The 72,089-nt window shown below is 34.9% G+C and overlaps 2 protein-coding genes across 3 annotated transcripts; one reads left to right on the plus strand and one right to left on the minus strand.

The window, feature by feature from the left end:
• Positions 1-14,297: 14,297 nt before the first annotated feature.
• LOC131651486 (uncharacterized) lies at positions 14,298-24,966 on the minus strand. Its single transcript, XM_058921147.1, has 12 exons — positions 24,928-24,966; positions 24,418-24,801; positions 23,986-24,330; positions 23,827-23,899; positions 19,153-19,257; positions 16,588-16,640; positions 15,666-15,769; positions 15,487-15,577; positions 15,130-15,219; positions 14,704-14,831; positions 14,538-14,610; positions 14,298-14,441 (listed from the first exon to the last, which is right to left on the minus strand). Exons 1-12 carry the CDS (start codon positions 24,964-24,966, stop codon positions 14,298-14,300), a joined length of 1,629 nt encoding a protein of 542 aa, XP_058777130.1.
• Positions 24,967-62,700: 37,734 nt separating this feature from the next.
• On the plus strand, positions 62,701-64,768 carry LOC131648367 (F-box/LRR-repeat protein 14). Of its 2 annotated transcripts, none has more exons than XM_058918130.1 (2): positions 62,701-62,813; positions 63,130-64,768. In XM_058918130.1, exon 2 carries the CDS (start codon positions 63,149-63,151, stop codon positions 64,550-64,552), a length of 1,404 nt encoding a protein of 467 aa, XP_058774113.1. In that variant the 5' UTR covers positions 62,701-62,813; positions 63,130-63,148; the 3' UTR covers positions 64,553-64,768. The 2 variants fall into 2 exon arrangements, with proteins under 2 accessions (XP_058774113.1, XP_058774114.1); XM_058918131.1 differs by having other exon boundaries at positions 62,778-62,894.
• The last annotated feature ends 7,321 nt before the right edge of the window (positions 64,769-72,089 follow it).

The following is a 72,089-nucleotide window of genomic DNA, read 5'->3' on the forward strand; positions in this document are numbered from 1 at the left end:
AGCTTCGACCCATTTGGTGAAGTAGTCTATGGCAACCAATATAAATCGGTGTCCATTCGAAGCGTTAGGTTCTATCATCCCTATCATGTCGATTCCCCACATTGCAAATGGCCATGGTGAACTCAGAACGTTCAACGGGTTTGGTGGTACGTGCACCTTGTCAACGTAGATCTGGCACTTGTGACAGGTCCTTGCATATTGGAAACAGTCGGCCTCCATTGTTAACCAGTAATACCCTGCTCGCAGTATCTTTCTAGCCATTGAGTGTCCGTTTGCATGGGTCCCAAAGGTTCCTTCATGTACCTCCCTGATAATCTCCTTGGCCTCGTTTTTATCTACACATCTCAACAACACTGAGTCATAGTTCCTTTTGTATAAGATGCTTCCGCTTAAGAAGAACTTGGATGCAAGTCTCCTCAGTGTCTTTTTAATGTCGTGGTACCATGGTTTGTTGTCAGACTGCTCCTCAATCGTGAGACAATAGGCAGGCTCGTCGAAGTGTCTAACAGTTATCCGTGGTTCATGGTTTGGCCAGGTCACCTTGAACATAGAGGAGAGCGTTGCTAGTGCGTCGGCTATTTGATTTTCTTCCCTCGGGATATGAGTAAAAGTGATAGTATCAAATTCAGCCGTCAACTCCAGTATAAGGTCTCGGTATGGGATTAGTTTTGCATCTCGAGTGTCCCATTCTTTGTTGACTTGATGGATTACCAATGCTGAATCTCCGTATACATCAAGGAGTTTGATCCTTAGGTCGATTGCAGCTTCTAACCCCAATATGCATGCTTCGTATTCTGCAATGTTGTTGGTGCAGTCGAAACATAGTCTTGCGGTGAAGGGTAAGTGCCGGTCATCGGGAGATGTCAATACTGCCCCTATGCCATGTCCTAGTGCATTTGAGGCACCGTCGAACATGAGTTTCCATACCAAACCCGGTTCGGGTCCCTCGTCGGGTCCTGGTATTTCATAGTCTCTTACTAGCATAATATCCTCATCGGGGAAGTCGAACTTCATAGATTGGTATTCCTCGAGGGGTTGGTGAGCAAGATGTTCTGCCAATACACTCCCTTTTATTGCTTTTTGAGTTACATACTGTATGTCGTATTCGGACAACAACATTTGCCACCTTGCAATTCTACCCGTGAGCGCCTGTTTTTCGAACACGTATTTTAAAGGATCCATTCTCGATATTAGCCATGTGGAATGATTCAGCATATATTGCCTTAGACGTTTGGAGGCCCATGCTAGGGCACAACATGTCTTTTCCAATGGTGAATACCGAGATTCGCAATCCGTGAATTTCTTACTGAGGTAGTAGATAGCGTGTTCTTTCCTGCCTGTTTCATCTTGTTGCCCCAATACGCATCCCATAGACCTTTCGAGTACTGTGAGGTACATGATTAGTGGCCTTCCAGGTACAGGAGGTAAGAGTATAGGTGGTTCTTGCAAGTAGTTATTTATGGTTTCGAAGGCTACTTGACAGTCATCGTTCCACTTGATAGGTTGATCCTTCCTGAGTAGTTTGAATATAGGCTCGCATGTAGCTGTCAGGTGTGAAATGAACCTTGAGATGTAATTCAATCGGCCCAGGAAACCTCGTACCTCTTTTTCTGTTTTTGGAACGGGCATCGCTTGTATGGCTTTTACTTTATCAGGATCAACCTCTATACCTCGTTGGCTTACAATAAATCCCAACAGCTTTCCCGACCTTACACCAAACGTACACTTGTTCGGGTTTAACCTTAGCTTGTACTTCTTTAAGCGCTCGAACAACTTATGTAGATTTGTAATATGCTCTTCTTCTGTGCCGGATTTGGCAATCATATCATCTACATATACTTCGACCTCTTTGTGAATCATATCATGGAATAGTGTGACCATGGCTCTTTGATATGTTGCCCCTGCATTTCTCAATCCAAAAGGCATCACTTTGTAGCAGAAGGTGCCCCAAGATGTCATGAAGGTGGTCTTTTCCATATCCTCAGGGGCCATCTTGATTTAATTATATCCGGAGAACCCATCCATAAAGGAGAACACCGAAGCTTGTGCTGTATTATCCACCAAGATATCTATATGTGGTAGTGGGAAATCATCTTTTGGACTTGCTTTATTTAGATCCCTGTAGTCTACACACATGCGCACCTTCCCGTCTTTCTTAGGAACTGGCACTATGTTTGCAATCCATGGTGGGTAGTCAACTACAGCAAGAAACCCGGCATCGAACTGTTTGAGCACCTCTTCCCTAATCTTACTATCCATATCTGGTTGAACCCTTCTGCGCTTTTGCCTGACCGGCGCACATCCTTCTTTGAGAGGTAACCTGTGTACCACGATGTCTGTATCCAACCCCGGCATGTCACGGTATGACCAAGCAAAAATCTCTGCATACTCGTGGAGGAGCCTGATTAGCGTTGCTTTTACGTCCTTACCTAGCGTTGCCCCAATCTTAATGTTCTTGGGTTCTTCATCCGTTCCCAAGTTTATGATTTCAATGGCCTCTTGTGGAGGGAGCATGCTCTTGGATTCCTTATCCACTAACCTTGACAACTCTTCCGGAAGTTCATCGTCTTCCTCATCCCCTTCTTCAGCCTGATTAGCGAGAGCCTCGAGTTTGTATAGAGTCTCAGCAGTATTATTATCGGTGGTGTCAGAAGGTGATCTGCACATGTTTTATGTTTTGTTTTCTTTTAGTATGCAGATGTGAACGTGCTTTATTTGTGCAAGAAATTTATTTGTCATTTTCAGAAAGAAAAAAAGGAATAAATGCGAGAAAAGACAATGTTTTCAATACCAAAATGCAAAGACAATTTTATTAATAAACTTCGAACTTGAAAGTAAATGGGGCCCTTACAAACTAGCTCTATGCTTCGGGCGAGGCATGAGCGTTATTGTTTTTCTTTATTAAAAAGGGAAATAAAACACACAAAAGTAAATTACTTTGAAATGAAAACTATCTCCGGTATCTCCAGGCTTGTCCAATTCTGAAGCTGTTCTCCTGGCCTAATTTCTCGAATGAAATTGGACGTCCCTTCTCGAGAATCCTGGTTGGACACCATAGCCACATGTTCATACCCGCCAGTCACAAAAGTTTGCATTATTGGGGGAAATGGTCGTTCCTCTTTCTTAATGCTTGTGACCTTGGTGGGTTGGTATCCTAACCCTGAGCGGTCTTTCTTCTCTGACACCTCTGGTAGCTTGCCCCATCCTTTAGCATCTGTATCTTGTAGATCCTTCCATGATGTCACCGCTCTTCTTATCTTCTCCACTGGTAGTGTGACAGCGGTTGCAATTTCTAGAGCTTGAAATGCGGTACCCAATGCTTCGTCTCCAGCCTCAATATATCTGTATGAGTTTAGATTGCTGACAAATATATCCTCTTCTCCATTGATAGTCACTATGGAGTTCCCATTCACAAACTTTAATTTCTGATGGAGGGTGGAGGTGACTGCCCCAGCCGCGTGGATCCAAGGACGTCCTAGTAGGCAGGTATAAGCTGGCTCAATTTCCATTACTTGGAAGTTGATGCAGAAGGTATGAGGACCAATTACAATAGGCAGATCTACTTCCCCCAACACCGGACTCTGTGATCCATCGAAAGCTTTTACCACCAGACGGCTTGGTCTAACTACCAGTCCTTCTAAAGCTATCTTGTCAAGTGTTGCCTTTGGCATCACATTTAAAGATGACCCTGTGTCGATCAAAACTCTAGCCAGATGAGCCTTCCCATATTGCATGGAGATGTGCAAGGCTTTGTTGTGTGACTTTCCTTGTAGGGGTAACTCATTGTCACTGAAACCTAGGCATGCTCCGGCAGTTAGATTGGCCACCATTCCGTCAAATTGATTGACTGTGATGTCCTTAGTTACATGGGCAGCGTTTAGGATCTTCATTAGAGCATCTCGATGTTTCTCAGAGTGTATCAATAGTGATAAGAGCGATATCTTAGATGGTGTCTGTTGCAACTGATCTACCACTCTATAATCACTCTTCTTAATCAGAGCGAGAAACTCCTCAGCATCCTTGTTAGAAGTTTCTTTATCCTTAGGTTCAGACTCGTCACTTGGTCTCATGACTACTTGTTCTCCAGATTGCGTCAAGTTTTCACTAGACTTTGGTTGTACTTGCGCAGTTTTGAATATGCGCCCACTACGGGTCATGCCTCCAGGTCCAACGATGCTTGATACTGCAGTATTAGTATTGGTCTCATATTCCCATGGTACCGCTTTCATCTTGTCCAAAGGATATGGTCCTCTGATTGGGATGATCTTGGTACGCTCTTGCGTAGGTATCATCACTGGTGGTCTAGAGCATGGGATAATCAATGGTTTCCTTGCCCCTTGTGCAGGTATCATTAGAGGCTCGTTTCTTTCCACCATCGCCACATATTCTTCTTCAGGGTGTTCCTCCAGTTGGATCAATCCTTGATCCATGAGCCTTTGCAAAGTGTCTTTGAAAGCTTCGTTATGTTCTAGGATAAACCCCTTTATAAGAAGATACCTCTTAAGTGCATCTATGGGGGAGTTCCGTTGTTGAACCAACTCTTGCTCATTGACAACTTCTATTGCATTGACTGCGCCTTCATGGTGTGGTATCGGATTCGTCTTCACATTGGGTTTGTCAAAGGCGATTGCCCCTGATTCAATTAAATCCTGAACGATGTGGCTGAAGGCCCAACATTTCTCCAGGGTGTGTCCGGGAGAATTGGCGTGAAATTCACACCTTTCATTCGGTTTGTAGTTGGGCATGAGCTTGCCTGGAGGAGGAGGTGGCAGTGGCCTAACTTCTACCAAGGATTCATTTACTAAATATTTCAGAATCTCTTTCTTGGAAGTAGGTAGCGGATCGAATCTCCTTGGTCCTCCCTGAAACCGGTTTTGTCGTGGTGGGTATGTCATAGGAGGTCTAGTTTCCTGATGGCCTACAGCATTAGTTTCTCCTTCCTTCTTTTTTGTGAAGTTGGGGGTAGGCCTCTTCGCCTGATAGGATCCAGATGATGCCCCTTGTATCTTCCCATTTTTGATTTCGTTCTCGATCCTTTCACCGATGACCACCAAGTCTGAAAATCCTGATGACACGCTTCCAACCATCTTATCATAATATGGCCCTTGTAATGTAGCCATAAACATATCCACCAGCTCTTTTTCCAACAGGGGAGGTTGAACTCGGGAAGCCATTTCCCTCCACCTTTGTGCATACTCTTTGAATGATTCCTCTTTCTTTTGTGACAAATTTTGGAGTTGCATCCGATTGGGCGCCATATCCAAATTATACTTGTATTGCTTAAGGAATGTATTGGCAAGGTCGGTCCAGCTTCGGATGTGAGACTTCTCTAACTGCATATACCAGTCGACCGATGCTCCGCTCAAACTATCTTGGAAGAAATGAATCATCAGCTTTTGATCATGAGCATAGGCAGCCATTTTCCGCACATACATGCGTAGGTGATTCCTTGGGCAGGTGAGCCCTTTGTATTTTTCAAAGTTCGGAACCTTGAACTTGTGTGGAATTGTTAGATCTGGAACTAAGCTCATTTCAAAAGTATCCACGTCAAAAGCGTCATACCCTTCCACAGCCTTCAGTCTCTCTTCCAGTGCCTTGATTTGTCCACTGTCTTTAGAATCCTCTCCGGAATTAGCAGAGTTCAGCTTTGGTTGGAGACCTTGGTTTATGTCATTGGTATCCCCATATTGCAGGTCCAAGTAGTCTTCATCCCTAAGGGGGTTACTGACAGGAATGCGAACTGTGCGAGACGTCCCTTCCTTCTGAACGGCAGGAATAAACCCTTCTCGGGAGGCTTCTCCTTCTTCATGAGTTGTAATAACCCTTTTTGAGGAGTGAGCATTTGTCTTGTGGGGGTCATAACCTTTAACATATCCTAGCAATGGGTTACCGTCGTTAGGTATCTCCTCATACTGATCCTGAACCTCCTTAGCCTTATCTTGCTTGTCCTTAAGATCTTTCATGAAGCTTAGCATTTGGGTCATTCCCCCTTGAGTTCCTCCATAGTGCCTTTCAACTGGGTCATTTCCTCGCGAAGGGCGGCTTGATTCTGTTCCAATTGTTCCATTGCTTTCTTCTTCTGAGCTCTGGTCTTGATTTGTGGTTGAGTTGCAATGGTGTGACTGGAGATGAAGATAGTTTTTTGCTTTAATGTTTTGAAAAATAAATATGATATGCATGCTATGAATGATATGGTTATGCAATGTTTATGTCTTATCCACACTATTATAATACACATATATATTTATATATTATTTTTATTCTTCTTTTTTTTATATATACATGTACATTTTTCCTTTTTTTTTTGCACATATGTATTATGTATATATATTTTTTTTACATATGTATTTATTATTTTTTTTTTATGTTTTTTTTTTAGAGAGGTAAACAAGGTTGGTGAATATTTATAGAAACGATGAGTAACGAAAAAGAAACACACTTTATTGAAAGGAAATACTAAAAAACTCCATTGTTGGTTTACAAAAAGGAAAAGGAAACTGAAATTAAAATACTCAAAATAAATTAACTTAAAAGTACTTGAAATAAAAGCAACAAGGAAATAACATAAAGCTAAGAACGCCTTTGGATGTCTTCTTGGAACTTGTCCACCATATCTCTACAAAGCTTCATGAACTCTTTGACTACTTCGGGAAGGATGATAGGAGATGATTCTGCTTTTGCCAAACTCTTTGGAATATCTTGAATTAAATCATTACACAAGAAGACTAGCTTATCATAATCATCGCGACATTTCTCATAGTCTTCAAGCATCTTAGGAACCATGCTCACGTGCTCACTTGCCGTAGAAACAATTGTGTAGAGTCTTTTCCAATAGTCTCTTTCGTTCAAGGCTGCCTCGTGTATCTCTTTTTCTCTCATGAACACTTCCTGAAGTGATACCATAGCTTAAAATGCTCTTTCGTACTCACCAGTGCGCTGTAAAAGTTCTTCTTCCGTGGTTAATCTTCTTGCGTGCTCTTGTTGTCCAGCATTGAGGGCTTCTTGAAGATCATATTTGAGGTTCCTTATTTCATCCTCTTGATCTTTAGTCCTATCAGTTAATTCAAAGATTACAGCTTCCAGATTTTTCTCAGATTCTGCTTTGTCATGGGAAGCCTTCTCATAACGCCTTCTCCACCTTGCAATTTCCGCATTAGCTTGCTCCAACCTCTCATCATGAGCCTCTAAATTAAAATTAGCACTTAAATACCCTTCAGTTGCACGCTTTCTTTTACTTATTTGCCTATCATTTTCTTCTTTCATCGCTTGGAGTTCTTGATTTTTCTCTTTAAGGTCAAAGCGTAGTTGGCTCCTTTCATTAGTAAGTTGATGCAAATCAAGTTCTAATTTCTCTTTCTCCTTTCGGGACGCCTCTAGGGCAGCCCTGATTCCTTCTATCTCTTCGATGGATAAAGGAACAGGATCAGGAGAATCAGGCTTGTAGGCGGGATCCACAACAAAAGGAAGCAACACTTTCTTAACTCTTTCTTGAACCCATGCGGTATAAGCTGCTTTTGCAATTACATTCTTTGGCCCAAAGTCTCTCCTTTGAACATTGCTCCAAGCTTGAATTACCTTTTTCCATGTTCTTGGTTCACCTTTCCCATTTTCATGCAAAATTAATTCTTTTATACGTTGCTCGGAAGGTTCTTTATCCATGGAATGACCCAATTGACGTAGTGCTAAAGCAGGATTATAATTAATACAACCAAGAGTTCCTATCAATGGCACATTGTTGAATTCTCCGCATTTGTAAATGATCTTATCTGAATTTAATTTTCTTGCATACCATAGAATAGAGTCCGCTTTAAGAGCCCTTAATTTTTGAGACCAATCGTTCCTAGTTAATTCTTTGATAAAGCAACTAGCTTTGTAGAGATGGGAAGTCAACCAAGAATAGAGCAAATGAACACAACAAACTAGCACTCCTCTCTTTCTTTCATACCTCATATGAATAGCATAGTAAATGTTAGCGAGGATAGTCGGAGTTGGATCTTTGTCAAAAAGCCTAAAAGAAGTGAAAGCATGAATAGCGGTAGGATCAACATAGTCAATATTCTTTGGCAATAAAACAACACCAAAAACCAAAAGAGCTAACACATGTCCACAAATGTCCCATTGTTTCCTTTGAGCAAACATTAATGCTTGATTTTCTAAATAAGATCTTTTGAACCCATGCACTTCTCCCTCAGTTTTATAATGAACTTTTAGTTCTGCAGCGGACATTCCCAAAGCCTTTTCTAGATCTGAAAAGTCAACTTCCTTACCCACACCAGTATAGAATTCCTTTTTTATCTTCGAAAAACCCAACATAGCATCCATTTCTTCTATGGTAGGTGCTAACTGAAAATCCTGGAAAGTAAAACATCTCAAAGGCGGATCATAGAATTGTACGAAGGCGGTGATAGCTTCTTCTTGCACTTTTACCCTTAGCAAATCCAAGATATTACCATAGCGAATCTCAAACCTATCCAAAGCACCTGATGGCAATTTTTCTTTGATGATCTTCAATTTCTTAATGTCTGGAGTAGAAACAGTAAAGTGCACGATTGTCTTCTTCGTACTCATCCTTCCTACACATTCACCAACAAAATACATTTTACCAAATATATATACATATATGTGTATTATTATTTTTATTTGTGGATAAGACATGATGAAAAATGCAAATGATTAGATGATGCATGCAAACACATAACAACAAAAAAAAATAATACAAACATAAAAAATAATTAAGCAAAAAAAACATGGTATTTCAAAGAACCCAGGTTCATAGGTTCGACGTAGGGGGCTCTTGGGAGCCAACCTTTATATGGGGGTTCTAAAAGGTCTCATGGGGTCGTTCGTAGCCTCCGAGACTTTTTCGTCTCTTCGGATTTTGGAACAACTCATTTTATCCATGAGGTTCGAATTTTTGGGTAGGTTCCCGGAGAGATCAGCTAAGTATCCAGTCCAGCCCTCCACAAAGTCGAGCTTCGTTTCGGACCTTTCCAAATACCTAACCCACTCCGAGTGGAGTTATCAATGAGATTCGTAAGGCGATTCATGTCCCCTTTTGGTCTCAAAGTTAACTCCCACATTTAAGGTTTAACCGACATAAAAATAGAGCAAATATATAATAATAAAAGCAGATATTTTCAGGCAGATAAAAAACATAAAACAAATAAACAAATAAATAATTTAATGTTTATTAAAAGATAAACCTCCCCCCAAACCCTAAATGTGGCAACTTGCCAACCCTAAAGTGCGCCACAAACTCTAAACCATAAACCACGAGCCATAAACCTAAACCCACTCAAGCCTTAGGAGCATAATAATTCACTAAAAGTGCTTCTCATGCAGAGTCGCCAGCTGTAGCAACCTGCCTAAAAATTTCAGCTTTCGAGTCGCCACCTATTCTGAAGGGCGAATAGGAAACCCTACGCAGATAAGAGATTGAGGGTAAGTTATTATAATCAGGCTGAGGGAAGGTGTTAGGCACCCTCAGCCCTTTCCTAAAGGCTAATGTTCAAAGATTAGGGTTGCATGGCAGGGTTTGTAAAGAAATGTGGCAAACAGAATTTTAATGACATGATTGAGATTTTGAAGAGGGGGACTCGCCTTGTTGCCAAGTGCCTACGTACCTCCTTAGGGAGGATCAGAGTCTACGTAGTTCGGGAAGGGTTGTACGCCATTTAGAGTTTGAATTTGATTTGATATGGTTTTTTAGAGGCTTTTTAGTTAGCCTATCGCAGTTTGTTTTGTCTTGTAATTTGAATGGATTTTAGAATTATTAGGGTTTTGGGCGTACAACCCTGATTTGGCACAATTAACCGCAATGATCAATAGGTTTGATCACCATAGTTAAAAGATTAAGGATTTGCATTGTTACCAATTCAAATCGATTAATTCGATTATCACTAATAACAACTTATTGTATTTTATTATTTTATGAATTTCGCGTTTTATATTGTTACCTCTCATAATCGATTAGCACGACTACAAATAATAACAAATTAAATTAAATAATGAGGCAAGATTAATCACCACAATCAATAAGATGATTGCAGCCATTTAATCGAATTTGGTTTGATTTTTATTTTGACTTAAACAGTATTTTAATTAAAATTATTGTTAACCACAGCGATCAATTGATTTAATCGGCGCGAATAACAAATTAAGATTTTTAATGTAATTATCATATATTTATTCTATATATATAAAAAAAATTGTAATATAATTAACATATATTAAAATAAATATTTTAATTAGATTAACCAAAATAATTAAGGGAAATTAGGTTTTATTGAGATTATGACTCAGTATGGTTATATTGAGGGACCATGGTATGGGTACTTGATTACTTAGCGCTAGATCTAGTCAGGGGAAGATCCTATGGTGAGGATCTGAGGGTGTATGACGCAGGTATGAGGCTAAGGCACATGGGATCACATAGATACAATTCCAGAAAAATATATGTTGGAGGAGAGGCTCGAACCTGCGACCTCTCCCCACACACGCGTGCGTCTCAACCAACCCAACCACGCAAGCTCTTTGTTTATTATACGCACCCAAAACATTAAATAAGAGACATGACCAATAACCATAAAAATGCGCGCGAATTTTAAACTGGCAAACCAGACGTTGCCACCTCATCATCGTCCCCAACCAAATAGCCAAAGACCTGTAACATTAGCTACGGATTTGCTACGAAAACTGCTTGTAGCAATCCCAAACCACAAAAATAGCGAATAGCCTATAAGGATAAATAAATGTTTCGCGACCCCATGGCTACCCTCGTACCAACCATGCGAACTCAGTTATGCCATCAATTAGCCCTAATTTAACTCCTACAGAAAAACCCTAAATCAAACCCTAGACCTTAACTCGGTCAACAATGGCAACTCAATGAATCACGCCCAGAAATACAATTAAACATACCAGAACGTTCGTAATCATCATACAAATCATAATATGCAAGTAAATCAACACATGAATACCTAAATCATGCAAATCGAACCAAGTTTCAGAAAGACCTACCTTGGCTTATAGGAGATGATTCTGGGGGTGCTGATGACGCGCGATGATCCAGAAACGTTCAAGGAACACCAAGGAAGCTTTTGCACCTTTCAAATTGGATTGAAACGCCCTAATTCTCTGAAACCGATCTTGAGTTTCTTGGAGAATTTTTATGTTCTTGCAAGTGCTCTCTTCGGCAGATCCTCGACCCCTAGTCCACTGGCTTATGTTGTGTACTTATAGGAGAATAGAATTAGGTCAAGAGAAGAATCAAAAAGCCTTTGAATCAAATCTTTCCATGTTTGAGAAATTGATTTGATTTCTTGAATTCTAAGCTGCTATATTTGGCCCAATTTGTATTAATTTCCTTCTCCAATCACTATGCACGAAATTACATTATATTTGATTATCAAATCTGATTGGAAATCAAACAAAATATAATTTTAACAAAATATTTGATTTTTAGTCTTTATTAAATCATAAAAATGAAATAAAAATTATATTAATTCAAATATAATGCTAATTTTTGTGGCAAGTGATTTTTGGGCATGCTAATAGCTTGTGGACCAAGTTTGTATGAAAATACTATGGGCCCTCTTGCAAAGTTTCTCCATTTGAACCCTCCTTTTTCACATTTGGTCCCTAAAAATCACTTGACTTTGATCAAGCATATCTCCCTCAATATTTGAGCAATGAAGGAGTTCTAATACTTTTTGGAAACCTCAAGAGGTCCTCTACAAGCCACTTTGGAACATATTTTTCATTTGAAGCTTTTATCTTGATCATATCCTCTTTGGGAAAAAACTGCTTTTGAAGGATGCCTGATGATGACTTGTAATCTTTTGCCTTGTATCTCCTAAATGAAGCATTTCTAACCTTGGCTTGTGAGACACAAAGTTGTAGAGAATTCCATTTCCTTCAAAATAGGCTTTGAGTGGGGAATTTCTGATGTTCCATGTGAAAGTTATGCCCAGTCAAAGTTGGGTTGACTTTCTTCTAAGAAACCCTAATTTGAACCTTTTGTATTTGTTCATCTCTGAGTTTCTATTAATGGAGTCATGATCAATTCTTGATCAAATGATGGTTATGCACCTCATGTTTGCCCAATAATTATGGTTTGGATCATGCCTTAATTGTGATTGACCTTTCATTTTGAATTAGTTGACTGTGAATTATCTAGATCTTTTGAATGAGCCATGTCTTGAGATTTGAACTTTGCCTTTGTTATGAGAGAAGTGTGGGAGGTAAATTTTGGGGTATGACAGATGGGTCTATACATTATAAATGTCTTCAAAACTATGATAATGGAGAAAAGTCAAGGACAGTCATAAACGGACAGTCATAAAAGTTAAGGACATCTAAAAATCATACAAAATATAACCCAATTATCCATAAATTACATCAAAACATAGACACCCATGATAAAAACAAATCATACTTGTGGCCAAAAAAACCCAACACATCACCACAACTATTCAACACCTACTGCCACACATTCATCCACCTCTGGCTCTGTTGACCACTGCCACAACAACCATTTGTGTTCCAGGTTCAACCGTCGTGCAAGGTTGGTTACGGATTATAAATCTTAGGTGGTCACCATCTTCGATGCATCCTTCCTTCAGAAACTCATGCCATCCCTTCCAAATGTATCTCTCAACACAGTGGTCTCTTTTAGCATAATGAAGTTCATACTTGAAAACCTTTTTCAAATCAGAATCACGAAACAAAACACGCTTATAAGACTTGTCCATGCAGTTTCGAATAACTTCTTGCGGAAATTGCTGCAAATATGCCATATAATATAATTGTATCAGCACGTTCCTTAAATTAGGCTTATGGAAATTCACGGACAAAAATTAACAAAATTCAATGCCTATGCTTCAATACTTAAACCAACTAAATTATACATAACCTAAAGAACGTAATATACTTACGAGGACATTTTGGCCAGCTACCTTCGCTGATTCGATAACCTTACACCAGGAAAAGTACTTGTGCCCGTCCTCTTCCTTGCTTACGACTGGTTCCACCCTCCTGCACCTCTTTCCCTTTTTATTCACAACAGCTGAGCACCTCATGTCGCACCTGTCTCTATTCACCAAACTGTCATCATCTCGACGCTCAATGGAACTTTCACCCACAACATCTTTACCCTTCATTTTCCCACATATGCGAGCGCTTCTTCTACGACCTATTCCAACAACCCCATCACCCTCCACTACCATCTTCGATGCGTTCCTACTGAAAATAACCGTTTTAATAACCAGCATATGATTTCTTAAAAAAATACTAACCATCAAATGCGCATGCAAACAAAAAAACACATTCATGGATCAGGATTTAAAGACCATCAAACGCAAATGCAAAAATAATCAAAACACAAACAATCACCTGGAATCGGAAATCAATGAACTGTCCTCAACCATTTCATACACCGACTCCAATAAACTTGTGCGAATCACCCCTTAAAACCTTTGAGGGTACAAACCTTCTATTAAAACAAAACTGAAGTAACGTATACAAATGACCAAAACGTTTCCTGCCTCATATTATATATAACCTATTCATCTCCAAAACAGTAATAACTCTTACGGCCCATTACTATTTACAGTTGGGCCTCCATCCAATAACAAAAAATAATGGTTTCTTTTACACTTTTTCAATTAAAAAATTAATTACACACCTTCATAACTGCCACATCATATTATATATGAAACTTTCAATTATTACATATCAGTCCTTTATAAAATTAATATTAAATTGAAAAAAAAATTATTTGACAATCCCAAATTCACAATCCGAAACCCACATTTCGAAATTTAAGTTGTGGTTGTGTATTATTGTGAATTATTTTGATGATTTGTTCTTCAAATAACCTGCAGTTAAATCATGGCTGCAAACAGTATACTAAGAATAATTGAACTCGAAAACACATCTTGAATAAGGGAAACCAACAAAATATAACCCAATCATCTATAAAAGTCAAGGACATCTAAAAATCATATTAAATTCTAAATGGAATGAAAGAAACAAAAAAAAATTAAAGAAAATTAAAACAAGCAATAAACAAATAAACAAAATGCTTAAAGAAATAGTAAAATGGAGGTGCATCAAAATAAATCTGTTGGGCTTAAATGGATGCCCAAACTTACTTGGGCCAAGGAGAGGTGTAGCTGCTGGCACTAAATAAACGGCATAAAAAAATCCAAATTCAAACTTCACAGTATCATATTACATCCCAAATTGTTCCAAATTAATGGACAATAAAAAAAAAGTCAAACTTCAATCTTCAAACTTCAACCTAATTTTACCAACTTCTTCCTTAGATCTTCCTGCTTCTTCCAATAAGCCGCCGACTTTGTCAATATTTCGCGTAACAAAATATTATTACCGGAGTGTAACAAAAAAAGGGCGAGTTTCATTCTAGTTGAAGTCATAACCTGTAGGGAATATAATTATCAACATTTAGGACAAATGCAAATATATTGTCTATGGGAAATGATTAAGTTAATGATATTCACATGAATTCAACGTACATTGGTTTCTTCAAACAAAGTTTGGAAGGGACACTCAATCATCCACTTACATACCCAAACTCCACAATCATTTCTGTGGTCAGTGAATAAATGCATTAGTAACAAGTAATAGGTAATATTGTCAATCAATTAAAATAGAGTAAGGTTAAGGTATGAGAGTACTCACGATCCGGCAAGTTGTTGTTTAAGGGATGTTGGGTCCTCTATGGGGTAGGATGATATCGAATGTGTTGGATAATTTGGAATCATGTCAACAAAAGATTCGTGACACAGAATCTCCTCAAGAAATATGGCCTGCCACATGGTTCAAACCAAATTTTAAAAAAAATCCAAGCAAGTGAATGGAAAGTAAATAACAAAATCTGCACAAACATGCATACTGTTTTCAATATTGCACATCGTCTGGATGTGTGTCTTTCAGGCAATATAGAGAGTCCAACCAATACAGTTTCTTGTCGGAAATATCAACAACCATGAGATACTAGTGGTTTCCAAGGTCGTTCATCGGAATAAAAATCTGAAAAAATGTAATTTAATGTTTGAGAAACAGAGTTATCAACGTGGCAACTGTTTTAACACACACATAACTCACCCTTAACACTCTAGATTTGGATGTCATGAAACGAGTCTGGTATATATCCCTCACATAATCAGGATTGTGACGTCCTTCCAGGGCATATTGCTGCAATTAAAATAACAGATTAAATGTATTATAGTTCAATTAGATTAAGACAAATAGAATGTACAAGTGACCGTAGTATAGTAGAATAGTAATCACCGCGAACTCAGTAGGAAAATACCAAACTTACTTGGTATTTCCCGCAGAATCTATGAACCAGTTCTGTCTTGCCACAACCAGATTAATAATCTGCATTTGCATATGAAAATGGCCTTAACAAAATTATACATAAATGGGATCAATTCAACGCAGTATCATATTAACAATAACCTTCTGGTCTAAAGGGCTTCTTGGCATCAGGGTCTTAAGTGTTTTCCGATCTCCATATACATTTGAAGCTGTTTTTACCAAAACCTCACGGCTGCTCAGAAAATTGCAATTATAATCAAATTAAATGTGATAAATAAACTTACTATTAGGTATTAGGTACGTTCATTAAAAATAAATACCCGTAACGATCTTCTTCGTCACTCATAAAAATGTATGCGGCAGTGCAAGCACATATGTCATTTAGGGACATTGCCGGAGATGGTCGAAATGTCATTGGCATCCACTGTCATTAAACACAACCCAATCAAATATTGTTGTAAGCAATAATGATATGTCATGTAATATTAGGTTTTATTGAAAATAAATATTGAATACTTACTTCAGGGATTTCAACAGGATCGTGTTCACATTCATATCCAACACAATTTACAACTGGATGGTAGTTGAGGTAAAAATCGTGATCTATGCGGTCCTCAGGTCGACAGAAAAGGGTCTTCCTGACTTTTGGGATCTGGCCTTCATCTACAATTCCTTTTCCCCGTTTTGGCGGTTCCGAGGTTGTTTCCAAAGTCAGAACCCGCCTTTTAGTTGTTGCAAGGGAGCTTTAGTACAAGTGAGCTTATGTTGAGTACATCATATTTAGTTAAGCTTTTCCATGATCCCAATGTCAACTCGATGTGAAAATTAAGAAAACTTGAAAACGGCTACTTGCCTACTAAGACAGAATTGACACGGTTTTGGATTTGAGAGGTGGGAAAACTACTGTAGCTATTAGTACTTGTGATCATGATGAAAACACGGGTTCCTAAACACTGGTTCCAATAGGTTCCTAGTAGTTCATAGCTCATGGACAATTAGTTCATAGTTTCATAGTTCACAAAACTTTATAAATTCATCAAAATACCGTAAATTTTGAAATTTCTGGTATTTTGACCAGTACCAAAAATTTTGAAATATTTGAAATTTCCGGTATTTTTTAGTTTTCTTTTAAAATTCTATTTTTCTTATTATATTTTTAACATCAACACCAAACATAAGTTTCATATTCAAACAAAATAAGACCCCAAAAAAGCCTAGCCAACATCAACAGTAAAATATTACTTCTGTGACGATATCCAAGATAACTGAACTCTTGTACGACGAAAATAGATCCACTGCATATCAGATACAAAGTTTTACTAAAACTAGTAAAACTTTGTATATGATCTGCAGTGGATCTATTTTCGTCATACAAGAGTTCAGTTATCTTGGATATCGTTACAGAAGTAATGTTTTACTGTTGAGCTGGACTTTTTTGGAGACCTTATTTTGTTTGAATATGGATTAGAACTACTAGTCTAGTCGATCTCATTTTGAGACACTTTTGATGTAATTTTATTTTTGGAGACCTTATCTTGGATGTCTGTGTTTTTATTAGGTTGATGTAATTTTATTTTTATTATGTTTGACACTATTTATAAGATGTTTTCTTTTCGTGTAATATATATACGATTACATTTACATCACACTACTATTTTTACTATATTTTTTTTAAAAATTCTCATAAAATCATTAAATATGTTAAGATATGTTAGAGCTTTTGTGTCCGACAAATATCTAAGAGTTAAGAATTTGAACCATAAATTATATCCAATCCTAAAATAAAAAGAAAAATATTTTAATCTTTAGAAATAGAACCCAAAAAAATTAAAATTTAAAGTAAGTTGTTCAAATTTTTATTAAGGTCCATTTTTATTATTATCCCGGGCCTCTAAAAAGCTAGGATCGATCTGCCCTCTTGAGCATTGTATACTATTTAGAGCATCTTTAGCGTAGGTGAACTAAACAAAATATTGGTTATAGCTTACATTCCCTATAAATTACCTGCATTGCACCAAACTGATGTGGCAATAAAATATAGTTCTCGTGATCTATATTGCTAACGTTAACTAAGTTTCGGACTCGTAAAAACTAATTCTATATTTCGATAATATGAAATTAATAATTAAAAAATATTATAGAAGAAAGGGTGTCACATATTTAACAATGAAAAAAATAATTTTTATTTTATGTGGAGTCAAAGTTTGGATTCTTTATAAACCACCACCTTTAAAGTAAAAACTCCTTACATCAATTTTTAATGGTTTAAATCCTACATGTCAATTTGGTCTCACATAAAATTTACACATTTTTAGTTGCTACCACAATTTGGATCCTCAGCAGCCAAGAATGTGGCAGCCATTTGTGCAGTATATTATTGGCTATTAGATTCATCAAGTAAATGATTTCAATAAATATTCTAATTGTTTCAATAATTGATAAAAATATTAATCAAAAAGGTAATTAAGTATCATGAAATCAAATATTCTATGTCTCATTAATTAATTTACTAAAGATTGATAATTCAATTTTATATTTTTGTTTAAATATATTTTTTATTCTTTTAAATACACCAACTTTTATTTTTAATTCATAGATAATATCAATCAATTTTTAATTTAACATAACTGGCAGTTTATATAATTTTTGTTTTTAACTCATTTAAAAAATAATTTTAAATTTTAGTTCATATAAATTTTTCAATACTAATTTTACTTCCATTTTAATAATTTATATTAGTTTTTTTGAAGTTTTAAAATGAATATTAAATTGATTATTTAAATTAAAATAAATTGATATTTCTCTTTACTAGTAAAAAATTTATGAATTTAAATTTAAAATAAATTTCTAATTAAATTAAAATTTTAAAAAAATATAGATCAAAATATTAAAGAGCAATACAAAAATAAATGAATAATAATATAGAAATAAAATAATAAAAAAGTATTTAAGAACAATACAATATTATTAAAATATGTAAAAAAATATAGAACAGAAGATTAAAACTAATTGATTAAAGGAGTAAGAGCAAACCTCAAAATTAAGAAAAATAAACTAATAAATCAAACAAAAATAATAACCTAGGAATAAAAACAATAGTATATCAAACAAATAATAAAATAAAAAACAAAATATTTAAAAAAAGAGCAATAGTATAAAAAATATAGAACATAATATTAAAACTAACGGATTAAAGAAATAAGAACATACCTCAAAATTAAGAAAAATAAACTAACTGCAAAAAATTGAGAAGATGACACTTGAATTTTATTTGAGTGACACAACTAATTTATGTGTTGAGAGAATATAAATAAATAGACAATGCTAACAATTAATTATTAAAAATAATTTTTTTTATTGTGAATAATTTAAATTGATTGATTTTATTAGAAATGAAAATTTTGATTGTGAATAATCTAAAATATTAAAAAAAATTCAGCAAATAAGCTAAATTCATTGATTTTATCAATTGTTAATTTAGTTATGTGGTTTTTAATTTAAATATTTAATATTTAAATCATCAATTTAATATTAATTTTAAAACTTCAAATAAATTAATATAAATTTAATAATTAAGTTATCTTAAATTAAAAATTGATTGATACTATCTATGAATTAAAAATAAAAGTTGGTGTATTTAAAAGAATAAAAAATATATTTAAACAAAAATATAAAATTGAATTATCAATCTTTAGTAAATTAATTAATGGGAGATAGAATATTTGATTTCATGATAATTAATCACCTTTTTGATTAATATTTTTATCAATTATTGAAACAATTAGAATATTTATTAGAATCATTTACTTGATGAATCTAATGGCCAATAATGTGCTGCACAAATGGCTGCCACATTCTTGGCTGCTGAGGATCCAAATTGGTTGCTACCATTAAAGATGCTATTAGGAAAATCTGAAAATAGTAGCTCAAAAATAGTTTATGTTAGTCAAAATAATTAGCTCGAAATAGCTTAGTCCAAAAAAATCATTTGTATATTAACATGTGTAATTTTATTTGAATATTAGTAATTTTATAATAAATTTAATATATTTATTTAGTTTATTAATTTTTTAAAAAATGTATTTATATATTAGTTATCGTAATTTTAATTTGCAAAATTTTAATACTAAATTAAAAAATAACATCAAATATTAATGTACTACATATTTATTTAAACAAGGGATAACGGTTACATTATATCCATATTTATAGTTAACGATTTTTTATAATCGTTCGTTTAAATTAAAACAAATTGAGGTTGATTCAATAACGACTACATCGTTACAACACACTTCCTCTTCCCTCTTAAAGCGCTGCCTGACCCTTAGGTTTGTGGTTCGAATCCCCCTCACCCTGAGTGTTCGTCTTATGAATTTGAAACAGCATTCCATCATTGTCCTAACCGTAAAATGGCGGCAGATGGGGATTAAGATATGCCATGAATTAGTGGTATAGGATGAGGAAAAAGGTCTGGTTTGAATCATTAGAAAGAGAAATTCTTGACCTCAAATTCTTTTTCTACATTTGTTTTGATCCTGTTAGAGTCATGAGCTTATATATTTTCGGAATGGTGACCTGTTATTAAACAAGACTCCCCTCCCTTTGCTTTACTTTACTTTTTAAGTGATGACACCCCATCATGTTGTATAATTTTTTTCGTTGTCATAGAATTTGTAAAGTAAAGTTACTTCAATAGTCTAACAGAGCAAGAGATAAACTTATGCCAAAGCCAAACACATTGGTTTTCATCGTTCCCACTAGATGTACAGTCAAAGTTAATAACAAGGGCGGGCATTACTCGTTACGTCTTACTCACATATTATTCACATACTTGGGCGGAATTCTAAAATACTCTTAAAATTTGAATGCATCAAATACACAATAAATTTTCTAAAAAATAAGTCAAATCAAAGGGAAAGATATAGCATCCTGATCCTACATCAATAAACATAACCGAAAGCGAGAGAGATACAGAGAAAGAAATTAAAAACTTATGAAAAGAGAAAGATGATGGGATGATGGTGTTTCGAATAGAATGTAGAAAAAAGTGGTTTAAAATATTCTTAATCAAGACAAAGTGATTATTAAATGCTTCAAATACTAAACTGATATCATCAGTAAATGAGACATCAAAGGGCCATTATTAAATGCTTCAAATACTAAACTGATATCATCAATAAATGAGACATCAAAGGGCCAGATCAAACTTGAGAGACTTTCAAGCATTATTTTTTAACGACATCAAAGATGTATTGACTTGTCTTTTTATAGCAATTACAAAAAGGTAAGAAGATACATCATCTGTATGCTTGGGACCGACCATAAGTGGATGAAAACTCGGGTAAGGATCCTCTACTTTTTTATAAAACTCAATTCTTATCAATCATAGGCTTCGACAAGTGTTTTTTAATAGGCAATAGAGAAATATATTAAGGGTTCGTTTGGTGCGTAGGATAAAAAGACGGAATAGGATATTTGTATCATATACTATCTCAATCCAGTGTTTGCTGACACAGTTAATCCTAAAACTTATCATATCTTGCCTCATAGTTCAAATTGTTATCATAAATATGAGTAGGGATGACAAGTAGACCCGCACCCGCGGGACCCACCCACACCCGAATCCGAGTCAACGGGTGAAAACTCGAGTTGATTGGGTTTGGGTACCACCCGATATTTCGGGTGCGGGTTTGAGTAGTGTGAAATTCGAATCCGAAATCACACCCGATATATATATATATATATATATATATATATATATATATATATATATATATATATAGGGCCGGCCCTGAGCCAGGACAACCAGGCCCACAGCCCATGGCCTAAAAAATTAGGGGCTTTTTGGGTCTGGGTTTTAAAAAGTTATAAGCAAATAATATTTATATAATGGGCGAGTTGAAAAGCATTATGCAAATTCCAGTAATAGAACACCGATTCTGCACTTTTAGTATCAACCATATTACGTGTGTTCAATTCTTGCATCAGACATATGCAATTTTTTCTCTTAATTTTATTTCAATCATCAGTCTATGCATTTTTTTTTTTCCTCTTCATTTTATTTCCGGCATCAGTATATGCAATTTTTTCCTCTTCATTTTATTTCAGGCATCAGTATATGCAATTTTTTTTTTAATTTCAAAAACTACCAAAATAAAAACTTGGGCCTAAAACAATCAAATGTTTCTTTATTTATATAGTATAATTATATCTGTTAATTATTTTTTATTTTTATTTCACATTTTTAAACATAAATTTTAGATAACATGAATATTTTACAAATAAATATTTTAAGATTTATTATTAGACCATCTTATTTAATATTGAACTTTTAATATATTTTTTGTGTTATTTTATAAATACAAAAATCTTTATTTTATTGTATGAGTCGTATTTTTAATAAAATAATTTGTTTGGTTAAATAAGTCAAAGAAAAAAACTATAATTTTAAAAAGTAAATGCATGCAACATCAATAGTAATGCTTAGTTTAGACATTAAGATATTTATAAATAATTTTTAATGTTAATTACAACTAAAATAAAATTAACTTTTTTAAAATTCTTTTCATTTATTTTTATTAAAGAATGACTTTTAAAATCGAAACAGAGCCTCTAAATTATTTGAGACGACCCTGCTATCGAATAATAATTAGAATGCAATATTTTTTATGTTAATTACACGGATAAATGATTAATTTTGATGTTGTTAATATTATTTACAATTTAATTAGATCATATTCTTTTGCTTAAACATTATTTTTTATTAAAGACTCATTTTTATTTTTTGCCCTGGGCCTCCGAAATACCAGGACCGGCCCTATATATATATATATATATATATATATATATATATATATATATATATATATATATATATATATATATATATATATATATATATATATATATATATATATATATATATATATAATATGTATTGTGAAAAGTTGTAGGAAAATAGTAGAAAAAGTATATTTTATGTATTATATTGCGGGTTCGGGTTCGGGTGAAAAAATTTGAACTCAACGGGTGTGGGCGTGAGTGTTATTTTACCACCCGAATAACATTTGGGTTTGAGTTTGGATTCGGGTGCCGATTTCGGATGTGAATTTGGATAGTGTGAAACCCGCACCCGACCCATTGTCATCCCTAAATATGAGATGGGTTAGACTATATAATAAGAAAATGATTTACTAATTTATCTCTATAAAATATAATTTAAAATAAAAAATTAAATATGACAAAATATAAATAAAAATTAAGTTGATATTAAATTAAAAATATTAATAATTAATTTAATAAAATAAAAAAATTAGAATATTTAAAAATAAAATAATTATTAAAATTTTAAAAATATGAATACTAATTTTAACTTTTTATCAAATTAAATATATGTTCTTTCAAGAGTATATATATATATATATATATATATATATATATATATATATATATATATATATATATATATATATATATATATATATATATATATATATATATATATATATATATATATATATATATATATATATATATATATATATATATATATAATTATTATACTCAATAGTATCAATGAGTTTAATTTATTTATTGAAAAATATTATTATTTTTAACAATTTATTAATTTTAAAATATTTTACAAAATAATTTAGAATATATCCTTATCTTTATCCTGCTTAATATCCTATCACGTCTCTATCATATCTTGCGCACCAAACGGGTCCTGATAGAATTCAACTCGCCCAATAACACTAACTTACAAACAAGAATCTAATTAATGATGATAAAATAAGAATTCTTTTGTAAATTGTGTTGCAAATTATTAATAATAATTAATAATATGAGTGTGTTCCAAAATGACAAGGAAAATATGCTATAATTTGAATTTTGAATTCGGAGAGTGACAACTCTTCATGAAATGCTGCAGAATAACACCATGCAATTGTTGGTGAACCATGTCGTGGGCCAAAAGTCATAACTCTTGCAAAAGAAAGAAATTGTTTCCCCAAGGGTCGCTTTCTTGTGAAACAATATCAGCCTAGCTTATAAAAGCATAATTTTGGATTCAGAATTCAAAACACAAAAAATCGAAAATCCTCTAGAATAAATTTCAGGCACTCTTCGCTACATTCGAGTTTTCACCCGTCTTATGCAGACTCGAGAAGGCTGAATTATCCTGGATATTCCTGCGTAGAAACTCCAAGACAAATTGGAAGCGCTTGAAATACTATAAAGAAAGTGTTCCGTACACAATTCTAGCCTCGGTCCATTTAATTTAAATTAATTTTCTAACAAATTGACCACTATTAAGTTTAAATAACAAAGAATATCCGAATACATATATTATGTCAAAGCCTAAATAAATTCATGCCAAAGCCAAACACACATTAATGTTTATCATCCATCCATTACAATCAAACTGATTAGCAATGACTTTAATTTGATAGGCTTGCTCACTTCAGCGTTGCACATCATCACATGTCTGTAACTTAGCCACTAGTCTTAGTTTTTTCACTAGAGCTTTCACTATCAAGTTGCAATCACCATCCATCTGCACAATCAATTACAAAAGCTTATACACAAATAAAATTTCATCATGTGTATATATATATTTTTTGTTATTATACTATTAGTTACCTGAGCAACAATGTTGATGCTAAGAGTATTTCTAAATGGCAAGATATTGGAAGTAGTTATGGAGAGATGATGAAGTTGAAGCTGAGACATTATATCAACCACAATCCCTTTTTGCCTCACACAATAAACCCTAATCAACACTTCCTTCCCTAGGACTACTGCTTCAACTTGTGGAAGTGATTGGTTGCACTCATAAGATTCTTCGGTGTTCTTTTCGCCTATTGCAACATCGTTGGTAACAGATTCCATGTCTCTCTTCTTGATGTCTTGTTCCAACTCTTTCACACGTCTTTCAAGTTGTTTCACGTGATTGATAGCTTCTCTTAGTACATAACCCTTATCCGTCTACACGATCATTAGATAACAGTTTTTTTTTACTATATCAATGAAATATTTAATTTTGGAATTAGAATAGATACTAAGACGACTAACCTTCTTCAATCCAGGTAAAAGGGCTGAAAGTTCTATAAACTTCATTGTAATTTCCTTTCGCCTTTTTCTCTCGGACATTATGTGATCAAGTGAAGCAGTAGGGCTTCTTCGACGATTCCTCGAATGTTTCAAAGGATCTTTATGCTGTTGAGTTGGTGGCAACAATACAGTGGATTTGTCAAAAGAAAGAATACAAGATGATGGCTTTTCTGCAACATGTTGATCAGTTGAATGAGAGACGACATTGATGGATGAGTCGTTGTTGGCAATAGGAAGACTCGTGAATAGATCTTGTGGTGTCTGAGGGAAGATATCTCTTAGGAACTCTTCCTCAAATGAGTTGTTGGTGTTACACAAACTTTCTGTGACTTCATGATACATTTCCTAGGAAGTGGAGAATTGAATTCAATACATTAATATTAATATCATCATAGTATTTTTAATCAAGAATATAGAAACAATATGTGATATTATGATATATGATATGATGAATTGTTTCTGTAATATTACCAAATCGTAAGAGCAATTCCCCCATAGATTCTCCTCCATTATTTGGATCAGGAGGATATCAGCAGATTCTATCTGAAGGGAAGAAGACCTACTAGAACTATAAGGCCATGGCTTCTGTCACTCCTTCAATATTGGTAGGTCATGAAAATAATAGATGCATCTAAAACTGGTGGTCCTTGTTTTCCTAACACCGACTCTACACAATCAACATAACATTAAGCCTTGTGATCAATCACTTTCGATTTGGTGCATGTTGTTAACTAGGGTGGCATTAAGCCTTGTGGTCAGTCATTTCCATATGTACCACATTGTTATTGTTATTGTTATTCAGAATCCTACTTTCTTTCATTAACGTTTCTGACCCAACTTCTTAGATACTAGAATTATGTTCTAGACCTACCTAAATATATATACACATTTTACCTGTATTGAATCATTTTGATGATGATCACCGTCGCGGTGGCGTAATTTTTTTGCAATTTTAATCGGTATAAATGTTGTGATACTAATTGCGGTCGTCGTAGTGTGAATTAATCACAATTTATTTTTAACATAAAAACGTTTATAACAGTATCGACATCCGTCGATAATGTTTTGTCGCGGCCGTTTTTGCAGGCGCGAATTATCTATAATATAAGAAAATAAGTTGTTCTGATTTTTACAAGACTAACCTTTCTTCTTTTCATGCCACATCATTCTTTTGGGGCAAAAATTGTTTTTTTCCGACTTTTCCCAACTACCACAGTCTTCTGAATCATATTCAACAACTATTTTCAATTTTCAATAAAGTAACTAAATAGCTCTTGATTTTTTCATTTTTTATCCACCAAGTACGTACCATTTTGAAAACACAATCCTTTCTTAAATCTTTTGCGTTTTCTGGTTTTTTTTATGCATCAAAAGTAATGAAGATCTTTTTTTATTTTTCAAACTCCTCTCTCTTTCTTCTTCATCTCTCTCTTTCTCAAAATGCTTCACCTCTCTTTCTTCCAACTTCAAACTTTGAACACAAATCTATTATGGTTTGTACTAACTTTATGGTTCTTTTTCTTCATGTTTCAACTTCTATTCTATTTCAGTATTTTTCTTATTCGCTGTTTTTAATCTTATTTTTTGCATCATTTTGAGGGTTCATGTTTAGAGTTATTTATCTGAACATTTCTAGGTTAGGACGGTATTTCTCGGTTTGTGGTAATGAAAGTTTGAAGAGATTCAAAAATATCTGGATTTCTTTCAAATCTCTTGCTCATTTATCATCAAATGTATTTTTTCATTCATCTTCTTTTGATTGTTTTTATTTACAGTTGTTAGAAAGAAAATTGATTCGGTAAATAAAGAATTGAACCTGTTTTTTTTTCTTAATCATGATGTTGTAGGTATTGTTTTTTTTTTAAGATTTTGCTCCTGTGCAATGACCTCAGTAAGGATGAAGTTTTAATGAGTGCGAGGATTTGGCTTTACTGAGACGGGAAAGATATAAGGTAATCATTTTCTTCTTTACGTTGAGATACGAAGATATTAGATTGATTTCCAATTTTTTTGTTCTTTATGTTTAAATTTACAAATTTTTATTGTTGACCTTTAAATACCTTTAAATGCGTGAATGATAGTTGATAACTTTGCTATGTTGAAGTTTATACTTTTAGTACTTCTTTACTTTGATAGTTACGCTGGATAGTGGTTGAAAGTTTATTTCTTGTGTCTTAACTTTTTATGTCCTATTATTATCAACACATGTCTCTGATGATGGAAAGTGGCATAAGTGAATGTTCCTGCACTACTGAAAATTTTGATGATGGAAAGTGGCCTAAGTGAATGTTCCTGCACTACTGAAAATTTGTGTGTCAGATTAGAAGACTATATATATTCCTGAAGGAAATTAACTTATCACATTCTACCTATAACACTAATATGGTATCATTTTGCCTCATATTTTTCTATGCAATTTATGAGCTATGTGTTTTCCTATGATGCTTGGAAAGTTTTAGATGTTGTTACTGTTATAAGGATGCATACTTTATCTTACACAAACTGTTAATGTTACTCCTTCTCATATTCTAACTCATTTCTCAACTTATTTTAATCACTAAACGTCTTAACTTTATATTACATAATCTGATAGTCTTAACTTAGTTTACTTTTTCTAACTAACTCATCTTCACTTCATTTTTATATAATTTTAGGAATAGTTCTTACATGGTTTATTGAATAAAAATAAAACATATTAATGAAATTTGAAATCGAAATTGTAATCTCATTTTCTTGACTGTAACTAATAGGTAAGACATTGATATAAGGTGTTTGCTTTCATATATACATATAACAATGCAAATATGTCAGCGTGTAAGACTTTAATATTGTTGTTGGATACTCATTTGACTCTTTGACTCTGAGCTGGCGGGGCGAGGAGGCTTGCTTTTGCTTGTGGTGGTGATGGAGTTTAGTCTCTTTGACTCGGCTTCAAAACATCTTCTTGCTGCCTCAATATCCCAGTGTAGAGTGGTGACAAGGCCCTTAGAGGTTTAATACTCATTTTTAGATAGACCGTAGAGGGCACGATAATTAGCACGACGAGAGTGGGTCTCCGAGGATGCATTGGTATAGATACAGACAGTTTATAACCAAGAACTAAACCTTGATGTATCTGGTCATTTCAGCTGCTCTAAAGGTGAAAATGAGCTCTACGTAGCCCCAAGGTTCGGTGACGACATCATTGAAACCTTGCATGTTGGAGCCTATGTAAGGCGTCAGATGGGTCTCTTCGAGCTAGAGTGTCGAGAAGAGATTCGAGTGCATGATGTCCACCGAGCTCACCTTGTCGACTAGGATTCGACGTACATCAAAGTTTTCCATTTGAGCCCAGACGAGCAAGGGGATGCTCGTGTTGGCGGACTTACAGGGGTATTCTTCTTTGTAAAGCGTTATGCGAGTTGAAGTTCCATGACCTTTGTCGAGGGTGGAATTCTTGGCTGATGTCGTTGATATGAGTTCCTCGAACTTCCTCTTTACTGACCCGACCGTCATCTTGTTTCCTCCGCCACCCGATATAACCATTGTCGAGGGGAATTTTTCCCAAGGGATGTGTGTCGCCATATAGGTGGGGAATACCGCCTCGTCGGGATGTAAAAATCCTCGGGGCAGGTGATGCTCAGTGCCACGGGCATCACCCCGCTATCTGCCGGAGTATTCTCTCCGATACTCTTAGTTTCCTGGGCTTCTGAACGAGCATCGTCCCGTTTCTTGGTATACTATTTTAGGTGCATGTCCCTGATCAGGATCTCTATGGTGTCCTTTAGGTGGATCAGTCATCCGTATTGTGCCCATGGCTCTTGTGGAACTGGCAGTACTTGGTCTTGTTTGTGTAACGTTTGGTCGGAGTCTTTCCAGGAAAATGGACCCCGATTTGCTTGAATTCGACATTAGCGCAATCCGACAAGATTTTCTCGCGAGAGGCGACTAGGGGAGTGTAATCTTGAAACCAACCGGCTTGTCCTTTGTAGTCTCATGAATCACGGGTCCGATCTTCCTTCTTCTTGTCCCCTTCTCGACGGATATTGAGGGGTCTTTTAATCTCGAGGCTTTGGCGCTCTCCTAGTGCCGGGTGTCGCGGGCGGTTTTGGCCGCCTCCTTCTCCTCGTATTGGATATACGCCTGGGCGTTGAGGAGGAGGGTTTCCAAGAAAGAGGGAGTCTCTATGTCGACGGCTTTTGCGAAATCACTGCATGGGTGTAGGCCTCGTTCGAGCAAATATTTTTTCATATCGTCCGTCATGGAGACTTGAACGACCTCTTTATTGAATCTTTCGATGAACGCCTAGAGGGATTCATCTTTTCCTTGCATGATGGCTTCAAGGGACGCTTCAGATTTGGGGTGGCGCTGAGAAGCTGTGAAATGTCGGGAGAAGGTCCTCCCCAGCTTCCTCCAGAATGTGATGGACCCGTCAGGGAGACTTTTATACCAGGGCATTGCCCCTTTCCTCAGAGTGGTGGGGAATAATGTGCATTTTATTGCGCCCCTGATGCCACGATAGTCGAGGAAAGTGTCAATATTATCTATGTGCTCGTAAGGGTCGGTAGTGCCGTTGTATGTGCCCAAAGGGGGAGGCTTCTCCAGCCCCTTGGGTAGTCGGGTGGCCAAGATCTCTGCTAAGAACGGCTGCGTGGCTCTTCCTCCTTGCTTAAGCTAGGAGAACAAGCAGGGATCCTCAACGTCTGCGGTCTCGTCTGGGAGAAAGGCTTCTTGAGGGATCTTGGGGAGGTTTTCGTCGGATTTCTGTCAGGGGATTCTCTTTGCTTTTCTTAGAAGCCAGGGATATGGTATTCTGGCGAGGAGACGTACGATCACGTTTCTTGATTACTGGAATCTATTCTCTAGGACGGGGAGAAGGGCTTGGAGAACGTCTTCGGTGTCCCCGCGGGGGAGCTCGTTGAGGATGCACTCCTTCCAATGCTCTGATCCTTTTGTTTTGCTGCAGGATCAGGGAATTGGTCTTGTTAAGGGCCTCAACCAAGATTGTGAGGACAGGGTCGGCGTTGGCCTGCAAGGGAATCTGGGCGGATTCTGGTGCGTTTTCTTGGTGTTTCTTGGGATGGGTGGGCTCAGCGTTCTAATTGCCAAGGTCGAGGATGTCTTCAAAGGATGGAGACGCAGTGGAACCATCCCTTTTCCCGGGGACTACGTCCTCCAAGAAAGAGTTGATGAAGCCTAGGCTGGACTTGTGTTTGGGAGAGAGAGAGAGAGAGAGAGAGAGAGAAAGAGAGAAAGAGAGAGAGAGATAGAGAGAGAGAGAGAGAAAGAGAGAGATAGAGAGAGAGAAAGAGAGAGATAGAGAGAGAGAGAGCGACATGGACATCGTGATCTGCGTTAAGACTGGCCATGACGTGATTAATAAGAATTGCTATGGTCTTTGAGTGAGGGGGATAAAAAGACGGGGATAGCAAGGTTTCCCACAGACGACGCCATTGATCTGAAGGGTGATCGGAATCAGAAACTGGACCAGAGACCTCTGCACGGTGTTGATGAATGGGAGAAGGGGGTGTACCTGCAAGGCACTCTGACGAGCAAGTCAGTAGGAGCACAAATACGTGAGAGTGTTTCAAGGGGTTTAAATTATGTTACCTGACCCTCAAATGAGAGGGTTTTTATATTGTCCCCCAACTTATGGCCATTGGTCTACGTTTTGGGCTGAATCATGGATTTAGGCCCAAAACGTGTGACTGCCAGGATTTTTGGAGCATGTTGAGGAGTCCTGGGGGGCTGCCCGATACTAGTCATTGGTCGGGTAGAGAGGTGTTCCTGGTCGATAGAAGGGCTTAACAAGAAGGGGATACTTGACTAGTTAGCGGGGAGCAGGGCGTCTGCCTTGTCGCTGGCGAAGAGGCCGAGCTGGTCGGATGGCAGTCACTGACAGTAAGTTGCGCTATCATCGGCAAAGAGCGGGAGTGAGCGTGACCGTTGGGCAGGGGAAATGACATTCTTACTACCCTTGGGTGGTTCGGTCAAGGATATTGGACCGTCCTAGGGCAGGAGCGGATTGGGCCATACCTGGCCATTGGGCTAGTCCATAACAGTTACCTATGATTAGAGTTGGCAAAATGGATCGGGCCGGGCCTAAAAGCCAGTTAAAATAAAGGGCTTGAACAATAAAATTAGGGTCTAATTATTATCCAGGCCTTTTAGCCCAATCCGTTTAAAGCCCGATGCTTAACCAGGCTAGCCCGACCGGGTTATGGATAGCCCGATTATTATCTTTTAATAATAAAAATAATTTAAAATGAAATTATAAAATAATAATTAACAAATTAAGAAAATTATATTTATTTTATTAAAAAATATTAATCTTATTAGTTATTATGGCCTATCCAAATCCCGCCCAACCCACTTGAATTATGAGTTGTGATCTTAATTGCTTCTAAGAGAGAGAGAGAGAGAAAGAGAGTGAGGGGGTATTGTTTTACTTGCTATACGACTCGCTGCTTGTAACCCTAGTAATTAAACATCATCGCCCTTGCCGCTTGAAATTGTAAGATCCACTATCTGAAACATCATCGTTGTCGTCGCCGCTTGGAATATTGGTTGACATATGAGGTAAGTTAAATATTTATCTTGTTAAATTTTTTCTTTTACTCAGTTGGATGGTTTGTGCAATAAAAAGCCATGATGGTACTTTGAAGTATTGTTCAATTGAATTATGAATTGGTTGTCTGCTACCTTTATCTTTTTTCACTTTGAAAAGTTTATAAACTGAATTTTCCATTGTAACTGAAATACATAACATATATAATTCTTATGTGTTTTTACATATTTATGTTGAAGATCTACTGTCCGAAGATGTTCACTACTTGAAGTTGTTGCAGAAGAATTCACCTGATTAATTAAAATCACATTTGCACTCAAGATGAATACTTGTGGTTTTGGAAAACGTGTGGTGCTAGATGATAATGATGATGAACTTCAAATTTTAGAAACTCCTCCACTACAAGTTAATCACCCTCAAGTGGAAAATTCATCGGATGAAATTAAGACACTAAGGAAAAAGAAGAAGAGGACATTATCATCTGATGCGTGGAACGACCTTGATAAGAAAGAAGTCATTAGTTCAGAAGAACCAAATCAATGATAGTGAACAAATATATGTTTATCAAATCCAAAATTAGTTTACTAGTATACTTGAAAGTTTCACCATACTATTAATGTATTATGATTAGCATACTTGAAAGTTAGTTTCCTATATTACTGTTAATATATTACAGTATTATATATTACTATAGAGTCACCAAATCAATTAAAGTTAGTTTCACCATACTGTTAATACATTACTAGTATTATGCCTATACTATTAATATATTTTATAAGCATCATGATTAACCAATACATCATGCTGTGCAAAATTGTTAATATATTTTATTAGCTTATTACTTTACTGACTTAATGATTTTTCATACAGGAGAAATTGAAAACTAATTCAGCTAATGATGTTTGAATTTTGAATGGAAGTTGGAATTTCAAACTAATGTAGCAAATGTAACAGATGTTATTTTTTGTTTTGTAATGCTGAATTTTTAATGTTTTTGAACTTGATGGAACTAATTTGGAGTTTAAAAATTTAATTATCTTTTTAAATGTATTAATTGATACTATGTTAATGTGGATCTAAATATTTATTAAGTTTTAAATTTATGCTTGTTTGATAATGGTTAAACTTAGTTGGTGTCTTTGAAAGGAATTTATGCAGCATATATAATATTACTCAGGGCCGGTCCTGGGCCCGGGCAGGCTCACAGCCCAGGGCCTCAATAAAATGGGGGCCCCAATTTTCAATAAATTATAATAATGAAATAATAAAATATATAAAAGTTAGCGAAACTTTTTATCAAATCATTGTTCATAGCTCAACGAATAGGATCTAGTGTTGAAAGCCTAATGCCACCAGTTTAATACTTAGCACAACTAATTATTTTAATTATCATTTTTTATACAGGAGCACTAACTTTATTCAATGTAGTTCCATAAATAAATATGGAGTCATTCATTGCAGTTAGGTAAAGTGACAAATAATTACATAAGTTGCCACAATTAAGATTTCTCAAATTTTAGTTATAATATAATTTTTATATAATCAATTAAAATTTTAAATCAAATTTTGTTTTCAATTTTATTTATTATAACCCTTATAATTTTAGTATAATTTTTAGAGATTATTTATATATTATAATTAAATATTTAAAAGTTTATGATACAATTAACTCATTACTGCAAAAGTAGTATAGTGTGGTTCATTTTGTCTAAATATGTGAATTGATATGATACAACCAGAGTATGGTGTGTATTATGGTATCATATTATTATTTTTAAAATAAAAAATCACTTTTTAATTTTAAAAATATAAAGTTAAATATAAATCGGGCCGGCCCGAAAAACTGTAACTCGTAAATGGCCGGGCTTGGTCAACCAAATTGTAACCTGCTTATAAACCAAACCTTTTAGCCCGTCCCACACAAAACTCGTTTTGACAGCTCTAATATGTAACAATTTGTGTATATCACATATAAATAAATAAAAAATAATTCACAAATATTTTGTGGTATTATTTGTCATCGGTATATGACTAAACAAAGAAAATCTGCTTCAAATATTTTATAAATATTGTCAACACAAAAGTTATCAAAATAAAAATAATATTTATATACAGATAAAAATATTTTGTTGGTTCAAATATTTTTATATACAGTAACAACTTTACTATTGATTCAAATATTTTTATAAATAATGTCAAAACAAAAATAATATTTATATACAAAAAAAATTACATTGTTGATTAAAATATTTTTATATAAAAAAAAATACTATTGTTATAAACGCGAAAAACTTTACTATTGATCCAAATATTGAAGAATTTTCCACACAATAAATATTCTTTTGCTACCTTTTTTTTTCTTCATATTGCACATACATTTTTTTCCTTTGGTTTTTTACACTTCTATTGCGAATTAAACATACCAGAACTATATCTGTATGAACGCACATATATTCTTTTAGTTTTTTAAAACCTTTGTGATGATAAAAGAGTTATGTTATCGATCATATATTTTATTCTTGTTTATTCTGATGCGCTTTCTTCATTTGAAGCCAACGGGAAACGAGTAATATTTGTGTGGTTAGTTTTATTAGGCCTAATGCATTTTTAGTCCCTTCACTTAATTTAATGTTTTATTTTAATTACTTAACTAAAAAAGTTACATAGTAGTCCCTTAAAAACTGCTACGTTAGTCGAATTGGTCATTTCTGTTAAATTTTATGGAAAAAAACGTCAACTTCTGCCTACGTGACCATCTTGATGGATTTTTAATATCTGACTTGACTTTTTGGCTTTTCTGAAAATTAATCCTTAATTCTTATACATTTGAAGAGAGACCATAACACTAGTATTGTTGCTTCCTATATTTGATTCTTGAAACAACAATGTAGCACCAACTTTATCAACCTCTTACAATCACATCAATTACTATCAAAAATTGTTTTTTATGAGAAAAACACAATGAAAATTCAAAATACCTTAGTCCAAGAAGAGCGTGTAAGAAGAGTGAAGCCTTCTTTGGAATGAGTGTATCTCTCAAGCTCAGATGAAATATCTTGTTTGGATTTTAAAGTTTCAATTTTAATGCATTTTTCTTTAGATATAGCAAATGAGTCTTGTTCTTGTTTGTGTTTTTTTTTGTGTGAAATTTGTTTTAATGGGTTTTTCTTTATATCTAACAAAAAGTCTTGTTCTTATTTTGTGTGTGTAAAGTTTCAATTTTTATGGGTTTTTCTCCAGATCTAATAAATGGGTCTTGTTTTTTTCGTATTTTGATCGAAATCTATGACATTGTTCTAATGTTTTTTTTGCAAATGTCATAGGTGATGTTGTTGTTGGGGGATGAAGACATTAAAGGAAGAACATTGCCAATTCTCAAGAAGCAGTTGCTAAAAATAACAATCTTCACTTACATTATTTCTTTAAAATTTTCATTGTTAGGTTGATGATGATGGTTGTTTTCTAAGATTGGTGTTGTTTTCTTTTGTATATTAGAATTGTAGAAACAGATATGTGCTAATGTTGCACCAGAAGAAATCATCACTAAAAAAGAAATCATCATGCTCTCTTACTTCTATTCTTGCAGCTAGAAGCAAGGTTTGTTGGTTTTATTGTTAAGAGTTAATTATGCAAATTGGTGCTCGTCTCATTGATTCCTCTGAGTGATTGTCTCTTTAAAGCTTACTCTTTTTTAAATAAATTTTGGGTTCAATTAGAATTTTGTTAGTTACTTATACATCCTGAGAGACTATTGGAAATTTGGAATTTTAAATCAAGTTCCAATTGTTCACATTGACTTTATTTTTCTAGTTTAGGATAAAAATTGATGTACTTAAATTGAGAAACTATTGTTGTATCACAATGTGGCATTCTTCTATCTATAACTGCTTTGATTAATGTCATTTGCCTAATGTAGTTTATGGTCATCATCTAGGATAAGTCTATAACTGCACTTTAAAAGTTGTTATGTGCAGATTTACATTGTTAGAATTGATGTTATAGATGAACAAATTGATGGCAATGCTCTTGTTCCATTTGTACATGAGACGAGTCTTATCCCATATGAGTTGTCTGAGGTGAAAATAAACCCCTTAAGCTTAAGAACAAGTTTAGAACTTTATATTTTGTTTGAAACCTTGTTGTGTTGTCTTGTAAGTACGTTTCTTAAAGTCAGGAAGCATTCTGTTGCCGGATATTGGTGGGTTGAACATATATAACATTCTAGAACCATGCTATCATGACACTGAGGCGGACGAGATTATTATTACTTATGCAACAATATTTCTGCATAATTTTCTTGGCAACGAAGCTGAAACACCACTATATTCTTTTTTGGCACTTCAATCATCCTTCTTATGCATATCAATATTTCTTCGCTTTTGATTTTTTTTCTGTAACATTGAATTTATAGCTACCAGACCATATTTTCAAGACCATGCTGGTACAATTTGCAGCTTCTAAATCAATAAATATGCATTTCATTTTGTTGTACCATGGTGGCATGTTGTTTGTGATGGGAAATTAAAACACAATAACAAACTAATACGCAGCGGATATAAGATTCCTCACACTAGTGGGAACCTTGAGGATCAACAACAAATAGAAGACGGCAAATCGAACAAATGAAGGAACAAAAAGAACACAAATATTTTTAACGTGGAAAACCTCTCAATATGAGAGAAAAAACCACGAGTCGTCCAGACCAAAGAAATAGCTCCACTATAATCAACTAAGGGTACAAGAGAGTCTTAAAGTGATTCACAAACTAGTTCTAACAACCGCAAATCACAAAGCAAACTACAAATAACAATAAAAAAACTGCAAATTTTACCCAAATCTGCAGCTTCAGTGTGAAGCAGATATCTCTCAGCTCACAATTTTTTTTTGAAAATTTGAATGGTTAAAAGGTAGATACATGTGTTGCAAACATGCCCTCCAAATTTCAGCTCGATCCAACAGTGAACAAACAAGGGATCGCCAATTTAGTTAGGCTGATGCAGAACAAAAAGAATATACTTTTCCCCTCTTTTCTCTCTTTTGAATCCTTATTTTCTCTCTATTTCTCTCAACCCTAAATTGACACTCTACACTTAAATAAGTGAGACAAATGAGCTCATCATATTTGAGTCTTTCTCCAGATAGGAAAGGAGCCCAAACTCAACAGTTTGTTCATGATTTGGTTCAGGAGTTAATTTAAAGAAAAAATGGTTTTGAATTAACTTAGATTTTACGGTTCTTTTTATTTCATAGTAAGAAACATTATGGCTTAATGCTTAATTTGGTCAAAGTATATTTTAACGAGGAGCTTAATAGGAAGTTTGTGTTTGTTAAGGAAAAAAAATCCCTTTTAGCATGATCAATTTGAGAGATCTCTTACCTTCTTTGTTTATAATATTGATATTAGTTTGTGTTTATTGCAGAAGCATATTGTGATTTATTAATCCAAAACTAAGGTTCGGTATCTTCGATGTCTTCAGGTGAAACAGTTCAAAATTTTAAATATAGGTGCACAACATATTGTGGTTGAATTACTCGTCATAGCTATGAGATATATACAATCCATTGTTCTATTTTTTTTTTTTACACATTATTAAACATTTGTGAGGGTTTTTAACCCCCGAAAACAAATTTTTCTCCAATTGAAATAAAATATCAATTCTTTTAGTACACATATTTACTCAACAATTCAACATTTGTCTTGCTGTCATGTCACATATACAAAAGATAACGTTTTTTTTCATAAAATTTATCGAAAAATGATCAATTAGACTAACAAAAATATTTTTAAAGGACTAACATTAATGTTTTTTAGATAAGAGATTAAAGTAAACCATTAAATTAAATATGAAATTTCTATGTTTTGATTTTTTTTTTATGGTCAAATCTATTTTTTTTTTAATGTGTAGGTTGTTAAATTGTTATTTTTTTTAGACTATGAACCAATTATAAACTCAAGAAATTAAACAATTTGATATTAATTTCGAACATTTAATTAAGTTGAGCTACACCTAATAAATACCAATTTTTTTTTAAGAACTAATAAATAAAATATTTTATTTTTTATAAATTGGACATTTTCAGTGCTCAACTGTAGAAACTAATCATTTAAGCTTTGTAGGATTATATAATAGACGGTAAATTCTCTCTTAGAAATTTAACACTACTACATTCTAGGATTAGATTCAAACTCAAGATTTTTAAGCTATGTTTGGAAGTTTGGAGGAGAAGAAAAGACTTTCGAAAATAAATTTTTAAAAAAATATAAAAAATATTTGATATTTTTTAAAAAAGATTTTGTATAAAATAAAATAAAAGTGTCTATTATCATTATATTTTTAATTTTTATAATACTATATAACAACATAAAAAATATATGAAAAATTTATGTAAATTCTCCAAAACCCTTCAAAAACTTCATTTAATACAAATTTAAAGTTTCCAAAATTATGGAGTTTTTAGTATTATGAATAAAAGTAAATCCTCCAAAATTTTCCCAATCAAAATCCTTCAATTCTTTTCACTCAATCCATCTCTTTTTTCAAAGTCCTCCTCTTCCTCCCCTTCCAAACTTTCAAAACATTTTTTAATATTAAAATATATTCATTTATTCAAAAACATTAACTTTAGATGATAAATAATCTCTTTTAGTTTAACTAAAATATACTGTTAAATCTGTTTTAGAGAAAATTTTATCATTAATTGTGGTATTTATTATAAATATTAATTAAATTAATTGTAACAAGTGAACAAGTGTTGGCTTTCTACCTTTTATTTGGTCAAATTCATTTATTACTTACTTCTATGCATTTGTCGGTAACTTACCATTCATAGCTCCTCCTACATTTTTTAATTGTCCTACGAATAGCCAAAAATAAGTGTATAATAACGTGAGACTGAATACACAGCTCCTCCTGCATTTCTGAATTGTCCTATGAATAGCCAAAAATAAATGTACAATAACGTGATAGATATTAGTAAATGATATCTACACGAGAGATTGACAACGGCCAGAGTTACTAGTAGCTAGAGTTATAAAATTGTAATATGTAAAAAATCTTTATATTCGAGCTCTTATACCTACTTGTGTAACAACATTAACACCTATATTCCTGTGTTATAAATATATAATACTCATATTCATATCTTACTATCCGTAATTTTAATAAAAATAAAAATATATAAAAAAAATAAAATATAATATCAGTTTTTAAAAGTTATTAAAAAAATTATGAAATAAATAAAACACTTAAATTAAATATATAATCATTTAAATTAATATATTTTTAAAATTTTTAAATTTTTAAATTTTAAATTTTTTTATCATATTTATTGTGAAATTTTTTGTGAGTACCGGATGACGAGCTAAATTGTCATCCATAATTGATCCTCTAATTGATCCTCTAAATTGATCCTCTAAATTGTCATCCATAATTGATCCATATTTATTTTAAATTTTTTTTATCATATTTATTGTGAAATTTTTTGTGAGTACCGGATGACGAGCTAAATTGTCATCCATAATTGATCCTCTAGAGCTTTTACTCTCCTACCCACCCCATCTTCTGCTTTAATTTGAACCTTTGAATTACATCCTATCCTATGCATATTAATTTTCTAAAATTTTATTTTATACTGCCTATCAGCTTATCCACCGTTGATTTGGAACACAATAATGAGAAAGGGTAGGAGTCGATCAATTCACATTTCTAATAAACACATATTCCCCATGTTCTAAAATAAATGAGATATTTACAAAAATTATTTATTGTTAGGGATGGCAATTTGGCCCATCCCCAATGGGTACCCACAAAAATATCCATATCGGATAGGATAAAAACCTGCAAAAATGGGTACGGGCACGGGTACGGGTAATTACTCATTAAAATATGCGGGTATGGGTGCGGGCACGGGTACCTTACTACCCACCCCGCCCCATACCCGCACCAGGGTGCAGTTACGTGCATAGATAAAAATCTATGCACCATGCATAGATTATTATGGACCCTTGGATCATTGGATCAAATTCTAGATATCAATTGTTATTACTCAATACTCACCACTCAATACTCAATACTCAATACTGGATTAAAAACATGATCCAATGGCTTATGTAGGCTTATGCATGGTGCATAAGTAAAATCCTTATGCATATTAGCCAAAGCCCCCGCACCACATATTCATATAATTTTATTTATATTATTATATAAAAAATGCATGTTTCTAAAAATTTTTAAAAATATATTGCTATTAAATCTTTACACATTTTAATAAAAGTATTTATTTGTTTCTTAACTCAACAATAACATGTATAATTTTTTTAATATTATTAAAAAGATTTAAACTATATGATATTTTGTAATTAAATAATTTAATTTTACTATAAATGCGGGTAAACGGGTACGGGCATTGAGGTACCCAAAGGGTACGGGTACGAGTATGAATATTGATACCCATGCGGGTTTGGGCTCGGGTACGGGGACTCTTTTAAACTGCGGGTATGGGGACGGTACTATAATACCCTGCCCAAACCCTGCCCATTGCCATCCCTATTTATCCCAAAATAAGTGTCACCGTTAGTTCCCAATATAATTTTAGTTTTCATCTTCCAATTATATCCTCTAATTAATACTCTTCATTTACTATTTCTCTCACATTACATTAATGATGATAAGAATACACCAATAACAATTAAGGATAATTTGGTAAAATTGTCATTCTCTCTTTCATTTATTACATTTTTTTAATATGTGTGACTATGACACTTATTTTAGGACGGAGGAAGTAATAAATTAATATAATAAAATATTTCAATACTTCTCCAATTAGACAACATAAGATTTTAATTATATTATTATAAATTTTGAATTTACATCTAAATTCAAGAACTTAAAAATAATACATTTTAGTGTATACTTTTCAAAAAATGATTATTTAAATTTTTTGTTTAATATACCTATATTTTGTTTTTTCTATGTTTTTGTATGATATAAAAAATATATATGATACTACTTTATAAACTCTTTATCTCTTATAGATTATTAACAAAAACATATTATTGAAAGAACTCATGCATAGTTTTTGTTTTATTCAAAATATTTTTTATCATACATCATGATAGAAAATTTGTTTGATAAGTAACGTGAATATAGATCAGAGTATAGAGAAATACACATAAATTTTGTTCATGCAATTCGACTAAATTATCTATACATGCGATTGCAGAGTAGCTATAGTTCCCTTTATTTATGTCTTGTGAATTATATTGAATAATAGTGTTACAAGTCATATATATAATATTAAGTTTTAATTTATCTAAAACCCTAATCCCTAGTTTCCCTCAACAAACCATTATACCCATAATTATCTCAACAATATGTGTTATACTCTCAACAATCCATAGTTATCTTAACAATCCATAACTATCTCAACAATATGAGTTATACTCTCAATAATCCATAACTATCTCAACAACACACAATTATCTCACTAACATGAGTCATATTCAACAATATCCACTTTGGCGAATATCAAACTTCTATGAAAACTTCTTGCATAACGATTCATGCTAGAAACTGAGGAGATACACCTCTTACTTAACACTGAGAAACATGTAACAAGTCCAAACAATGTTTGAACTTGTCACTGGTGACTGACTTGGTTAACATATCAACTGCATTATCTGAAGTGTGAACCTTTTGAAGTAATATTTGCTTAGATGCCAACAACTCCCTGATTTTGTGGAACCTCACATCAACATGCTTGATCCTAGCATGATACACTTTATTGTTTGTCAAATATATAGCACTCTGACTATCACAATACAATTGAACTTCACCTTGTTCAACACCCAACTCTTTCACTAACCCTGTAAGCCACAATGTTTCATTGGCAACTTCAACTATTGTCATGTATTATGCCTCAGTTGTAGAGATAGCTATTATGGATTAAAATGATGATTTACAGCTTATAGGTCCCCCGACAAAAGTGAAGACATACTCTGTTATAGACCTCATATAATCCAGATCACATACATAGTTAGAATTCACATATCCCACAACTAATGGAGCACCCTACTTCATGCTGAACAAATACCATGATCCATTGTACCCTTCAAGTACCTTAGGATCCACTTGACTGCTTCCCAGACTTGGACATGAACTTGCACACTTGACTAATTACTTGTTCCAAATCTGGTCTTGTGCAAACCATAACATACATCAAAATACCAACTGTATTGGCATAAGAAATATTAGACATACCTTCAATCTTTGAGTCTATCCTTGCTCATGTAAAATATGCTCAAAACACCTTCAATGTAGCTTTTCTGAGACAACCATAATTTATTAGCTCCCCTGTCCATTTGAATTCCATCCGAAGAATCTTCTTTGCAGCACTCAAATCCTTCATATCAAATTCCTTACCCAACCTAGTCTTCAACTAATTTACATCATGCAAATGGTTGGCACCAATCAACATATCATCAATATAAAGTAACAGGAAAATAAAAGAGTCATCATGAAGGCTCATCACATAAACACAACTATCATAATCACACCATCTATAGATAACTCGGAGCTTGTATGAATCAAAATGCTTGTACCATTTCCTTGGAGATTGCTTCAAGCCATGCAAAGACCTATTCAATTTGCAAATAAGTCTGTCATGTCCAGTATAACTGAATCCCTCTTGTTGCTCCATGTAGATTTTCTTCTCTAGATTACCATGGAGGAAAGTTGTTTTTCACATCCATTTTCTCTAAAAGCATATTCCTGTTGGCTACCAAGGCTAATACTGCTCTGATAGAAATGTGTCTAACAATCAGACTCAAAATATCATCATAATCAATCCCATTCTTCCGTGAATACTCCTTTGCAACTAGGCAAGCCTTGAAAAATTCCCTTTCTTTTTCTGTTACTGCTGGTTTTTTCTTGTACACCAACTTGTAACCAATATCTCTTTCCTTGTGGTAGATGAACAAAATCCCATGTCCCATTCTTTTTCAATGACTCCATATCCTCCACCATAGCACCCATCGACTCATCTTTCTCTTGGCTAGCCATAGCCTCTTTGAAAGTAGAATGGTCTCTTGGATTGGTAAGAAGAGCATATGTTGCTAAGTCTTCAAACCCATATCTCACATGGGGTGTAATACGATGAGGCTCCTTATCACACACAAGTGTATAGTCTTATACTCTACCTGAATCTTGCACTCCACGTGAATATGAGCCTGGTTCATCTTGTTGTTGGGCTACAATATTCCTTGGACTCACTGGTGGCTCCTTAATGTCCATCAGAATTTTGTCCTGACTGGAGTTTTCTACCTCATTATTTGGCACAATTGTCACATATGACTGTTCCAACATTAAGTGCTCATCAAATATAACATCTATGTTAATGACCACCTTCCTCATAATCAGATCACACAAATTATACCCATTCCCACTGTTATTGTAGCCAATAAAGATGCATTGTTTTGACTTGGGGTCATGTTTAGACTGATCCTCACTGGAAATATGCACATATGATGGGCCAATGTAGAGCAGCGGATCCTGAGTCTTTGGCTGGCACAAAAAAGCGGGTCCCGAGTCTTTAGCCGACACATAACAATAAAGATAGCATATTAGAATCATAGAGTTACCAAAAAATACATGACTGAAACTTGTCACAATGTACATAATCAAAACATGGTGTCATTATCACAAAACAATCGGTAAATCCAAAAAGACAATAATTATCCAAAATGAAAATGTTATGATATGTCATGCATGAAAAAAATGAAAATCAAGGTAAATTAGCTACAAATTCAGTAGGAGAGGCAACAATTGTAGGATCTGAAGCAACACTAGTAGGGTCTGGATCAATAACTAAAGGACCAATAACAAAAAGATAAGTGGAACTACAATAATGTTCAATATCACCTTCACATATTCCACTTCAAGAAGAACTCGAGATTCATTTGCTTCCATCTCGACCTTGATATCTTCTCTCATCTTCTTATGGACCTATTCGGCTTCCTTGGCTACAACATCAATGTGGCCCACGATCCGTTCTTCTCGGACATAATCATCATCCATGATTTTCCCGAAAAACTCATCAAAATATTCTCTACCATCTGCAGATAATGCACTAGCAATAGATGAACTAACCTCATAATTAGAATCCTTCTTTGGCTCCACAATCCGAACTTCATACACTTTTAAGTATAATTTTTCTAAATAATAATAGTTACCATCCGTATCCCGGTAGTATCTCATCAAAGAAACTCCATATTCCTCCAGAATCTTTGGAATTTCCAAAAAATCTTCTTCCTTATACACAACTTAGACACAACGCTATTAAGCTCCAAAATCTGCTGAACAAATGATGTGAAAAATAGGTACATACTTGGATTCTCCTTGCAATGAAGCATCCTTTCAATAAATAAATTTACCCAATTAAATCCTTGATAAAAAAGAATCACCCATATTAAGTATATATCAAAATTATCATCTCTAGTCTGATTCATTGGTTTCCTGTAGAAGACTTTACAATAATCTAATGTAGAATCCATATATCAAACCTAACTTGGCTAGTGTGGAAATTCTCCATATGTCAGATGAGAGGTTTTGAAATGAGATAAAAAGCAAGAAGTCAAATGAATAATTGAAATACTGACTTGAATCAAATTGAAGAGTCCCAAAACGCCACAACTTTCAGACTTATGATTCAAATCAAGTTAAAAGACTCACTCGAAACAAGAAATAAATTTTTGAAAAATTTCAAAGAAAATTTAATGCACGAAAAAAGTTATTTGGATGAAATTCAATTTTTTTAATGATAATGTTAATGATAAATACTTTGATGAAAATGCCCAAAATAATTTTTAACGATAGAAATAAATGGTGATGCGTGAATGGATGAATGATTCACAAATATGCAATGAAGAGACATAATAAAATTATATGGATGCATTGATTGATTGGATGATTAAGGCATGAGACTCACAAACACATTAGTACACATACATCTTTCCAACAGACAACACATCTAGTACTCAAATTATTATAACATTTATATACACAAAAAGAAATAAAGGAGGGTTGAAACGATCATATCAATTTAGACGATCTAGGCTTAACTTGTTGCACACGAAAATTGTTAGTATTCAAAACCAAGAATATCATAAGCGATAATACGATCAAACATATTATAATTGGGTACAACTCCTCTTGCACGTCTAAAAAATACTATCAGACTCTTCTTCATAAGGCTTTAGATGAGCTTGAACGATGATTGTTTCAACTTTCATTAATTGACACGTCTTGTCAACCCTGAATAATTGATTAAACTCTTTGAAGATTATTGACACTTCAAGGAACATATTTCTACCCTTGAATCTTTTGTAATTGTTGAAACTTCAAAGAACATTGCCGGTAGTCACAAACTGCCTCCTCTTCTTTTTATGATAATCTTGGAAGGATAGGTCACATAGAAGATGCTTTTTGATTCTTTATCTTCTCTCTTAAAAAATTCAATCATATTTTCATGTGATTGCACTTCCATCACAGTAGGATCAATCAAGAACAAACTTTAAAACATAGTGTCAGGTTTCCTGTTACATTGCACATACCTCAAAATATTATCAGTTTAATCCTGTGTGAATCAAAACTTAGAGAATATCTTAAATAAAATTAAGGTTTGAAGAATACACTAGTAAGGTTTTACTTAAAGTTAATATATGTAATGCATACAATGAGTGATCATACATTAGGAAATCAATGTAACATAGTTGGAATTTATTGAATTCCATAAGCTTCCAAAAGCATATAAACACTCGTCTAGGATCGTAGGAACCATATCCGCAACTTTAAAGTCGCAAGACTTTGATCAAAAAACCAATACTAAGAGAGATTGGAAGCATCTCAATGAATTAAAACGATTAAAATATTACAAGATATCACTAAGGACTTGATTACTTCTAATGCAAGTGAATTATAAGATAACCAAATCCGCTTTAACAAAGAAATTTAAAAACACTTTACATAGATGTTTATTAAAGGCATAATTGGATTTATGAGGATCCATTAAGATTTATGCATCGCATACCTAAGCTTATGCATTAAATCTCTATAAACAAAGTCTAACCTAAATGACATAAAAATGATGCAATAATGCAATAATGCACTAACGCAATAGCAATATTAATGAATGCTGGAAAATTAAAGGAAGTAATCATAATCTTCAACTATTTTGATAAGTTTGATACAAGTATTTTGATTACAATGAAATATCACACGATAATTCCCTCTGTTGATGCAGACACTCAAACTGCTAACAAAATAAGATCCTGAAATATCTTGATCCAATAACATTGTTATCCACAATAACCTAATTCAAGTATTCGCGTGTGGTAATCCACCTGATCCCATCGATTTCTTGTTTGAGCGATTTCCATTAGCTAAGCGTTGATTGGACAACCCCAACTCTGTATTCACATTGTCTTTCCATAATTTCACCAAAGTTGGACAACTTCTAACTCCATCTTACGAACAACATGTACTTGACTTCACTGAAGTCTTCCATTGATTATACTGAAACTCTCTTCTTGGTATGTACCAGTAAGATCAAAATTGCATTCAAGAAATGATACCTGCACCTATTACGAACAACGAACTTCACACAAAAATATTAGTTACCGTAATGTACCACTAGTCTCCCTCAAATACTCAATCTTTAGATATGAATGTCTACAACAATGGAAAATTACTAAGGATTAAGATGATGAACAGTGTCAAAGGAATCTCACAAACACTTTAATTCACAAGGTGTTAATCAAGAAATTAGACGTAGGTGAAAGAGGAACACACATAAAGGTTCTCTCTAATTTATGGATAAATGGGTCTTGGACCATGATGGATATCATGAGCTTGATCAATCATGAAACACTACAAGATTAATCAACCCATCTCTCTAAATTCCCACAAACAACAACAAATTACATAAGAATAAATTGCAAAAAAAGAAGAAGTGAATTTGACAAAGATTAACACTCAGGATGTTGTTCTAGAAAATAAGAGAAACATTAAAGGTGCTATGAACATACACACTAGAAAAGAGAAGACAAATTGACATTTTGTCTCTATGGGTTTCATACACATTGTGTTCACCCTCTCTTGTTTTTGTATCAAAGAAACAACTATTTAAATTTATTTAAATTTAAGGCAGGAAATTGGATTTGTGAAACTATGATTTGAGTCAATAAGAAATGATGATTCAAGTCACAAGGTGTTATGCAGAGCTCAATCCTTGCTTCATGGAAAGTTATGGTTTGAGACAAATTTATAACATGATTTGAATCACACTAGGTTGTGGTTTGAGTCAAGTTAATTTCATGATTAGAGTCAATTCATCTAGAGGAAAATTTAAATTTTCACAATGTTCACGCTACGATGCCTAGGAGAACACATAATTTCCATAGTTCCTGCTGAGGTTCATTAAGGAGTGTGTGGTAGCCATATTAGCGACCGAGATCTTGTTCACAAATTACTGACGACTTGCTACTATTGACCCACCCTGATGAAAGATAGCTTGAGGTTCATCAAGAAATGCGATAGATGTCAGAGACGTCGATCTACACCACTCCCCTGTCGAGCTCCTTCACTCTAGAAGCGGAGGTTGTCGCTAAAGTTACAAAATAAAGAACTATACTCTTCTACTAGAAAAAGATGATGTATACTTTCGAGATACCTGATGTCATCATATCAGATAATAGGACCCAGTTTTCCAGCACCTCAATTACTTACTTTTATCGTGATTTGAGAGTACAAGCAAAATTTGTCTATATTTTCCACCCACATGCCAATGGAAAAGTCGAGCTAGCAAACCAGGTGATATTGAAAGAGATTAAAAAAAATTTAATGATGCCAAAGGATTATGGAAAAATTACTCCATGAAAAATTAAATTTACCACCCCTCATTCAACTACCGAGGATACCCTCTTAACCATGGTATACATTGCATACGCTATGCTACCTGTAGAGATCGACACACCCTCATGGCAACGTTCTCAGTTTAACCTAGAAGTGAACAAATCAGGGATAAAGTGTGATGTTAATCTAATAGACGAAATAAAAGATGTAGACCACATCCAAAAGTTCATAGCCAAACAAAGGGAGACTAATAGATATAACTCTAAGGGTCCGTTTGGTTCAATCGAGGGGAGGGGAGGGATTTTTATCAAGGGGAGGGGAGGGTGGGAAAGGGAGGGAAAGGATTTCAATTACATATATGTTTGGCTCAAAATATGAAGGGGGACGAGAGGGGAGAAATTTTATTTACAAATATGTTTGGTTCACAATGGGAGGGGAGGTATTTTAAAACTAATTTACTTTTTTATCCTTATAATTTTACCATAAGATTCAAGATATTTACCATTTATAATTCAAATACAAATTCATTTATTAAATATAAGTATTCAATCAGAGAATATCATGAAAGATTTTATAAAAACACAATGATTATAATATATTGCTTTAAAAGATTATCGAATCCAATAAAATATAACAAAAATTTTAGAAAAAATATTACAATAATGAGAAAGTAACATAAAAAAAATAAAATGAAAATTTAAACACATAAAATAATAATAATAATAATAATAATAATAAGATGAAGATATAAAAATACAAGAAATATAAAAAGAAGATAAAATTTCTTCAAAATAGGGGTAAATAAGTACAAGAAACATTTTAATAAGTTAAATTTACATTTAAATAAATAAATAAGGGTAAATATATAAATATATAAATATAATTATAATTAAAATGGAACACCTCCCCTCTCCTCCAAATCCCCCTAAATTAGTGGGAAGCAAAAAGTGGCTCAGGAGAAATTTTGGTCCCCTCCATATAGCTCCCCTCCCCCTTTTAAACTTTGAACCAAACACCTAAGTTATTAAATATTTTCTCCCCTCCTCTTCCTTTCATTTACCCCCAACCAAACACACCCTAAGATAATGCAAAGGGAAATACAGGAAGGCGACTTTGTGTTAAGATAAGTTGTTGTTCCTACTTAATAGCGAAAATTGTAGCCTAATTGGGAAGAATCGTATCACATATTCCAGAAGCTACCGCATGGAGTATATGAGCTTGAGGAAGTGGACTTGCAACTTATCCCTAGGACTTGTAATTCTTCCCTGTCATACCCCAAAATTTGCCCACTACAGTTTTATACTCAAGCTCATTTGAATATCAGAGTCTCAATACTTGATTGAATATGCACTCTCCCAGACAATAACCCTTCAACTAGGGTTTCGCCTTTCTCAAGGAAAAGTCAGGTTCTGATACCTCCAATGGACTCCATGGCCTCTCATATGATTCAAATGATCCTCATGCCAAGTTTCAAGCTCTGATTCAAAAGATTGCTTACTCAATGACCCAAATGATCAACAATCGACTGGTTGACCTAAAAGTCAAACTATGGTCAAAGTACAGTCAAAACTTATGATTTTTGGCCAACATCCTCATTATGGAGTATCATTCATCATTTGATCAAGTATTGATCATGATTCATTAAGAAAAGCTCCAGAATCATCAAGAACCTGAGTTTCTAAATTAGGGTTTTTAAGGAAAAAGTCAACTGAACTTTGACCAGCCGTAACTCCCTCATGGAACATCAGAAATTTCCCATCCCAAGCTCAATTTGAAGGAAATTGAATTCTCTACAATTTTGTCTCTAACATGCCAAGGCCAAAAATGCTTCATTTGAGAGACATGAGTCCAAACATTACAGGTCCTTCTAAAGGATCGCAAAAAGTCGTTTTTTCTCAAAGCTCATAACTTGAACATGGTAGACTCACTTGAGATGAAACAAAAAGGGTTGATTAGAGGACTCTTCAAGCTTTCCAAAAAGTCCAAAAACATGGAAAAATGTTAAAGTATGAAGAGATGGCAAGATGCACAAGTTCACTAAATTTCAAGGGATGTACAAAGAGAGATATTGTCCAAAATGCACTTTTTTCTAAATGGGCTTGAATTCTTTTTATCTAATCTTTATCCAAAGCCCATCCACGCCCTATAAAAGTATATTTCAATTTTTTTATTATTTTATTTATTATTTCATGGATTCAATTCATTTTATTCATGATTTAATTAAATAAAATAATAAAAATATGAAAGATATGATTTTGGTTGATTTTCCAATCAAATATTGAGCATAATATTCATATTTAATCAAAGAAAAACGTGAGAGATACTTGTGGAGCAAGAAAGGCCAAGCTTAGAAAGATTTTGTACAAAATCTTTTTCAATTTATTCTCTCACCAATCAACTTGATTCTCAAGCAATATTATAACCCTAAATCCATTCCCTATATATACACCTAAAGTCTGCAGCCATAAGGGGAGGAGATTGAACGAAAATTGCAGCCCTAGCCACCATAACCAAACTTCCAAATCTGAAGAAACTAGGGCACGGGTAAATAACGGTTTCCAGCCGTTCTCCAAGTGAACAAATCATACTATCTTGCTCCAGAGATATCAAAGGTTAAGTATGTGTCAACAAGTAAGCGTTATAACACTCTGAATGTTCACATCATATTCACCATCTTCGTTCAAGTTTGGATTCTCATACTTTGCATGTTATCGTGTTTTGGTCCATACTAATGGTGTATTTTAGTTTAGCATGAAGTTAAGAGGGTACTGGAACCACCATGTTGAAGCTTTCACGCATGAATCAAAAACTACCATGGCTAGGGCTCGGAGAAGATGTCCTTCGGATCCCCATATCCAGACCGTATTAGCCAAAACTAACATCACCAGTGGACTCAGGAGGTCCGATTTAGGGGAATAGGGTTCTTTTTTCCTGTTTATTCGCGTTGTTTTGCAGGGTAGAAATCATGGCCATGAGGAGCTTCGGATTTATGGAAATCCGCAGGTGATTCTGCAGCTAAGGCTGCAGCAGTTTCCGCAGGTAACATGGGGATGATGATGAACAGTAGCGCATGGGGCCCTTGGATTCCACGCAGGCCACTTAGTCGTCTTGGTATTGGCCAGTCAATGCAGGCTTTTCCTCTCTTCCACGCGTGCATATCCAGATTTGCTGGTCAAACAGTCAAAGCCCTCTCTCCATACCCGATTGGCCTACCAGAACAATATTGGGGTCCACGCGTTGACTGTTTGAATCTCCCTTTTGGCTTTATGTTTTATATTTATTATTTTTTGATTATTTATTAACAACATGTATTAGCAGCACCTTTGGGAAAAGATGTGAGAATTGAGGTTCCAGACTTGAGTTCGAACCTCTGCAGCGACGTTTAATTTTTACAAGGTTTTTCTCACAGATCCAGCGCAGCTTGTCCACGCAAGACTACGATGCGTCTTCAAATCCTAATCGCTGGATCAATACGAAGCCATATCCAACGCACCCAGGAGCGCCATCCCACCATACACCTGCAGGAACTCAACCACACCTGATCCAACGCCCCAGGTTTCTTTTCTTTTTTTTCTCTCTTTCATCTTTTTTTATGTTTTGTTTTTTTTTAGTTTTGTTTTGTTAATTTAAAATATTAGGTTAGTTAACTAATAATTAGATTTTTATGATTAACTAGGATTAGCATAATAACTAATTTAATTTTTTTTCTCTTAAATTAACTAATTAGTTAATTAAGTTAAGATAATTAGTAATTAGAATTAGTTTCTTTAATTAGTTAACTTTAATTTAGAAATTAGGTTAATTAATTTTAAGCTAATAATTTTAGGTTTAATAATCTTAATTAATTAATTTTAGGCTAATTATTTTAGGTTTTAATAATAATTGTTAGTTTTAGGTTTTATCATCAACATTTGCCCCTAACCCTAAGTCACATATTTGGTAGGTGTTGTCCGTCAACTAGGATTTTACCCTTAGCTTTTTAGCCATAAGGCTTTTAACCCTGATTTTTCTAAATTTATTTTTACGCGCAAATTCTCTTCTCATCTCATATTCTGTGATTGTCGAATGTTTCTGTTTAATATTTCTGCCTTTTAATTTTTTCCTTAATTATTTAATTACCGCCACTTAAATTTTGCATTTATTCAATTCTACCTTCATTCTTATTTATTTATTTTATTTATTTAAATTTTGTTATTTAAATTCTAGAAGGTGTATAGGTCGCAATTATTCATTTTTTTGATGTAATAGTAATTAGGACCTTTTATTTTCTGTACTTTACTTTCCGCATTCCCCGATTTTTGGTTATGTACCCCCCTAATCCCAAAGCCTTGTAATAGCGTAGGATATTTACTTCCCGCAAGTTATTTTCTGTAAATATATTAACTGCGTGGTTAGTAATCTTAGGGAGTGCAAGCCTTCAACAGAAGTAGATAACTAATTACAAGATAAAAATATCTGAATTAACCACCTGATTGCTGCACACACTCACCTTTAGGGTACCCCTCTTGTTGTCTGTTGCCTTTGATTTCGATCAAATAGTCAAGTCCCTTCGAATATAGGGATACCTTAGCTTACTGCCTTCGATTCAAAATCACCATGTCCCTCCGATAAAAGATCATGGTCCCTTCGAGTTGCCTACGATAAATATGATCTCGTACCTCGATTAAATGGTGATAGTCCCTTCGATTGCTAAGGTATCCTTACTGTTGCCTTAATGACTATTATATCCTTCCCTTAGACTACCTTCCCTCTTTATGGTAGGGACAGTCTTATGGCGAACGATTATTCTCGATGACCCTTCGATGACCCGCACATCCAATTGAAAGACTTCCTGCCCTCTCATGGTATGGATAGACCCTTTCAAACGAAAGACTTAAAGAACATGAAACACAAACTTAGGGTAGGTAGTTCTTAATTGCTTGCTCAAATCAATTCAGAAATCAAATACTTTTCACACCTCCTATTTCAAAACAATTTCAAAACAAGGCTACGCTTATTTACAAGCTAAAGTCCTTAACGAAATCTTTTACTATTCACACACGACACTTTTCAAACAATTCAAATAAACAAGTGAGCTAAGCAATTAAGAGCCCATGGATAACCATGGATGCAAAGGGTGCCTTACACCTTCCCTTTGTATAACCTACCCCCGAACTCAAAATCTTTCAAAGGTCTTTCCTGTTCTTTTTGCCTTTCTAAATTGGATAAAATAAAAGTCGGTGGCGACTCTTGCTCACCGCAACATTTCGATAAAAAGTCAGTTCACCGTATTATAGAACTGACGACTCTGCTGGGGATGCTTTCGAATAAAAGAGGGGTTACCTTAGAGCTAGGATCACTTTAAATTGTTTGATTTGTTTGATTTATATTCTAAAGGCTGTTTTGGGTATTCTGATGTGTGAAAGATCCTACACCCGGATCTAGCGTACCTTAGGTATGTGGCATGAGACCAGGGAGGCTGTACGACATGTATCGTTCTGGTTGAACTGGTGGCCACCGTTAGTGCGACGCTTTGGTTTGTCCTGATGGCCCTTGAATATGATCGAGGAGACATTTGGCTACCGCGTGGTGTCACAAGCACTAATTCGCCCTTAGAACCTTAGTTGAACTTGACTTTGGCCTATAGGAAGTAGCGAGATAGCTGGCTTTGGATTCCTGAATGAAGTCGGTTGATACTCGATGCTACACTCATTGAGATTGGACTCTAGGGATGCTTTTGGCTGGCCGATCGAGTGCCATGTTGAGACAAAACCCGCGGGAAAGATCAGGGATATGAGCACCATAGAACCCGGTTACTATTCTAGGACAGGTTGAACCAACTTAACTTCAGTGGGGAGGGTACTTACCTACGAACTTCACGCAAGCCTTTAAACCTAAGGACACTTGTGTGACTTGTCTGTGCTTTCCACTAACCCTTTGGTTTTCTTGCAGGTTTTCCTGTGGGACTCACTCGTCTTTACCATCTTACACATTGCCTGATGCATTGCATAACATCATGACACCATGACATCATACGCATAACATGATTTAACTAACCCTTTCAAGGATCTTAGGGATTTAAGGCGCACAATTTCAGGTGCTCTTATCAAGGACTGAATTCCTAATTAAGGGGCAAGAGGATTTATTTTCCTCTAGCCATGTACCTTCAAATTCTAAAGTATCCCCGAATCAGAGGCGATGACCCACTCAATATGGTGAGCTTGATTCTCAAAGAAAGACGTTCAAAGACAAAGTTCGGATTTCTTCAGACAAAGGCGCGACCAAATCATTTTCTAGTGTTGCTAACTAAATGCCTAAAGATCCTTGAAAATATTGCATTTGCATCGCTTCTCATCCTCGCTTGTTGTTTACTTCAGCATAAATGGATTTTGAGCAACCAGTCAAACACCTCCAGGCTCGGAATACCCGATCCCAGACTTTGATTCTGAACTCACCCAAGGGGCAAGAAGAATTGAAGGCACTCCTATTCTTGGGGTACAATTACAATGCGAGATGCGCTTATTATTCGAACAATCCTGGTTATGGTGTAAAGGATGGTAGACCGTTGAAGCGTGCGATTAAAGATTTAATCATGACACTCAAATCAGAAAAGACTACGACAATGAAGTCACGACAACTGAGTCACGACATCAAAGTAACGACAACTGAGTCACGATAATGGAATCACGACAACTGAGTCACGATAATGGAATCACGACAACTGAGTCACGACAATGAAGTCACGACAACTGAGTCACGATAATGGAATCACGACAACTGAGTCACGATAATGGAATCACGAAAACTGAGTCACGATAATGGAATCACGACAACAAAGTCACGACAACTGAGTCACGATAATGGAATCATGACAACTGAGTCACGATAATGGAATCACGACAACAAAGTCACGACAACTGAGTCACGATAATGGAATCACGATAACTGAGTCACAACAATCAATTCACTCATATGATCCAGATGCTCAGAGCAATCGAGCCAACGAATTCTAACACCACCCTCCTGAAACCCCTGTGGTGACCACCACTCCTATGCCTTGTCATGAAAAGATTGATTGACGTCTCGACAGACGAACTTTTGGATCATTAGATCTACTTTCATTTGCAATTTCTATTCTGTTTGTTTAAACATTCGAATTATGATAGACATTATTTATTTTGATAATCATCATCAGTGCATTGCATATGTTTGTCTTGAATAAATTATTTCGCTACCACTCATTTAAACTGCATCTTTACTTTGCATATGTTTTATGATACTCAACTCCTGCTAAAGTTATATACCTTTTGACGGAGGATGACGAAAACGATACCGCAACCTCATACAGTATGCTTTTGAACGGACTATGCTGACGATGTACAGGCATTGTTTCAATTCCTAAACAGTGGAGATATAAGGATGATAATCCCTCGTTAACCCCTTTGAGCCTAAGGAGTAGAAGTTTCTTTCTGGTACTAATTAAAACCCTTGATCATAACCTGGGGCAGGGTAATTCTCAGTTAATTTGGCTGTGCATTCTATTTTAAGATAATCATTCAGTACACCTTTCAACAAAGGTTTCAATCACAAGCGTCCATCCGAACATATCAAAGAAGTGTTTGATATATCAATCAAAAGACAATGATGGTTCCTCAATCATCAAACAAGGCAGTCAATATCTTTCAAAAAGAAAAAACAAAAAAACATATATACAAAGAAAAGCCTGCTAAGTCAAAAAATCAAAAGATGACTTAGGCAAAAAATCAAGGCATCCCGCTGACTGTAAGCTCAAAATAGACAGTTCAGGGAAAAGTTAGGGATATCAAAAAGATGGAAAAAAAAAGAAGTCAATAAATTCTTGAACAACTCAAAGTTGTGACTACCAAAAGGAAGAAGTGACTGCCATCTCAAAAGTTCTCTCTGCTTGTGATCCGTCATCATTATCAAAGGTGCAAATCCAAAAGTCTCTGGGAACATGAATGCATAAGTTGAATTAACTGAGCTTAGGATTGAAGATCACCACGAAGAGGGGTGGGTACAATCAAATTTTGAGCCTTTATCCTTTGTTTCTTAAACCGTGAACCAAGCCACGTTACAACCCTCGAAAGTCCTAATTGAAGCATGGTTAGTTCGAAAGCATACTGTCACCAAAAAAGGTATCCCGACTCCTTAAGGTTTACTAAAATGCTGAGTCAATATTTCGCTTCTACAAAAATAGCATGTTTTTACAAATATCCCAATTTTATATCTCTTGTTTTAATGTTTTTCAAAGAACTCAAGACAAACGTATGCATTGCATCTCATGAATTCATTATTAAACATATTTTGCTACATAATTTCAAATGTTAGCATCAGAAAGAACTTGCACAGGATACAACTAAATGACTAGAAGTTATCCCGATAGACAAGATTATTCCGAGAAGCAACGTCTCCTACGTATACAAGGGGCATGGCACGTTTTGCCCAATCAATCTGGGGCAATCAGGTCAAGATTCCAAGAATCTCTCAAAAATACCAAACAATCAGAGGCATGCGCTCAAGTGGATTTGAAGCTACTTCCCGATCAGTCTGGGGCATCATATTAAGTACTAGGGGCATGTCACCCATAGTGCACAACTCATAAGGTCCTCGCGAGGCGAATCTTTCCAAAATCCCTACTAGCAGGGGCAAATCTATGCAAGTCCAGTTGACATCTTGATCAATACTCAGTGGTGTGTCCTAATCAATATAAATCACTGGGGGCAATATTCAAAGCATTCATGCCTTTCCACAAAGCCGGTTACACAGGATCATATCCCCCACAGAGTAATCATTAAGAAGATACCTCCAAATGTTCTTGTCCAACAAAAGACATAGCTCCTCAACAGAGTTTACTTCTTCACTGTCGGTTCCCCGACACTTTCCTCTTCTTCAAAACAGGGTTATTCATCTCTCGTATCCCCAATCAGGGTACATCAAGATCAACCATTCAAATGGTTCTCATCCCCAAACAGAAATCATAAATCCCTAGCTGAATATCTTCAAGACAAGATCAGATAACAAAATCACAACAATACAGAGATTTATTTTCTCAAAAACACTCCTGACAGCATCAGTCATACATCATATTCATACATTGCATACATTACTATATAATACATGCATCATGACGTCGCATATTTCTAACGTTGTTTTCAGGTTCCGCCTCGACAAGCATTCTCTATCAGATATGGTCTAATGTATGACCCATTCCGATATTCTCAATCAGATATGGTCTAATGTATGACCTATTCCGGCATCCTTCATCAGATATGGTCTAATGTATGACTCGTTCTGGCATTATCCTTCAGATATGGTTTAATGAATAACTCGTTCTGACATCCTTCATCGGATATGGTCTAATGTATGGCTCGTTTTGGTATTCTCCTTCAGATATGGTTTAAGGAATAACTCTTTCTGATGTCCTACTTCCAGATATGGTCTAGTGTACGACTCGTTCTGGTATCCTTCCTCAAATATGGTCCAATGTATGACTCGTTCTGACATCCTCCGACAGATATGGTCTAATGTACGACTCGTTCTGCTATTCCTCATCAGATATGGTCTAATGAATGACTCGTTCTGACGTTCCTCATCAGATATGGTCTAATGAATGACTCGTTCTGACATCCTTCAATATATATGGTTTATTCGCTCTGACGTCCTCTATCACATATGGTCTAATGTATGACCCGTTTCTCTCATCACGAACAATGCTGACACGATCAATCTCCAACAACTACTTCTCAATACTTCTCAACAAATTGGATTTAGTCTAATGCTCGACTTATCCTTCAACCTAACGCACAGTTTTCCAGACATCTGCTGATGCAAACTAGACCCGGTCTAACGTGCGACTCAACCTAAGTCAATCTCTCAGAAACGGTCCAACGTATGACGTATTCTGACTCTCAAAACTATCAAATGGGATGGCATCTTTAAGACCATCTCCAATAAACTTTCTCTCAAGGCCTGGATGGCATCTTTAAGCCCATCTCCGACAAGAGTCCCTACTTCAGTTAGGGCAAATTTCTGGGTATTCTAGTGTTCAATCATCTTCCACCTTCAGATACCGACTGGCATACAAACAACTCTACATCTTCAGGTTCAAGATAATTGAACAGGGGCAGCTGTCATACCCCAAAATTTGCCCACTACAATTTTATACTTAAGCTCATTTGAATATCAGAGTCGCAATACTTGATTGAATATGCACTCTCCCAGACAATAACCCTTCAACTAGGGTTTCGCCTTTCTCAAGGAAAAGTCAGGTTCTAATACCTCCACTGGACTCCATGGCCTCTCATATGATTCAAATGATCCTCATGCCAAGTTTCAAGCTCTGATTCAAAAGATTGCTTACTCAATGACCCAAATGATCAACAATCGACTGGTTGACCTAAAAGTCAAACTATGGTCAAAGTACAGTCAAAACTTATGATTTTTGGCCAACATCCTCATTATGGAGTATCATTCATCATTTGATCAAGTATTGATCATGATTCATCAAGAAAAGCTCCAGAATCATCAAGAACCTGAGTTTCTAAATTAGGGTTTTTAAGGGAAAAGTCAACTGAACTTTGACCAGCCGTAACTCCCTCATGGAACATCAGAAATTTCCCATCCCAAGCTCAATTTGAAGGAAATTGAATTCTCTACAATTTTGTCTCTAACATGCCAAGGCCAAAAATGCTTCATTTGAGAGACATGAGTCCAAACATTACAGGTCCTTCTAAAGGATCGCAAAAAGTCGTTTTTTCTCAAAGCTCATAACTTGAACATGGTAGACTCACTTGAGATGAAACAAAAAGGGTTGATTAGAGGACTCTTCAAGCTTTCCAAAAAGTCCAAAAACATGGAAAAATGTTAAAGTATGAAGAGATGGCAAGATGCACAAGTTCACTAAATTTCAAGGGATGTACAAAGAGAGATATTGCCCAAAATGCACTTTTTTCTAAATGGGCTTGAATTCTTTTTATCTAATCTTTATCCAAAGCCCATCCACGCCCTATAAAAGTATATTTCAATTTTTTTATTATTTTATTTATTATTTCATGGATTCAATTCATTTTATTCATGATTTAATTAAATAAAATAATAAAAATATGAAAGATATGATTTTGGTTGATTTTCCAATCAAATATTGAGCATAATATTCATATTTAATCAAAGAAAAACGTGAGAGATACTTGTGGAGCAAGAAAGGCCAAGCTTAGAAAGATTTTGTACAAAATCTTTTTCAATTTATTCTCTTACCAATCAACTTGATTCTCAAGCAATATTATAACCCTAAATCCATTCCCTATATATACACCTAAAGTCTGCAGCCATAAGGGGAGGAGATTGAACGAAAATTGCAGCCCTAGCCACCATAACCAAACTTCCAAATCTGAAGAAACTAGGGCACGGGTAAATAACGGTTTCCAGCCGTTCTCCAAGTGAACAAATCATACTATCTTGCTCCAGAGATATCAAAGGTTAAGTATGTGTCAACAAGTAAGCGTTATAACACTCTGAATGTTCACATCATATTCACCATCTTCGTTCAAGTTTGGATTCTCATACTTTGCATGTTATCGTGTTTTGGTCCATACTAATGGTGTATTTTAGTTCAGCATGAAGTTAAGAGGGTACTGGAACCACCATGTTGAAGCTTTCACGCATGAATCAAAAACTACCATGGCTAGGGCTCGGAGAAGATGTCCTTCGGATCCCCATATCCAGACCGTATTAGCCAAAACTAACATCACCAGTGGACTCAGGAGGTCCGATTTAGGGGAATAGGGTTCTTTTTTCCTGTTTATTCGCGTTGTTTTGCAGGGTAGAAATCGTGGCCATGAGGAGCTTCGGATTTATGGAAATCCGCAGGTGATTCTGCAGCTAAGGCTGCAGCAGTTTCCGCAGGTAACATGGGGATGATGATGAACAGTAGCGCATGGGGCCCTTGGATTCCACGCAGGCCACTTAGCCGTCTTGGTATTGGCCAGTCAATGCAGGCTTTTCCTCTCTTCCACGCGTGCATATCCAGATTTGCTGGTCAAACAGTCAAAGCCCTCTCTCCATACCTGATTGGCCTACCAGAACAATATTGGGGCCCACGCGTTGACTGTTTGAATCTCCCTTTTGGCTTTATGTTTTATATTTATTATTTTTTTGATTGTTTATTAACAGCATGTATTAGCAGCACCTTTGGGAAAAGATGTGAGAATTGAGGTTCCAGACTTGAGTTCGAACCTCTGCAGCGACGTTTAATTTTTACAAGGTTTTTCTCACAGATCCAGCGCAGCTTGTCCACGCAAGACTACGATGCGTCTTCAAATCCTAATCGCTGGATCAATACGAAGCCATATCCAACGCACCCAGGAGCGCCATCCCACCATGCACCTGCAGGAACTCAACCACACCTGATCCAACGCCCCAGGTTTCTTTTCTTTTTTTTCTCTCTTTCATCTTTTTTTATGTTTTGTTTTTTTTTTAGTTTTGTTTTGTTAATTTAAAATATTAGGTTAGGTAACTAATAATTAGATTTTTATGATTAACTAGGATTAGCATAATAACTAATTTAATTTTTTTTCTCTTAAATTAACTAATTAGTTAGTTAGGTTAAGATAATTAGTAATTAGAATTAGTTTCTTTAATTAGTTAACTTTAATTTAGAAATTAGGTTAATTAATTTTAAGCTAATAATTTTAGGTTTAATAATCTTAATTAATTAATTTTAGGCTAATTATTTTAGGTTTTAATAATAATTGTTAGTTTTAGGTTTTATCATCAACATTTGCCCCTAACCCTAAGTCACATATTTGGTAGGTGTTGTCCGTCAACTAGGATTTTACCCTTAGCTTTTTAGCCATAAGGCTTTTAACCCTGATTTTTCTAAATTCATTTTTACGCGCAAATTCTCTGCTCATCTCATATTCTGTGATTGTCGAATGTTTCTGTTTAATATTTCTGCCTTTTAATTTTTGCCTTAATTATTTAATTACCGCCACTTAAATTTTGCCTTTATTCAATTCTACCTTCATTCTTATTTATTTATTTTATTTATTTAAATTTTGTTATTTAAATTCTAGAAGGTGTATAGGTCGCAATTATTCATTTTTTTGATGTAATAGTAATTAGGACCTTTTATTTTCTGTACTTTACTTTCCGCATTCCCCGATTTTTGGTTATGTACCCCCCTAATCCCGAAGCCTTGTAATAGCGTAGGATATTTACTTCCCGCAAGTTATTTTCTGTAAATATATTAACTGCGTGGTTAGTAATCTTAGGGAGTGCAAGCCTTCAACAGAAGTAGATAACTAATTACAAGATAAAAATATCGGAATTAACCACCTGATTGCTGCACACACTCACCTTTAGGGTACCCCTCTTGTTGTCTGTTGCTTTTGATTTCGATCAAATAGTCAAGTCCCTTCGAATATAGGGATACCTTAGCTTACTGCCTTCGATTCAAAATCACCATGTCCCTCCGATAAAAGATCATGGTCCCTTCGAGTTGCCTACGATAAATATGATCTCGTACCTCGATTAAATGGTGATAGTCCCTTCGAATGCTAAGGTATCCTTACTGTTGCCTTAATGACTATTATATCCTTCCCTTAGACTACCTTCCCTCTTTATGGTAGGGACAGTCTTATGGCGAACGATTATTCTCGATGACCCTTCGATGACCCGCACATCCAATTGAAAGACTTCCTGCCCTCTCATGGTATGGATAGACCCTTTCAAACGAAAGACTTAAAGAACATGAAAGACAAACTTAGGGTAGGTAGTTCTTAATTGCTTGCTCAAATCAATTCAGAAATCAAATACTTTTCACACCTCCTATTTCAAAACAATTTCAAAACAAGGCTACGCTTATTTACAAGCTAAAGTCCTTAACAAAATCTTTTACTATTCACACACGACACTTTTCAAACAATTCAAATAAACAAGTGAGCTAAGCAATTAAGAGCCCATGGATAACCATGGATGCAAAGGGTTCCTTACACCTTCCCTTTGTATAACCTACCCCCGAACTCAAAATCTTTCAAAGGTCTTTCCTGTTCTTTTTGCCTTTCCAAATTGGATAAAATAAAAGTCGGTGGCGACTCTTGCTCACCGCTACATTTCGATAAAAAGTCAGTTCACCGTATTACATTCCCGCTTAAAATATTATTATAGTTAAGTTAATTGCAAATTGTTATGGAAGTGTTGCCCACGCATGTATGAATTTATAAATATTTATGTGCAAAAAGAATATTTTGTTTCATCATTAAGTATACTTGATTTTCATAGGAATATCTTTGTCGCCTCTTAAGGAAGTACATGAATATTGGACTTTCACTGGAAGACCTTTACCGCCTCTTAAGGTAATAAAAGTGTGTAGGACTTTTGTAGGAAGACCCTTGCCGCATCTGAAGGAAATACATGAATTTTGGACTTTCACGGGAAGATCTTTGTTGCCTCTTAAGGCAATAAAAATGTGTTGGACATCTGCAGGAAGATCCATGCCGCCTCTTAAGGCAATATATGAATGTTGAAGTTATACACGGAGATCCTTGTCACCTCTTAAGGCAATACAAGTGTTCTAAACTTCTAGAGGAAGACCTTTGTTTCCTCTTAAGGCATTACAAGTGTGTTGGACTTCCGTAGAAAGATCCTTAATTTCCGCCTCTTAAGGAAATACATGAATGTTTGACTTCCACTAGAAGACCCTTACCGCCTCTTAAGGAAATACAAGTGTGATGGACTTCTGCAGGAAGATCCTTGTTGCCTCTTAAGGCAATACATGATTGTTGGACTTCCACAGGAAGATCCTTTCAGCCTCTTAAGGAAATAAATGAATGTTTGAGTTTCATAGGAAGATTCTTGCCGCCTATTAAGACAATACATAATTGCGAGACTTCCCATGAAGATCCTTGTTGCCTTCAAGGGAAATATGAATGGGTTATAACGTGTGTGGGGAGGGGGTCACATTATATGAATGCCTCACCTGAGGGACTCGACCAAGAGTCTTAACAATTAGCCTCATCTAAACGCCTTGCCTGAGGGACTAAGAGTCTCATTAGATAGATTCTTCTAAACGCGTTGCCCGAGGGACTAAGGTGTCTCATCAGACGACTCATCTAAACGCCTCACTTGAGGGACTTGACTAAGAGTCTCATCAGACATACTTATATAAACTCTTCGCCTAAGGGACTCGACTAAGAGTCTCATCAGACACGCTCATCTAAACGCCTCGCTTGAGGGACTCGACTTAGAGTCTCATCAGACATGCTTAAAGGACTGTGTAGTGATGTATTTGTAAAGACCCACTAGGGGCGACGCGATGATATCTTCCATGACACGTATCACTCGCCCAAAGTTAAAAAACGTCGAAGGTGTCGCGTCTTGGTCGTAGGTTGTGTAGAGAAAGAGTAAGGAAAATGGACCACTCCTCCCTAAAAAATATAAATTCAATGGTCCACTTCCACTTTAAGGTTGTTATTTCTAAAAACTCCGAATCTAGTCTCATATAACTTATAAGCCTTCATAAATTCCTTAACCTGAGATCAATCTCATATTCACAAAAATAGCTATATAGAGGGATCAAGTTGACATTATAGAGTCGGATTTTTTTACAATGTCAATTTGAAAATATTCTACACCTACAAAAAAATAAGTTTTCCATTTTATTTACGACTGTTAAGAATAATATTTTTACATTGAGTTTCTTAATATGTACCTAAGAACACGTACTAATATTTTTCTTAAATTAGATGTAAAAAATAATTTTTTAAAGAATCAAATAGGCCCAAAGAATGGGATGATTTTTTGGGCCAAAAGGCCCATTGAAGAATTTTAGCATTTTAATCAAAATTTTAGATTAGTTTCGTTCTTTGGCGAAACATTACAGCATTCTGATTCATCCTATAAACAAGGTAATAGATTTCATTCATTCTTCTCAATTTCAAGATACTGTCTCTCAATTTCAATTTTACACCATACAATTCAATTACTATGTAAGTTAGTTTTACAATCCCAAATAAATTAACCATTTTCAAAATTTCTGTCAGATCTGAATTATTTATTCATTGAATTACATGCTCTTTGTTTGTGTGTTTTTGTTTTTGTTTTGGAAATTGTTTAGGTTATTAGACAAATTAGCTACTATATCCTATGTTGGATTATTAAAAAAAAAAACATGATTTTTTTTTGTGTCTGATGAGAATTTTATGTTACTATTTGTTTTTGCAGAGGAAAAACAAATAGTTTGATGGATAACATACCAGAGCATATAGTATGGGAAATATTGAGTAGGATAAAGAAAACTAGTGACAGGAACAATGTTTCCTTAGTTTGTAAAAGGCTTTACTATTTAGACAATGCACAGAGACATTCTCTTAAGGTTGGTTGTGGAATGGATCCTGCAAATGATGCATTAACATGTTTGTGTATTAGGTTTCAAAATTTGTCTAAAGTAGAGATCACGTATTCCGGTTGGATGTCGAAATTAGGGAAACAGTTGGATGATAACGGTCTTTTCATTCTTGCGAATCGTTGTCCTTTACTACGTGATGTTTCGTTAAGTTATTGTACTTTTATCACTGATGTCGGTCTTCGTCACTTGGCGTCTTCTTCCGAGTTGTCGTCGTTGAGGTTGAATTTTACTCCGAGGATAACGGGTTGTGGAGTATTGTCTCTAGTTGTTGGTTGCAAGAATCTTTTGAGGCTTCATCTTATTAGGTGTCTCAATGTGAGTAGTGTGGAGTGGCTTGAATACCTTGGAAAAGTCGGAATGCTTGAGGATCTGTCTATTAGGAATTGTAGAGCTATTGGTGAAGGTGATTTGATTAAGCTTGGCTCTGGTTGGGGAAAACTTAAGAGGTTGCAGTTTGAAGTGGATGCGAATTACCGATATATGAAAGTTTATGATCGATTGTCGGTAGATAGATGGCAAAAGCAGCATGTTGCTTGTGAAAACATGGTGGAACTTAGTTTGGTGAATTGCATCATAAGCCCCGGTAGAGGGCTTGCTTGCGTGTTAGGCAAGTGCAAGAACTTGGAAAAAATTCACCTTGACATGTGTGTTGGTGTAAGGGACGTTGACATAATTTGTTTATCTCAAAAATCGAGTGACCTTCGATCGGTTTCATTTAGAGTTCCATCTGATTTTTCTCTTCCATCCTTGGTGAATAATCCTTTGAGATTAACAGACGAGAGTCTGAAAGCCTTGGCTCAAAACTGCTCAAAGCTTGAATCAGTGAGCATATCTTTTTCTGATGGGGAGTTTCCCTCATCCTCCTCATTCACATTGAGTGGAATACTTTGCTTGATTCAAAAGTGCCCGATTCGGAACCTTGCCCTCGATCACGTTTATTCCTTCAACGATGTTGGAATGGAAGCGCTCTGCACTGCAGAAAATCTTGAATCACTCGAACTCGTGAGATGCCAAGAGATTACCGATGAGGGACTACAGCTTGTGAGTCAATTTCCCCGATTGTGTAGTTTACGGTTATGCAAATGTTTGGGAATCTCAAATGATGGATTAAACCCTCTTGTTGGATCATTCAAGTTGGATTTCTTGGGAATGGAAGATTGTCCTCAAGTTTCTGAAAGAGGTATCCAAGGAGTTGCAAAGTTTGTGTCTTTCAGGCAAGATTTATCTTGGATGTACTGAACCTGTTGAGTTTTATGGACAAGGTGAAGTCAATGGCCAATCTTTGACTCTCCACAATGATGCTCTATATCTATATGTTGTTGTATATCAGATATATGAAATTGTGCTCTTATATTTAATTTGTACATCCTGTTACCACATTTTATACCTTTATGTAAGTTTACATCATATCATATTAGTACATTAATACACATAAGTCTTTTTTACTATATTCTGTGTTGTACTCTCTTCATGCAGTGTTAATGATGCAAATTTGCCCAACTTCATGGTTAAGTGATTTTGGTGCTAAATGAGTTAGACAAAGCTAGAGGCAGTTATCTCTAGCTCCCAAAGAACTTCAACCAAAGAGTCATTTGGCCACAAAACCTTTATGATTCTTTTAGAAGCCAAAACGAATATTATTCTATGCAAGGCACCAGAGAGAGTCATAAAAATTGGTGGTACTACAAAGAAAATGTATAATAGGCAAAACCAAAGCACAACGCAGCTTACCAAGAAAAGTATGTGTATAGATGAAAATGAATACAAGAAATGAGCTAGCTCCATTGTTTTCAAGAAAGGAGATAAATTTAGAAGGTATAAAGATCAATATTTATTACAACGTGAGATGTAGGAAGTAAGATCCTCATGCTATGACCTTAACTTTCAAATATATATATGTGACTTGTTTTCAAGAAAGGAGATAAATTTAGAAGGTATAAAGATCAATATTTATTACAACGTGAGATGTAGGAACATCAGGAGTATTTTTTTGTCAAAATTTGGTTTTTTTTTTTTGAGTTACATCTACGGAACATGTCTATCCTAAGTAAAAAAAGGTGTGTCCGGAGATACATTTCTAAAAATTGAAGGATATTTTTGGAAGCGCACATGGTGTCTAAGAACCCAAGGGATGGGGTAAGAAACTCTCTATTTTTTAAGCATAAATGACTAGAGGCGTTCAAGGGTAAGAGCAACAGTGGCAAAACGGGTCCGGTCTGCCGTTTTGCTCACACTTTTTTCAGGGTGGATCAAAGTTTTAGGTCATCACCCTCTAATATTTTAGCCCTGTTCAGTTCCATTTTTTTTGGCAAATTCTCTTTACACCCTTATACAATGGAGTGCACCTCTAAAAACCCCAAAATATCTTTAGATTTTTTCAGACATACATCTCCGGACGCACCAAATCCGATTTTATGCTAAAATTTAGTTAGGAGATACATCTCTGAATTAATCTAAAAAAAATGTGAGATGTATAATCGAATTTTTTTATTCCTATATTATCACCATATACAGTTTATTTTGTTATTTGAACCCATTTACTACACATTTTCATTGAAATTAACGTCGTTGTCGGGGACTCTGTCGATTTTAATCAATATTAGAGTCATAGGAATTGTATCCTCGCGTTCTGGCCCATGCATTCATGCGTTTCTGGCCTTTACGCGACCTAACGTAAAAAAGTTGGTTTTTTAGAAAATTGACTATGAATCAAAATTTTATCGTGCCAATCTGTCAGAAAAAAAATCAAGGATCAACGTCCCTTATTTTAGGACAAAATGCAGGACACCACCCTAAAAATCCTAAATTCCTTGTTTTTCTATTTTATATGATTATTTTCCATTTTCATATTTTTGAAAAAATACGAAAAAATTTGTAGACATTTAATTTCATTTTATTTGATTTTTAGTTGTATTTTTTTTTCAGATTTTATATTTTTATTTTAATTGTTTTTCTATTTTCCAATTTTTTTCCTCAATAGAAAAATTGTTGTTTATTTACATATTTGTGGCATTGCAGATTCATGACTACTAGATTTTAATCAATATTAGAGTCATAAGAATTGTATCCTCACGTTCTGGCCCATGCGTTTCTGCCCTTTACGCGACCTAACGTAAAAAAGTTGGTTTTCTAGAAAATTGACTATGAATCAAAATTTTATCGTGCCAATCCGTCAGAAAAAAAAAATCAAGGATCAAAGTCCATTATTTTAGGACAAAATGCGGGACACCACCCTAAACACCATAAATTCCTTGTTTTTCTATTTTATATAATTATTTTCCATTTTCATATTTTTGAAAAAATACGGAAAAATTTGTAGACACTTAATTTGATTTTTAGTTGTATTTTTCAGATTTTATATTTTTATTTTAATCGCTTTTTTATTTTCCAATTATTTTTTCCTCAATAGAAAAATTGTTGTTTATTTACATATTTGTTGCATTGTAGATTCATGACTACTAGATGTGTGTATTCGGATACATCCAATATTAAGTTTTAAAAAGACAACAGAGAACTTTTCAGATATGCATATCTGAAAATACTTTTTTTCATAAAATATAAGGTTTATTCGAAGATGCATATTTAAAAATACCTTTTTCGTAAAAAATAAGGTTTATTCGGATATGCATCTCCAAAATTAAGTATTTTGTGAAAAAATGTGCATTCAGAGATGTATCTTCGAAAATATAGGACATTTTTGTCATTTTGCCAGGGGCATGAGAGAAAGTATAAGGGTGTAAAGAGAAATTGTCCATTTTTTTCAGACACATACATTAATATGAAAATTTGTAATTTTTAGGTTTAAAAAGTGCAATGTTGGCGAGCCCTCCCCACACTCATTTTTTTGTGGGGCGGGGCAAGGTTTATACTTGCACCCTCAACAAAGCTCACCCCATTTTTTGTGGGATTTTGTAGGATGAGACTAAACGGGGTGGGCATGCCCGTTTGTCACCCCTAGGTAACATTCAACCCGCGTGTCCGCCGATTCAAACTGAAGAAAACCACTAATTATCCAAACTTGTTTATTTAAAGGTATATATGATACAACCCGCAACAACCCGAATAGCTTTGGTTCGGGTATTGGGTTTGAGTTTCTCAACTCTCTAATTCATTTATCCAACCCGTTAATATAAAACTAATGATTTATTATTTTTATAATTATTTTATAAAAAATAAAATAAAATAAATATATGGCTACAAACTAAATTTTTGTCCTAATTTTTCAATGACCACCGATATTTCTACTAGAAATATCTACTAGACTGATGATACTCGACCAATAAATTTATGTAATTATTATATTTATGTGGTTTCTTATTTGTTTTTGTATTTTTTCTAATTTATGGATTTTATAGAATTTAATATTATTAATTAGTGTTATGACATATAGCATCTGAACGTCGTAGACTTTTTCACAGTCAACCTTGAATAATACATTAGAAGCATAAGGTTATAGGCTGAACCACATCATTTCTATAAAACACGTCAATGGCATTCATATCCACTGAGTCATAGGCTTTTTCAAGGTCAACATTGAATAATAATAATAATTTTTTTAAACTCCACGCATTATCAACCATTTCATTATTTATAAGGGATGTTGTCCAAAATCTGCCTATTTTTAACAAAAGCTTAATAAAACTTCCAATCACCTGTCTCAACCTATTAGAAAGAATCTTAGATAGAATTTTATACAGACAATTTACCAAAGAAATAGGTCAAAAATTCAACAACTCCGGAGGAGGAATCTCAACTTTTGGAATTAAAGTAATAAAAGTAATGTTTATGCCTTTGGTCAACTTTCCATCATGGTGAAAGTCGATAAAAAAGCGCATCAACTCATCTCATAAGACATCCCAAAAATCTTTTATAAAACCAAGATTAATTCCATCCAAACCGGGCTCTTAAAACTGTCACAATCCCAAACTTCTTGCTTAATCGCAGCCTCTGAAAAAGGTAGCATCAAGACCGACCCTCCTCCGTAGAGATAGATTTAGAATATAAATCTTCTATTTCTAGCTAATCAACCACTAACAACTGAAAATGATTATGAAAATGATAAAAAAAACAGAACTCTTTACTCCATTGACACCCTTTACATGAACCTCATTAATTGAAATTGGGATGAAAGCATTCGACATTCTCCTCGAGGACAAGATACCGTGAAAGAATTTTTAGTTTGCATCTCCTTCCTTTAGCCAAAGTAATCTAGATTTTTGCCACTAGATACTTGAATATAATTTAGATAAAGAAAAGATTTCTGCCGATAAAGAATGTAACTCATCCATCTCCTCCTCATCTAAATCAACCTCATCTCCTTTAACTTCCAAGAAATATATACGGTCTTTTACTGTTTTAATATTGCCTTTTTGATTCTGAGAGTGGTTGTGATGCCATAATGTCAAACTGTCCTTTATAGCTTTAGTTTTTCTTTCAACACAAAACCTCTCCAACCTTCCACCTTAAATGATGGCCATAGATCCTTTTGATCGCGACTTTACGTGTCTATTAGTCGGAAGACTGCAAGTGCACAGTCGTGTCGTGTAGTTTTAAAAGATATCGAATCCACAGGGACTATAAATCGATCTACCGTTATCCAAAGTTACTATGAAAGCTGAGGCTAATGATATTTTGATTGTTTATAAATGGGGAAACTAAAATCTTAAATCTAGATAAAATATAAATGCACGGATATCGGTATGTAGTTCGTCTAACTTAGGTGATCCGAAGTTCCATTGGCCAGATTCTTATTAAATCAAAAACTTTTACTAACTATGTCATTTAAAAGTCCTCCTCTCAAACTCTCACTCTATTTATTAAGACTACGATCCTAACTCATAATGCTCTCGCCATCCCACCAGATTTAGAAACGCTTTTTGAAAACATCATAATTGATAAAATGCCTATTTCACACAGACGTTATTTAATTAAACATCCTAGTCTCAAACTCTCGCTCTGTTAACTCGGATTATGCTAGTATTCCCTAACGTACACTCTCGTTGTCCCATGTCGAGTTTAAAAACACTTTTTGAAAATAAATAAAATCTAATTAGTTTTAATACGCTCTCGCTGTCCTTAAAACTAATGTCCTGTGTCTACTATCTGGTTAAAGATCTCAAACTCTCGCTCTGTTGATTTTAACTTAATCAGTTCTAAAATCTCAAACTCTCGCTCTATTGATTTTATAACTTTAATGAATACGATTAGACACAAAAACCAGAAATAGGTGATTTTTGATAAAACATTATTTAGGCCAATTTATTTCGGATCCCTTTGGTTAGCTTACTTTACATACCGATATCTAAGTGATTTAGCCAGACATATTAATTGGATTAAACATGCAATAATAGATTCGGTTTATAAATCCAGACATATTAATTTGAATGCAATTTATAATCATACAAGAAATAAATGCGGTAAATAAAAACCTGAATAATATAAATCTGGAATAAATCTTTAGATCTTCAAGTACTCGAACTTCCACCACAAGTCGGTTGGTTGTTCTTCGATAAATTCTTCGATCAAATAATAATAAAAACAAGGAAATAAAACACTATGATATAACGTAAGGTTAGATCCAGTAAAAATTACACAATAGTTTCTGGTGTAGAAACTATTGTGAGAAAATAAATATCTGCCTAAAACTATGAAAAGAAAAAAAGAATAATAAATGGAAATAAGCTTCAATGCAGGAAAAGTAATGCTGGAATTGAAAATAGGAAAACTAGATGAAAGAAAATGTGGCTGGGACAAAGCATGGTCCAACCCTTCTTCACTTCGTAGAAGCCTCTTTTTATAATGAAAAATATGGTAACTACTTCTTCACGTCTTCCTCTTTCTTCCCCGAGAATTTAGGAACAGTTTGACTTGGAAAGTGTTGAAGACGTGCGTCTTGCGTGAGAAAGAAGTGGAGAAAATAGTGGAGTAAATGGGGACGGATGTCCCAAGTGCTTGACGTGGCTCCCTTTCACTCTTGGGCCTAGGAGACAGACGTCTCCTCCTTGTAGTAGGCCTAGAGACGGGCGTCTCCCACTCGGAGACGTGGCTTGGATGCTGGGGACGTGCGTCCCTTGTTTTGTGGAAAGTGAGACGGCCGTCTCCCACTTGGAGACGTGGCTTGGATGCTGGGGACGTGCGTCCCTTGTTTTGTGGAAAGTGAGACGGCCGTCTCCCACTTGGAGACGTGGGCCTCTTGTGATGATAGCCTTGGAGGCGGGCGTCTCCTAGCTTTGGAGACGGGGGGGGGGGGGGCTTCAGCTTCACGTGGGTTGGGCCTCGCGTGTTCCAATTTGCTCTCCTCTATTTGCACCTCACTTTACTACAATATTTCTAACTTGATTCTTTTGCCTTTTTAATACGATTTCTTCTTCTTTTGCAGAATGTTTCATGCATAAACATAATACTTGAAACAAAGGAAAATACCAGCATAATACCGTAATAAAATATAATCATAATAAAATAACGAAACAATTTATGTTATAATCGAGCCTAATATACGATATAATTACGTGTTATCACCTTTACAAAATCCTTGTAAATTGGTAAATCCACCCAACATTTTAGCATTCACGTTTGCCAAGGACCCCAATTCTCTTCGTCAATAGTCATCATAATCGGACAATGATCAAAAATAGTGCAAGGAAGAGACACTTGGATACAATTCAGCCAAAAAGAAACCTAAGCATTCAATAACAAAAAACGATCAAGACGACTCATAGAAAGATCATTCCCCCGATACCAGGTGAATCTTCTCCCACACAACGGTAAAGCAACAAAAAAAATTGTGTCAATAAACTTATTAAATGAGTATAATCCTCCACTCGGTCAGCAGTTAGCCTACTTCTTCTAAGTAGAACTCTCAACACCATGTGATCCCCTCATCAGCATTAAGTAGAACTCTCAAGCTATTCCATAAAGATAACCGACCACCACTATCACAAGGAGCATATACATTAGCAATAGCAAACTCATGTCCAGAATGTTTAAAGCACCCTTTTATAATCAAAAGATTCTCGAAGCTCATCAAATTTTTTACCAACACCTCATAAGTATCCCATAACGTAGACCTTTAGAGGCCCCAACGGAAAGCCGAAAAGAGTAGCCTAGCTCAGGAGACCCCTACAAATACCTACTCACAAAATTCATCAATCAATATCAATTTCATTTTATGAATGCAAACCACCAACGGACACTTCTCTCTAATCAACTTCTAGACCTCTCTCCTTTTCTCCCACCTTCCTACCCCTCTCACATGAAAAGAAACAAGCTTCATTAGATCCACCCCACTCCCCCACCTCTTCCATTGACCTCCAAAACCTAAACACTAACTCCAACCCCAAACGGTATCTCCCTTCCCTCTTCCCTCCCTCATCTTATCCCCCTTCTTACTCTCAGCGCCCCCTTGACGGCACACCAAACATATTTGAACAATCTTCCTTAATTTTTTAACCTGATAGATTTCTCAACCTCAAAAACATATCAATCACCTCCTGAGGTTTACGATGTACCTCCATCCAATTTTTTCAATCCTCTTTCCAACTTGGAGCATGGGAACCCACTGACAAAAAAACCCTCATTTTCCTTAGATAAGGACCCCAGCGAACTACTAGAAGAGTTTTTTTTTTCTTTCTACCCTTTAGAAAACGAATTGATTCATACCTATCTTTAGCTGACAATCTAGCCACTCTTTTCAGATCAATAACAAATGATATATTTTTGCTATTTGAAGATTTGCGTAGACCTCTTCCCTTCTCACTCTTACCTAAACAATTTCTAG

Source organism: Vicia villosa, linkage group LG2, assembly GCF_029867415.1.
Source record: "Vicia villosa cultivar HV-30 ecotype Madison, WI linkage group LG2, Vvil1.0, whole genome shotgun sequence".
Taxonomy (NCBI): Eukaryota; Viridiplantae; Streptophyta; class Magnoliopsida; order Fabales; family Fabaceae; genus Vicia; species Vicia villosa.

Coding starts and splice junctions, on each gene's coding strand:
- LOC131651486 (XM_058921147.1), bottom strand. CDS start 24,966: ATGGAGGAGAATCTATGGGGGAATTGCTCTTACGATTTG. Junction 16,641..19,152: donor TTGGCCATTAGATTCATCAA/GTAAATGATTCT, acceptor TCTGATATGCAG/TGGATCTATTTTCGTCGTAC. Junction 14,442..14,537: donor CTTTGTTTGAAGAAACCAAT/GTACGTTGAATT, acceptor TATTCCCTACAG/GTTATGACTTCAACTAGAAT.
- LOC131648367 (XM_058918130.1), top strand. CDS start 63,149: ATGGATAACATACCAGAGCATATAGTATGGGAAATATTGAGTAGGATA.